Source organism: Hyaena hyaena, unplaced genomic scaffold, assembly GCF_003009895.1.
Source record: "Hyaena hyaena isolate Hyena2069 unplaced genomic scaffold, ASM300989v1 scaffold_102, whole genome shotgun sequence".
Lineage (NCBI taxonomy): Eukaryota > Metazoa > Chordata > Mammalia > Carnivora > Hyaenidae > Hyaena > Hyaena hyaena.
The window spans coordinates 720536-791872 of NW_024080734.1; the positions used below are offsets into that span (position 1 = coordinate 720536).

The 71337-nt window shown below is 45.6% G+C and overlaps 2 protein-coding genes across 3 annotated transcripts in view; one reads left to right on the plus strand and one right to left on the minus strand.

Moving 5' to 3' along the window:
- Positions 1 to 3589, plus strand: part of CUNH5orf58 (chromosome unknown C5orf58 homolog) — a 7933-nt gene extending 4344 nt beyond the window's left edge. Inside the window, exon 4 of the mRNA XM_039235729.1 lies at positions 3301 to 3589. Coding sequence (XP_039091660.1) covers positions 3301 to 3452 — 152 coding nt within the window. The 3' untranslated portion in view covers positions 3453 to 3589. The remainder of the gene's footprint in view (positions 1 to 3300) is intronic.
- Positions 3590 to 4984: 1395 nt separating this feature from the next.
- LCP2 (lymphocyte cytosolic protein 2) lies at positions 4985 to 49758 on the minus strand. 2 transcript variants are annotated; one of them, XM_039235726.1, is made up of 21 exons: positions 49447 to 49758; positions 45069 to 45131; positions 38856 to 38902; positions 30595 to 30660; positions 30122 to 30153; positions 29448 to 29485; positions 26426 to 26627; positions 25060 to 25157; positions 23553 to 23619; positions 23365 to 23448; positions 20609 to 20634; positions 20491 to 20510; positions 20285 to 20392; positions 18162 to 18192; positions 15947 to 15959; positions 15138 to 15267; positions 13709 to 13758; positions 10280 to 10374; positions 9596 to 9673; positions 8019 to 8174; positions 4985 to 5724 (listed from the first exon to the last, which is right to left on the minus strand). In XM_039235726.1, the coding sequence occupies exons 1-21, from the start codon at positions 49522 to 49524 to the stop codon at positions 5602 to 5604; spliced, it is 1605 nt and encodes a 534-aa protein (XP_039091657.1). In that variant the 5' UTR covers positions 49525 to 49758; the 3' UTR covers positions 4985 to 5601. The 2 variants fall into 2 exon arrangements, with proteins under 2 accessions (XP_039091657.1, XP_039091659.1); XM_039235728.1 differs by lacking the exon at positions 30595 to 30660.
- Positions 49759 to 71337: the final 21579 nt, after the last annotated feature.

Below are 71337 nucleotides of genomic sequence, written 5' to 3' on the forward strand. Positions count from 1 at the left end.
AACTGCTACTTATTAGTCAAGGTTACTTACACTGGAAAAACTTTTTTAAGCAAACGTGTTATCTCTCCTGCCTTTTCATATTACCTATCACACTCTGTTATAATTGCATGTTTACTTACTTTTCCTATCCCTGCTCAACAGTAAGCTCCTTAAGGGTATTCCTAGCAGTTAACACAGTGCCTTGATATAATAGGTTCTTGGAAATGTTTATTAAATAAATAATTGTTTTCTGGATGTTTGCACTCATTTAACACAGAGAAGCTTTAGATTCCTCTTAAACTTGATTATCTAGCCTTTCTAGTTTGGGGATTATTCTTTTGTGAAGTAAGATAGAACTTGTCAGTATGATGGTTGTGTTCCTGAGAAGCTGTGGGGTAGGTCAGGCAGTTAGGATATAGGGACTTGTGGAGCTAGAGTAAATGGGACACTGGTAAACATGGAAGAGCAAATGAACCACATTCCTTTTAGCCACACTTCCTTCTCTAAATAAATAATGTCAGTAGCTGACATATAACATTTGCCATAATCCAGATACCTTTCCAGAGCTCTATATAAACAGATTCAATTGTCATTACAACTTGTGAGGTAGGAAATACTACCATTGGCACTTATAAATACAGAAACAGATATAGAGAGGTTAACTAACTTCCCCAAGGTCATACAACTAGTCACTAGTAAACTTGAGATTTAAATTTAAAGTGATTTTAAAGAGATGGAAATCCACAAGGCAAAGAGCTCTCAAAAAAAGTTAATAGTGAAATAGAAAGCAAGTTAAGTAAACAAAAGTCTGAACCCTAATGTCCAAAAATTTGAACCATGAGCTGGCTGGGTAAAGCCAATGAATAATCCCAAAGACTCAATATGTGGTGGCACCAGAATCCTCTGGAAGCTGGGGTAAAAGTGGAGCTCAGGGCAGGAAGACTGGTTAAATGTTTAAGAAGTTGTAGACCCTTAAGTACTCTTCCCCTCTGTGTGTAACTAGGCACCTGTTCCTTTTCTAGGACAGAACTTGAGGCTTAGTCCCTGAGACACTCTCTGGCCTGGGGCTCCTAGCCACAAGTTGAAGGGTGCTGTACTGAAAACAAGGGTGTTAGGACAAAGTTTACATATTGAATTATAAGACCCCCAGCTTTCTTTTCCCACTTGGCTACAAACATTGGCAACCAGATTTATGCACTCAAGAAGATTTTTCTTTCAGGAATCTCACCAGTCTAAGAGAATTAAAAAAAAAAACAAAAAAAAAAAACCCACCTAAATATACTGATAGCAGATGTTCCCCTCAACAAAATACCCAGCCAGCTCACCCCCCAATATAGCCTACACAGAGTTTCCAGTAGTCTTTAGTGCCATGGTCTTAAATATGAGCAGATAGCTCTGATGGAGTACGTATTTGATGAAAGCATAATATGAAAGGTAGAGACAAAGTCAGTACATCAATTCGGTCAAGGATGAAGACACAGAAATCATGAAATGATATGAAAACTCCCAAGAAACTGTCAATAGCTAAAGAGAAGTAAGAGAAGATACTATGTCCATGAAACAGGAATATGATGTTATAAAAAAAAGTTTAGAGAAGGGAATTCTTGGAAATTAAAGATGCAATAATAGAAATAAACTGTAGAAAGGCTGAGAGATAAAATGAAGACAATCACCTAGAGTATAGAGCAAAAAAATAGAGATGGAAAGTTTTAGGGAGAAAAAATTTTAAGATCAGTCAAGGAAGTTCAACATTTGGTGAATAGCAGTGTTAGAAAGAAAGAACACAGACAATGCATGGGGAGGAATTCATTAAAGAAATAATCTGAGAAAAATGTAAAGAGCTGAAGGGGAGGAGTTTCTAAAATGAAAGAGCCCGACACACTGGTTGAAAGTAGACCCCCAAGGCACAATACTGTGAAATTTTATTCTGGGAAAACAAAAAGATCCTTGAAGTTTCTAAAGAGAAACAATAATTAAGAATTAAAATCACGAAAATTCTCATAGCAACACTGGAAGCCAGAAGAAGATGTGGCAAGGCCTTTGAAAATCTGAGGAAACATGATTTCTAATCTAGATTTCTGTAGTCACTCGATCTATTAAGCATGAGGTAGAAAGAGAAATGTTCACACTGTTTCCCACCTGCAGGACGTTACTGAGGTCCTATTCCAGCAAACAAGGTAGCAGACCAAAAAGAGACAGAAATGAGATTCTGGGAAAAGGATATTCCACACAAGGGAGGGGTGAAAGGAATTTCTGGGTTAGTGGTGAACGGAGTTCCCAGATGCTTGCTGTTCAGAGGTCCGAGAGAGCAGTCAGTCCACACTAGAGTAGATCAGAAGGCTGTAGGAGAGGAGCAACTTTTCCACAGTCAGACAGCTAAGGCATCTGGCTATGTCAAAAGAAGATCTGCCCAACCAGGGAAGATTTGGAATATATTTATGATAATTAAGCAGTGAAAAAGAAAATTATCAACCGTGATTGGGTGGTACTGTGCAGGAAGGGAAATGTACTGCAAAGCTCAGCTGTGAAGCATATTTATAATAATCAAAAAATTTTAACCTTTAAATTTTGAGCTAGCAAAAATTATATTCTTAAGTACTCTCTAGGGGAGTCGGGGTCAATGAAAAGAGCTATATCTTAACCTGTAGTCAGAAGCAGATAGATAAAGCTACAATTGAAAAAATAAAATACACACGTCATTTAGAGATACGGAGGTAAATACCAGCCTACCCCCAAACAAAGCCAGAAGACACTAAACACAGACACACACCAAACAACAAAAGCAAGGAAAACAGTATAGGTGGGGAAAAAAAGTTAAAAGTGTTTGCCTCTCGCAGATAGGAACTGCTATTTTTTGTAACATGCCTTATAGATCTATTTGATTCTCTATACATACAGAACATAAAAAGAGTAAGTTAAAAAAAAGCATAAATCAAATTTGTATAACTCAAATTGCAGTTTAGTAAGATAGTATACAAGTTGAACTAAAGAGCCTGCTAGCTAATTTTTATGTCTTGCTTATTTTATAGTACATAAATTTGACCTTAAGTCATGATGGGGCACACTTGGTTGTTGTCTGATCAATAATCACTTAGGAGAAAACTTAAGAATTAGAAATAGCTACTAAAAGTAATAATAGGGGTCCCTGGATGGCTCAGTCGGTAGAGCATGCAACTTTTGATCTTGGGGTTGTGGGTTTGAGCCCCATGTTGAATGTAGAGATTACTTAAAAATAAAATCTTTTAAAAAAATAGTGATAATAGTTGTCTCTGGTATATATGTGCTCCAAGATAGTATCTTCTATTATTTTGTTTTACATAGAACTCTCCCAGTTGCTACTTTGTGACCTTACTTTACATTTTAATCATCCTGTGAAGACAGATGACTTAGAGGAAACAGAAGGAAGGCCCCTCCTCTTTGATGAATCTAAGATATCAGATGTATCCTTTGTTTCTAACAGTTTTTCTGTCTGATTTCTTTTTGTTTGTTGTGTATGTATAACTGTATTTATGGTGGAATTAACACATATCTGGGAGAATGGAGTTTACTAATATATTCAATATGATAAAAAAGAAAATAAAAATATGAGTTGTAAATAATCATTTAATATTCTTGAAGGCTGTTTTATCATTTTACTGTTTCAAGGAACGACTGTTGCACTAGTGACAAGAATATGGCATAGGAAATTGGCCATGGGCATTGCTTATCCTTCATTTTATGCTTGAGTTTGGCTCACTTTGAAAGAGAGTTAGCCAAATTGTAAGTAGATGGAAACAGAGTTTGTATTAATCAGATCTCTCCTGGTAACAAATATCAAAAACAACTCAAGCCAGCTGAAGCATTTATTGGGTCATGTGGTTTGGAAGTCCATGGTTGAAATAGACTTCAGGGACTCTACTAAGTTATCACATGTCTGTAGCCTGGTTCTATTTCTGTGCGTGGACCTTATCCTCTTCTCTTATAGGCGGGTCTCCTACACATGGCAGGGAGAAGAGGGTAGAGGCCGGGCAGCTGACCTGATTCACCATCAAATAGTTGCTTTAAAGTCTACTACCTCCCTCGTTTTAGAGATTGTCAAACATAAAGGATAGCATACAGTAAAGCAGCACACAGAGTCAGTTCCCACTGTCTGCTATCCTCACCACCCAGCATCTTGTTTAACACAGAATAGGCTCTAAATAAATGCTTGTTGAAATCCTGTTGAGTAAACTTGTAAATGAATGCAGATTTTTCAGCTTTAGACCTCCCAAGCTCTGGACCCTAAACCGAGAACTCTCAGTTTGTAAGGAGGAAGCTTGATGAAGAAACATTCTCATCACTGGATGAAAGTCTTCACATACTTGTTATCTTAGCAAACCATCAGTTTTAACCAGGCGACTTCTAAGCCCCCTTCTTATATTCTATTTTAGCTTATGAAAATAAACATGCAAGATACTTTTTGCCACTCGAAAATTTGTAGATTAAGCAGAGAAGCCAAGAATTTTTGTTGTTAATAAAAGTTGTGGAATAATAACCAAGGCCCCAAAGGGGAAAACTTGAAGAACAACCACGTGCCTGGTTTGTGTTGTGCTGAACACCTACTACTGTCTGTTAAGTGAGATACGTAAGCTGAAGCAAAGGGCTGAATTGCTTCAAAGGATTTTTAGGAAGGATGATGAGAAGGCCTTTATGGTAGAGTTGTCAGGGGATAAAAGAGATAGAAGAAAGGCCTCTAATAGGAAAGTCTGATCACATTTTTCTGTGTATATGCATTGCTCTTTCCTCTTTGCAGTAAGACTTTAGTAAAATCCACATCACTTGAGAATGCTTTTGGAGTTGTGGGAGGTGCAGGGCTGGTGAGATGTTGGGTGTCAGTACATGATGAACTTACATCAGATCTATTGACACCAAAGCCTCATCTCTAAATTTAAAATGATTTCTTCTGGTGTTTGTAGCTTAAATTTGCTTTAAAACTAAAATGCAATAGTAGGGCCTAAAAAAGTCAATAGTTTTAGGAACACAGAAGTAAAGCAAAAGGTAAATTCATTTTAATCCTAGGAAGTTATCCCATCATGCATTTATCTTTTCATAAAAAAGTACACAAAAATCCCCCCAGCAAAAGACACCAAATAAGAAAGGATGAAATAGTTTGAAGCCTCTTAAATTATTGCTGCCGAGAAAGTGAATTTTAGAAATTTTCAAATTATATATATAACACCGATGATTGCCTCTGACTAACAAAGGTTTGGCTATAAAAAAAAAATCAGTTTTATGCGATACCAAAAACTATTACTGTTTGAGTGTTTTCAAACTTGCCCCAAATTATTTCTGTCACCATGTAAACTACTGTACTTTGAAATGGCAATCCCAAAGTACACATTTTTAAAAATGAATTATTACAGTGCACTGCTAGACTTCAAGTGTGAACATCATGCATTTTACAAACATTGAAGAAGAATAAATAAATTAGGAGATATTTGACAGTCTTCATTTCAAACACTTTTTTATGCGAAAGGTTAAAACCCTGTGTTCAATTTGAGGGGTTCGATTCAGTCTTAAGTGTTTGTCCTTTCAGCAAGGTTGACTGAGCGTCCCATGCTGGCAGCAGAACCAGAAGGCAGGTTCGTGGGCTTGGCTAACTTGCTAGGGATAACCTGCAGAATGTGTTAATGTGCACTGGTATCTGGAGCCTCGGTTTTTCCCATCGATGAGCAAAAGTGGCATTTTCCTGAAGTACTCGATGATATCTGACACAGACAAGAAGTCCTATAAATTCAAAATAAGGAGATAAATCAACATTAGAATGAGTGGAGAAGCCAAGCATGTGAATTTCACTCTTAGTATTTTTTATCTGCATAAGATTCTACCTCTTCAAGTTATGAGGATAGCAAGAAAATATACATAAAATTCAGCAAATACCTTCATGATTTGTCTATAGAACTTTGAAAAAATAATTTTTCAACATCCAACAAATTATGGATAAAAGACAATGTAAATATATGTATGTGTATATATATTTTAACTTCATAGGGGTCATAAATATATAGGAGGTCTATGAAACCTTTGCCTTAGAATTGCTCTGCTTGTGTTTTTGATTTCGGTTTCTGTATTCCTACTTCACTCTTCATCACTAAGAGCGTGAGGAGCTATAAGGAATCAGGAGGTCGGACAGTGTCCTGGTGTCTGGAGGTGATACCTGTAGCATTGCACAGTGGTTCCTTCATGATCTCTCTGTTCTCCTCACTGTCATATCCACACCCACAAGGGCTCTGCAGCCAAGTCTTTGTACCCATCGCCTTCATCACCTTATCCCTGATGGCCAGACTGGAGTAAAACCCATCCAGCCTTCTAGATGTGGGTCAGAATCACATAGGGTCCCACACAGGATTATGTACTTGCTCCAAGACCACTCTACTGGATGCCCCCCACCAGGGCTGCAGCCTGTGCTTTGTACTTCTGGTTTCACACCAGACGAACAGAAATTCTGGAGAGCAGACAGCTCTCTGCTACTATAGCACCAAGCAACCCTAGCCACATTGAACCAGTGATTGAAACATTGGACAGGAATCATGTGTTTTTTCCTACTCATTTACATGCACAACTTAAAAATATTTGGAGTGGAGTCTAAGGGTTAGCTCTTTTTCATTCTGGAAATGTTTGAGTCAACTGATCTACGTCCTGGACCTTTGAACTTAAAGACTGTGTTTGGGGCTTAAGTTCAGCTGTGAGTTTCCTTTGCAAAAGCAGTTTTTTAGATTACCATCCAAAAAGTAATTAGCATAAACATTGACCAAAGAGAGGAAAATTTCTCTTAAGTGAGAAATGACTCAAGTATTTAAATAATCACAACAAGAATTCTATTTTTTTTACACTTTTCCAGATGTCAGTTTTTTTTTAACAAATAGTTTATTGTCAAATTAGTTTCCACATAACACTCAGTGCTCATCCCCACAAGTGTCCTCCTCCATGCCCATCCCCCCCACCCCCCCCCACCACCCGTCCCCAGTTTTTTCAGCATTCAAGAGTCTCTCATGGTTTGCCTCTCTCCCTTTCCCCCACCATTTCCGCCCTTTTTCTCCCCCTTGTTCCTCCGTCAAGTTCCTCCTAATCCTCCTATACGTGCAAACATATGATATTTGTCCTTCTCTGCCTGACTTCTTTCGCTCAGCATAACACCCTCAAGGTCCATCCATGTTGCTACACATGGCCAGATTTCATTCTTTCTCATTGCCATGTAGTATTCCATGGTATAGATAAACCACATCTTGATCCATTCATCTGTTGATGGACACTTAGGCTCTTTCCATGTTTTAGCTATTGTGGAGAGTGCTGCTATGAACATTGGGGTACATGTGCTCCTATGCATCAGCATTTCTGTATCCCTTGGGTAAATTCCTAGCAGTGCTATTGCTGGGTCATAGGGGAGTTCTATTGTTAGTTTCCTGAGGAACCTCCACACTGTTTTCCAGAGGGGCTGTACCAGTTTACATTCCCACCAACAGTGTAGAAGGGTGCCTGTTTCTCCACATCCTCGCCAGCATCTAGAGTTCTCTGATTTGCTCATTTTAGCCACTCTGACTGGCATGAGGTGGTATCTCAGTGTGGTTTTGATTTGTTTTTCCCTGATGAGGAGGGATGCTGAGCATCATTTCATGTGTCTGTTGGCCACCAGATGTCAGTTTTAAAATACAGCCTTGTAAATAACGCTGCAATCTTAATGTTAAAATTATGTTACATAGGTGAATGAAAGAAAGGGCTTATCTTTGATACCGTCTAACTGTATATTTTTCAATTTAAATGTTAATTTTTTTAATTTAAAAGTTATACATGTGATTTTAGACTAGTTGGAAGAGAAGATACAAGAAAGACCCCATGGCAGAGGTAGCTATTGTCACTTTATTTCCTTCCAGTAAAGGAAGGACTTCACCAATGTGATTTAACTCTAAAGTTGCCAGACAGTATGGCCCCCAAAGAATGTTACAGCAAGCTTCCATATAGGTAGGTATGCAGAATGGCATAAACAAAGGATTTGGGTACATTTTGCAACTAGAGTTCCTTACCTCTTTACCTCGGAGTCCTGTTCCCAACAAGTAGACTTGGCTTTCCTCTTGATAACGGATCTGGATGTTGTAAACTTTATCTTTATACAACACCATGAGGACGTATGGATTGGTTATTGTTTTTTTAGAGCTGTCTCTAACGAGAAAAGTGCCATCCTAAAATAATAAATTCTTATTATTATGCGAGCAATAAATGGCAATACTTCTGTTGCCTGTCAGAGCAGTAGACAAGCCTCGAGAGATCTGGAAACTTCCCAGTTGACAAGTCAGTGAACATGTAGCGCCCTGAACCATTACAGTCCCATGTGTCATGGATTTCTTGATTGTCAAGAGGCAGCAAAAGTCCCTTTTTTTTCAGTTATAAAACAAATTACAAGTCGTTGAGTGGATACAGGGCCAGACAAAATAAGGACTTTATTGGTTAACTGAAGATTTATCTTCCTACTCCTGGGAGCTAATTCCCTAACCCTTATTTCCACAGCCAAAGTCAGGAAATACCCAAATGCCTATGACATTCACCAATTTTAAAACCTCATGATCTTCACATAAAATGTACATCAGTAAGTACCTGAACATAAACAAATGTGGACTGTCTTGTGTTCTTACCACCTTTTTTTCTGTTTACTGAAATAGTGGGATTTGTCCTGTACTTTAAAATGTCATTCCATAAATTATTGCTACATAATACTAATACTGTAAAAATCTAATATTAAAATAGGATTAATTGGTAAGGCAGCATTTAAATAACTACCCCCTTTGTGTATTGAAAATGATAAAGGCTTTAAATAGCCGTCAATCTGCAACAATGTCTTTTCTTTGTTTTTATTCCAGTTGAGTAAATTCCATTCAGAATATCTTCTGTTCAACAAATATACCTGTGGACCAGTGATTCACAGCCTAGAATTTGAGTTTTGAAGACTCTCAGAACCCACACAAAACACAGGACTAAATAAATCCTTCACTCTCCAAGTGAAATCCAAGAATCAGGATTTTTAAAGTTTCCCAAGTGATTTAAATATGCAGCAAATATTGCAAATTATTCTTACAGACTCAAGATGTGAGAGATGAAGGATCTTTGCTCTTCTTTCTCTGATACATAGATTTAAGGTTAAGGTTCAGTACCAGACCACAGGAAACCTAAGGACCGCTAGAAATGTCCAGGGAAAGGGCAGAAACTTGCTGCTGCCTCTCTCCACAATGGATCCCTTCACATCAATGTGGATGGCAGTTGTGTATTAAAAATGAAGATGGTAACAGTAAGATGTTAGGAGTTTGGGGGAAAGAGCCTCCTTTTGATAAGGTATGCTTCCTGTGACAAGACCTTTTTTGTTAATAAAAGCTCCTTGGATTCTGCCAACTGAATGACTGCCATAATTTAGATTTTTCCCAGATCCTAGGAATCATTGCTATGGATGCTGGTAGGTGTAAAGCTGCCACTAATGGGTCCCCTTGGTATAACAGCATGAATATCACCTAGCAGAATTCCTAGCCCATAACTGACACTCAATAAAAGCCAGCTCCCTTTTTTCCTTCCATTAATATTTATAACTACTTAAAAATAAACTTTGGCACAGTACCTGGTTTATCTTTCTAAGAGCAGCTTCTGCCTCTGGTCGGGTAATATAAGAAACGTACCACTCTTCATTTAATGAGTTCTGAAAATGTAAATTTTTAAAAACTGAATAAATTTTGCAGTTATATGTGTAAGCGAAAAGAAAAGCCTCCAAGTAATCATTTTCATAAATCATCACCTCAGTTCCATGAGCTTTGAAACATTTGCTTTCTTAATTTGAATATAGAATCACTTAGGTGGGGCTAACTAGAAGATATTTTGATTGAACTGCTTTTTATCATGGTTGCCAGGTAGTTGTGAATAAGCATTCTGTATATAATGGAACCTTTAATCAGGAAAGATAGAGATGTTATAATTTCTTCAGTTTAGTAGAATATATTTAATAAAAAATTGGGGTTAATGAGCAGTTAAGTGATTTATTCAAGGTCATAAGCTAGAAGACAAATGAAGAATAGAATTATTTTTCTCATTAATACAAAACATACATTTGCTGTTGGAAGAGTCTGGAAAAATACCAAGGAAAAAGAACATAATTTTTATCTGGACCCTCCCCTTTAAATTTTTTTCGCTAAAAAAAAATTAAAGGTAATTTAAAGTAACAATAAAAATACAAAGGAGTATGCAATGGGAGCTTTGGTTACTTGCTGGGGAAAAAAATAAAATAACATAAAAACATGTGCTTTATTACCTCTTCTTCCCCAGGAGACAGTGGTCGAGGTTTGTTTGGAACTGGTAAGGAGAAGTTTCTGCCTTCAGCTCTGGGAGGCGGTCTGTTGCTCAGGCCTTCAAAAGTACATAGCATTTTGAAAGTTAGTTTGCTGTATGCTATTTTTCATTTTCTGTCATACATTTCCCCCCTAAAATGCCCTTGCAATTGTTCCCAGCAATTAACATTTGAAGAAGCCATAGCTTCAGAAATAATTGTCACTTGTTCAGAAAGACAAGGGCTGTTGGCTGTGCAGGCAGGCACTGTTCTGTAGCCATGCCAGTGAGATTTTGAGAACAGTCTCATCAACATGAGTGATTTCTTAAATGGGCATGTTACATCATATAAAATAACTAGTCCATTAATGAAAAAGTCACCGTAATTTGATGTGATCGTCAAACATAATATTTAAGAGACCAATTTTTCCGACTCCAGCACACCCAGAAGGGGTTTCCAACCACTGATAGGGTGACAATGCAGTAATAAAGATAATTATGTTCTCATTGTTTTACACAAAAGGAAATGTAAGTTACCCAAGACAAAGTGAAATTACCTTGAAAATATTGTCAGCTTCTAGAACCAGACTTTGCTACCTACTTTTCTTTACTGAATTTTCTAAAGAGGTAGAAGTGTTCAGCTCTCACAGAAGACCCTACCAACTACCTGGTCAATGAGGAAGTCTTTGTTAGGCACCTATAAATTACCCAGCATTCATGTCTCACCTTACCTAACGTGGTATTTTCTTGTTTACGGTTCCCTGAAATTTTCAGAGGATGTGTTTCCTAATCTCAGGAAAGGTTTGATTGTGTTGTAATTGCCAAGACTGTTTTCTATATGCCAGGACAGCTGTTAAGAACTAAAAAATTCTGTAAGCTGAATGTTCTCTGAATTATTCATGTGTCATTTCATTCATTTATTCAACAAATATTTATTCAGCACTACGCTGCCCAGGCCTTGAGTAAGGCACCCGTGTACCCTTTCTTTAGTCCTCACAGCAACACTGCAAGATGGGTATTCTCTTCTTTTTGAGTATGAGGAAACAGAGGCTCAGAGTCTGAATGAATCATGTGCTCCTAGCAGCAGAGTCAAGACTTGAACCCATGATTCCCAAACATTATTGGGCATAAGTAAGAATCTCAGGGAGAATTTGAATCACCCAATCTGCACTTAACAAGCACTCCACACGGTTCTGCGGCAGGGTTCTGCCATCCACAATATGCCTGCCCAGGTTGCCAAGTGAGGAGAATTACCTAGGAAGGGCTGAAGTCTCCTGAGCCCTGCTGGCACAATTGTTTACCATGGTGTTCATTGCCTGCTTCTAAATAAGCAGATCAGACTGCCCTGAACTGTTGATCCTCCTTCTTAAGACTCCCACGGCCTAAACAGATTTTCCCTGTCACCACCTTTGTGGTCCAACATGGCAGGGGCTTTTATACAGTGTATTGAATGAATGAAACCTAGCTATATAGTTTATGGACATAACCAAGGCCTATGCTGCATGGAATTATTCTCTTTCTGCTTCTGCATTTACAGGTCAGCACCATAAAATCATATATGTATGCAGCAGAAAATATACTACTTTTTACTGCATCCACACACTGCCCTTACTATTGAGATCTTCAAAGGAGCTGGAGTGGGTTTTTGGATAATATACACACCATTCTTTATGTTCCTAACATTGGGGCAACCAATGGAGAAGACTGAGGACCAGATATCCTAGTGGTCTTAGGGGGAAAAGGATCAATTTTGATTAAGGTAAGCATTCCCTCCCCGAATTATATTATTATATTATTTTTTAATAACCCCCAACATCAACCCATAAAACTGAGTGTGTGTGGAACATACTTTGAGAGACACCACTATAAATGTCTGAAGCTTAGATGCCAGGCAGGTAACACAATGTGGGTTCACGAAACAGTGAGTTGTGGACACTGTGGGAAATTGAGGGATGTGAGGGCAATGGCAGAAACCACTCAGTATTCACTATACTCTCAAATGCTTAGGAAACATTAAAAACATAATGGATTTCATTGATGTCAACAAAAGGATTTCACGCATATATGGGATATTCAACTGAATGTAATAGAGGTGCTCCTAAAAATAATCTTTACTCATGAGCTATACTTCAAGTACTAATATACTTTTCTATTTATAGCACATGCTGTGTTCTTGTATGTGTACTATGACCAAAAAGGTGGGGGTGGGGTTGTTCCTCACTAAGTGTGCCTTTATGGGGGCACCTGGGTGGGTCAGTCAGTTAAAGGTCAGACTTCAGCTCCAGTCATGATCTCACAGTTTGTGAGCTTGGGCCCCGTGTCAGGCTCAGTGCTGACAGCTTGGAGCCTGGAGCCTGCTTTGGACCTGTGTCTCCATCTCTCTCTGTCCCTCTCTCCCTCCTTCTCTCTCTCTCTTCTCTCTGTCTCTGTCTCTCTTTTCTCTCTCTCTTTCAAAGATAAACATTAATTTTTTAAAAATTTTAAGTCAACCTTTAAAAATCAGGTAATTTCATATTAAAGGCCACACTTACAGTATTTCTTGAAAAAAATAATCAGAAAATCTGGCAACACTATGCAAGCTTCCTGGCATGATGAAAATCTATTTACTAGAGTTGGGTAACTTTCCACAGTCATTTGACACTCAGTCATTCAACAGACATTTTTAAAAGTGCCTAGTATGTGCCAGTCAGTTACAAGTCTCTAAGGCTAAAAAGTAAGCACAGTCTAGTCCTACTTTGTAGGCCTTTGCTGCTGCTCAGAGTGGTCCGTGGATCAGTAGTATCAGCATCATATGAGAACTTGCTAGAAATGCAGAATCTCATACCCCACCCCAGATCCACTGAATTAGAATCTGAATTTTAATTTAATTCTCAAGTCATCTGTATTCACATTAAAGTTTGAGAGCACTCTCAGCAGATACTTGTCATGGACACCAGAGAAGGTATTATTAAAAATGCAGGTCCTCATCCAGACTTACTGAGTCAGAATCTTGGGGTGTTGTGTTCTTTTAGTCTGTTTTAATCATATTCTTCAACACAACTCAAGGGTGGATCATAGAAACCTAACGCTACAGAGAAAGTCAAGCACTACCCTGAGCACCATCTAAAAATAGCAGGGAGGAAAAGCTCTCTGTGGGAAGATCAAGGCCAAGCTGCCTTTCTGAAGTGGACTGTGTGTGTGTGTGTGTGTGTGTGCGCGCGCACCTGCACGTGCACACACGCACACATATGTAACATCCTAGCATTCCAGTACCCCTTAGCACACCACAGAAACTGAATCAAGTACTGAGTGAGAAAGCAGATTGTCTGGTTTTTAGGAAATAACCAAACCTTTGCCACAAGGCTTTGGGACAGGTTAGAATCCAGTCTTGGAGGCATGTTGCCTGGAGTAGGTCACTAGAGCCCAGAGTACAAACCTTGTGAGAAGTATGGCGGCAGGGAGGCACTCTGTGGAAAGCCAGTGTTACTGCGGAGACAGAAAAGAACTGAGTTGAGTTGGGCTGGGTTGAAGGGGCCGATGGGGAGGCTGGGCTAGGGAAACGCGCGGAGAATGCTGCTTCATCCTTGACTACTGCCAGCCCTCCCTGATGCTGCAACAGCTGAGCAAAGAGGAGGGGCTGTTGGGGCACATGTCACTGCTGTCCCAAATTCTAACAGATGCTGCAAGCTGAGACAATATAACCTGTAAAGGGTACTGGAAGGTTGTTTTAAAGGTTGGCTGCAGCGTAAGGCTTTTGAGTTTGGAGAAAGGCAGACATCCTCTGGGGAGAGGACTTCTCTTTTGGTTAGGAAGATACGTGAATGAGCGTGTGGTTTGGGAACAGTGGATTCCAGGGCCTGAAGGGCAGGTGGCTGGGTGAAACACCCAGGGAGGCCAGGTGGCACTGTAGCAGCATCTTCAGGGTCTGGATGGGGAGAGACACCGGTGGGGGCTCCAAAATGCTTCCTGCTCTGTGCAGAGAAGTCATTCCCCGCCCACTAGTCCAAACCTGTAAAAGTCAGCGCCACTCAGCGATGTCACTGAGTAGTATTCAGCAGAAGGAAGGACAGGGCTTGGCCCAGTGTGGGATGAAGCAGAATGGGAAAATGGCGGAAGAAAACCAGCTAAAAGAATGAGAAGAAATAGCAGAAAATCAGAGCAAGAGGCACCCATGGAAAATGAAAAACATTTGAGAAACTTTCCAGATATCTGGCAGGGATGGTGAGGTCCTCCTGGTGGTTAAGTTTTCTCCCATATTTAAGGTGGGGACCCTTTTTCCTTCGCAAAATAAAGGAGGGAATAAACTCAAAAGTCTGGTGGCTCTGGGGACACCAGGGAGCAGCTCTGGGCTTGGTTAGGGAGGAACAGCTCCAGTCTTTCTCCTGTCAGTGCCTCTGCCTCTGGACAGCCTCATCATGGGCCCTGAGAAACACTGTTGCTATTGAGAAAGTGGGCCTGCTAGGGACAGAGCCTGTGCAGTGAATCTGCACATCAGCTAGGTCCTGGCATCCAAAATCTGGATAAACTCCAAGTACCTAAATTAATTGGGTTTCTTGAGTGTTTGTTTTAATTCACAAAGTGAAAACATTCCCTTGAATCCCTGCCCAATGGTCCATTCTGCCTCCGTGACCATGGGGTAGTCAATTCCATATGCCTCCAACCCCAAGCACAGAGACCCCAAGAATAACAGTGGATTAACATGTGTGGGTCTTTATGCTCAGCTTGATTTTGTTTCTGAAGACCCAAAGTGTTCAGGCCTGACCACCACTGGCTCATTTCTTTCTTTCCCAACCCACCAGTCATTAGTTCTTTTCAGCGGACCTGAGGGTGATGTTAAGTTAGCACTGAATGACGTTACCACAGACCTTTCAGAGAATGCTCCGGGCATGTGAGGTGATGGGAGGGTGTGCTTGGGCGATGGCTTGGTGGATCTGGAAGGGAAAGTGTTGGAGCTCATGGAGAGCATTGTGGGCTGAGGCAAAGGTCTTTGATGCGCTGTGGGGGAAAAGGAAAATAAAACAGAATGTCAGCATCTAGGTGTCACAGAACATTCCAGAGCTGCTCCCCAGTTAGCAACAGGTGGTCTACAGGGAGATAGAAAAATCCAAAGGACCAAACATAATTATGAAGCGGTATAATGGAATCCCACCTCACGGTTTTTCTAGATGACTTACTACCTTAGAATGCTTTAAAATGTTGTCATTCTATATCATTCTCTATAATATGCATTTGTTTTATTTTTTCATTTTTGAAACACTATCTTGGCAGAAAATTGTCAGTTGGAAACCATATGAAGTTAGAAATGATTCACAAGTTTTGTTTTATGTAAGCCAAATTTTATGCTATCTCACTTATCTGCAGTTAGTGATCCTTTCCTGTGTTAGAATGCATAAACATTAGACATTTTTCTACCAAACCATATATGCAATTTTTAATTTTGCTGCATATTAAGTCATTTGCACTGTTACTTACGAAAGTAACAGTTCTCGTTGGGAACCCAGACAATTCCATTTTATTATAGTTATGAAGTATACCAAATGATCTATGTTTACTTAATACTAATCTGTTATAATTATGTCTGTGGGGCTTCTGTACTAAATAATTCCATGTAAATTCTTGAGCAGGAAAATGAAGGAATGAGTTACAAGTTATATGAAAGCTTTTCTGAACATACCATCATCTTCATCCTGGTAAAGAGAAGGGAAAAAAGGTATTAACCTATCATCAAAACACAATTCCTAAAAGAACTGCATTTCTCAATCACATAAATGTCTGTTTCTTTCTTTAGCAGTTGTATGTCTCCATAATATATTGTGGAGAACAGTAGAACTTGCTAAGTGGTTCATAATTTCTTAATACAATCATTAAGGACACTCTACTCTGAGACTCTCCTTACATAATTAATATAAAATAGGTTCTGAGGTGCCCAAGAGGGCCTAAGGACACAATAATAATGGCAGTATCTACTATTATTTATACACGGTATCTCATCCAATTCTCCTAGCAACCCCTTAAAAATTTGACATCCTCTTTTTACAAATGGAAACACGGAACTCAGAAAGGAGTCCTAATGGTTGCCAAGGGTTACAGAAATGGATCGGACCCCTGATTTGTCTAGGCCAAGGCCAGCCTTCTTCGGTCACTCCCCTTAAAAGCAACTCCACCTTATATATCATGTGGCTTACAAGGTGTGTCTACATTGCTTAGCATTTATCTTCAGGCAGCCTTCGAGAAACAGGCAAGGGAGGAGCTATATGATACACTCCTCAGATAAGAAATGCTGTTTGGAGAGGCGAAACGATTTTGCCATTGACAAGCAGACCACAGCTGTCAACTTGGGCTTGTTTTGGTAGGCCAGCACACTGGTAAAGAAAGACCACCTTATTCAAAGTGTTGCTGCACGTATTACGTTCGTTATGACATGTTCCTGGTATATGTGGAGTACTCAGTAAACGTGCACTATCATTAGTCCTGCCATTGAGACAAGACAAGAAGGATCATAGCTATAATCACTGATCCCAGGTGGCCAGCCGGGCGTCCCAGCAAAGGGCCGCATGGTTAAACACACCTGGGCTCAGGGAACGATGAAATCCCTCTTTTAACACCATTGCAACCGTGTCATGTTTCTCTCTGCACCTCTCAGATTCTCATGACATGAGCATCAACCCCTCCCAACCCTGGGAACCTCAGGAATATAAAGTTACCTTCACTTACGGTTTGTCTCCTTTTTGTCCCTTTGTTCCTTGGCTCTGCAGCCAAGCTGCTGTCCTTGCTGTCCCCACAGGGTCAACAGGTATTGTCACCCACCTGCCTTTGCTCAGGACATTCCTGAGGCTGGAATGCACCTGGGCTTTCTCTTAGGATGATTCTATTCTGTGCTCTCCCTATCATCCAATGACACCGTAAATCTCACCTCTAACAAATCACTTCTGACTCCTCAAGCCCCATGGATCGCTTTCTTCCCTCTGCCTCTGGAGCTCATCCCATGATCGCATGCTATTGCGTGGGGGGTCTGTTGTGTGTTGTGTGTGGGTCCGCATGTCCCTCATATCTTTGCACTTTATCCGAACCAGCAGAGCATCTAGCACAGAGGCACTTGTGGGCTGAGCACTTGAATCGTGTCAGGGATGTGATCACCTTCTCAGGGCTTATAGCACAGAGGAGACCAGACAGACCTGGATGCCAGTCCTGCCTACTTACTAGCTGTGCAACTTGTGATGAATATCTTACCCCTTCTGAGCTTCGATTTCCTCTTAGTAAAAAAGAGATAATCATTCTTCATTCTTCTTCTTATTCATGTCATTAAATGCAAACCGTGTGTAAAGCTGGGATGACCAACTGCCCCAGTCCCAGTCCGTGTGAGACTGATGGGGTTTCTGGGACATAAGATGTTCATTCAACTGGACATTAAACTTCCATTGCTGTTTCCAAGGCAAACAGCTTCCCCAAAAGTAACTAGCTTGCCAACATGCACTTAGCGGGGATTAAATAACTGCTGTTACCTCTCTTGTTCAGGCCATGGATTTATTAAAAGGGAAAACAGAGACCTTGTCAATTTTGCTGTGCAGCCCAGACTCTTGGGCACCCTTCCTTTTGTCCTTCCTTCAACCATTACTTTACCTTGTGAATTTCTACCTGATGATGGGACTGCAATGAACCCAGCCACCCTGGAAGCTCTCAGAGGAACAAGAGCTAAGCAGTGCGCACTGTGGGTGGGTGGAAGAGGTGGAGGCCCCACAGGCACCAGTATTTAAGAGCCTACTGCGTGCAGGCCTTGATCCCTGTGCTGGGCTTCAGTGAAGTCTGAGACTGGCATGGCCCCCAAATTCCACAGAGCCTGCACTGATCTTCCCGTGCCAAGCATTCACCAAGTAACATTCTGTACTTACATTTTCTCTTCTGTCTGGTCCCCATCCGTGCCTGAAATGAATTAGGGCAAAGAAGAAGAACTGAGCATGAAGAGTTTCAGCGAGCCGGCCTCAGAATATAGATGGTTTCACTTACTCTAATAATGAGAAATCAAACCCACTGAGCTGTGATAAAACAGGAAGAAAACCCCCCAGCAGAAAAGCAGGGGAGCAGAAGTGGAGGGAAGGCTTGGTGACTCAATGTTCTGTCACTATTGCGAGCTGAGCTAGGCAAACCTTTATTCTTTTAGCTACTGCAGCAAATAATTACATAGATATAAAAAAGGTTTAGTCAGCAAACTAACTCTTTAGTAGCTATTAAATTTCACTGAGTAGATGTTTCTCCAAGCAAATGAAAACATCTTAGGTAATATTCTCCTTTGCTGATGTTTTAAAACAGCCATCTCAGGGCTCACCCTTCGGGTAAAGGGAAGACAGTTGGAAAGTGCTAGTGCTGTGGGACTTTTCCCAGATGCACGAGCCAGTCAGACAAATGTGGTGACCACTGCCTTAGAGCTATGGCAGGCAGCTCTATGCCTAGGCCCTCATCGTGTTCCCCTTAGAGAGAGGGGTGATCATCTCCTATCTGGCAGATGCTTCACATGTCATCATCCCATCATGTGTTCATTTGAAATTTTGATATTTTGTTCATTGTTGATATTTTTTACATTCATTGACATTTTTAAAGGGGCACCTGGGTGGCTCAGTTGGTTAAGCCTCTGACTTTGGCTCAGGTCATGATCTTGCAGTCTGAGTTTGAACCCCACACCTGGCTCTGCTGACAGCTCAGAGCCTGGAACCTGCCTCAGATTCTGTGTCTCCCTCTCTTTCTACCCCTTCCCTGCTTAAACTCTGTCTCTCTCTTTCTCTTAAAAATAAATAAACATTAAACATTAAAAAAATATTTTTTCCATTAGGGGCACCTGGGTGGCTCAGTCTCTTAAGCATCTGACTCTTGATTTCAGCTCAGGTCATGATCTCACCTTTTGTGAGATCAGCCTCGCATTGGGCTCTGTGCTGGTAGTACGGAGCCTGCCCGGATTCTCTCTCTGCCTCTCTCGCCCATTTGCGCTCTCTCTAGCTCTCTCTCTCTCCCTCTCCCTCTTCCTCTTCCTCTTCCTCTCTCTCAAATAAACTTTTAAAAAATTCCATTAAAAATATTCCATTAACGGGGCGCCTGGGTAGCACACTCAGTTGAACGTCTAACTTCAGCTCAGGTCATGATCTCACGATTTGTGGGTTCAAGCCCCGTGTTGGGCTCTGTGCTGACAGCTCAGAGCTTGGAGCCTGCTTCAGATTCTGTGTCTCCTTCTCTGCCTCTCCCCTGCTCACATTCTGTTTCTCTCTATATATATCTCAAAAATAAAATAAGCCTTAAAAACTTAAAAAAATAAAAATAAATAAAATTATTCCATTAAAATGTTAACTTGATAACTGAGGGTTTTTTGGTATACTTTAGTCCTGGCTCTGATTTAATCATCACGCTAGCCAAGCAACAGCAATAGTTTGAATTCTGATGGATTCCTGATGGGAAAAACAGAAGCCTGGGCTCTGCCCTTAGTCAGTAATAAGGTTAGACCTGACACCAGATACATTTATGCCATTTGGTACGTAGGCCCCAAAAGACTTTACAATAAATTTAGAAATATTTGAGCAGACTTCAGCATTCTGCCATTATAAAATGTGGTTTAATAGTGAGGAAGCCACAGCGACCTAAAAACTTCTCCCACTTATTTCCTATCTGCTGCCTGTCTTGAAAAATAAAGTGGAAGCTGCAGTTCCCATGTACTGAGATGGAAGGAAAACACGAGCACACGTTTACGACCAGCTGAGGATGAGTTCTCCACCAACAGTGATCATTCCTGTCCTCCTGACAGAGAACCTCTCCAGTTCTTTCTTTGCTAGGTCACTATCATCTGTCTTCAGAGGGACTCAGAACTTGACATCCAACCTGAAAAGCCAGAATTCCTCAAGCCATAGCAGCGAACAGTCCACTCCTCGCCGGGAACACCCCTGACGTTCAGTTCTGTTGTAGGCTAATGCCAGGCAAATTATTGACGTCACTGCTCTCTGAATGACAGACTCAGGCAACAGAAGACAATTACCTTGGCACAGGTGGCTTCTTCCCTGGCAGGGGGCTACTTCTGTCATGCCTTTCGGCGGCTGGCGGTAAAGGAGGCTTTTGCATCTTGGGTAAATGCTCCCCGAGAGGCCTGCAGAGTTGAGAGAAAGGCGGTGTGGGGAAGAAACTGAACTGTGTTTCTACAGCATATACCGTGTACCCTCGCACGGATGCATCAAGGCACCTTACCTTCCCACTGGGGCCGAGGGCTGTAAGAGAGGAGGGAAGACATGTGAGTGTCCTAGCACTTCTCAGAATAAAGACAAGATAGAAAATAAAATCAAAACAAAATAGGGCAACACCTTACCTTGTCAGGAAACGCCGGCTTCTTTCCTGTAAATGACAAATAGCAGGCAGGCTTTGAATACCTTATCAGCTCAGAATGAAATATTAAAACCTAGTGTGGGGGGGTGCCTCCATGATCTCATGGTTCGTATGTTCAAGCCCCACATCAGGCTCTGCACTGACAGCACAGAGCCTGCTTCAGATTCTCTGTCTCCCTCTCTCTGCCCCTCCCTCGCTCATGCTCTCTCTCTCTGGAAGATCCCAATGTAGAGCACCTAATTTTACAGGCTCAGAGAAATGAAGTGACTTGCCCAAGATCATACAGAGTTGTGTACATAGAAACAGGATTCTGTATTCTGTGATTCTTTTCAACATTTTATTTTATGTGACTAATGGTAAGAAGGATTAATGTCCCTTGGGGATTTTATGCCTCTTTTACTGACTATAGCCTAAGTTTATTTCTGAAGTAAACCCATTTGCCATGGAGGGGTTAATTTTTCTCCAATCCTGTGGTACACTTGACATCATATAAAGTGTTGCACTTATTTTCTGGGAAAACATTTAATTTGGAGAAGAGCATTTCAGGAGATTGTCCTGATAGAAAGCAAATCATTTTGTTTTAATTGTGTTGGGTTTTGGGGTCTTTTTTCCTTTTACTTTTTTTTCTCTTAGAAGAGCTGACCTGCAGGCTTCAGGCTTCCTGAAGAAACGCTAGGTGTACCTGAGAACTCAGCATTGCAGAGCTATTCAAAGCACTTTGTTTTTATTCTGTCTGAAGTCCCTTGGAGTAGATTATGTCCTATGTCTTCAGTACAATAGAAGTACCACTTAACTGTATTCAGCCAGGTCTACCAGCAAATTCTGTACACCTTGAACAAGTTCCTTAAAGTCTCTGAGTCTCTAGTTTCTCACCTGTAAAATCAGGATTATAGGTCTAAAATGCATAGGTTTGTTGTAAAGATCAGGTGAATTTATATGCAGTGTCAGGCACATGATACATGGGTGCTGAAAGCTGCTAGGTATTTCTCTCTTTCCCTCCCTCCTAGACCTCTGTACAGTTAACACCCGATGGTGAATGATGATATGATTTTCACAACATGAGGTACAGCCCACACCATTAAGAAGTCCCAAGAATTTTGTCCTACTGTGAAGAATTCACTGCCCAGGAGTAGACCATTTTGGTGGTATAAGAAATGTATATTATTCACAAAACTTTGGCTTAGGATAAAAACTCAACTTTGAAGGGTTACCCAGAAAACTTATGTTTATATTCTTAGGCTTACATAGATTTTCTTCAAAAATTTTTTTTTCTGATTTATACAGATTCTTTGGGCACTCTGTTAAGAGTCTTTGTTAAGAATCAGAGCTCTGTTAGAGGTTAGTTCTCTCAAAACATCACAGACAAGGAAGTAATTCAGTTGTAGGTATTGTCAAGAGAGGGTGTACTTCAATTTTTTAAAAAGAATCCTTTTCAAAGATAACCTTTGTTCAGGAGGTGACTCTGAAGGGTTTGATGTCAGTATCCCACTCTCCTGACACTTTGATTTGTGGGCGTAAGCACACGTGGAGTCTGAAGTTGAGTCTGTCCGCCTTCCTTTTCACATAACTTGAATAGCCCTCTGCAGCAGACCACTCTAATCTCAAGGAACCCACACAGCTTTGCGTGTCATCAGAGCTGTGGTGCAGGTCAGGGAAAAGCAGCAAGCAGGAGCCTCAAATCCAAGAACTGAAATTCATTTTCAGAGAGGAACCTTAGGTCACAAAAGCCTAAATGCCTTGCTCAGGGTACAGGCCAGGAAGGTTGGGTGGGGCTGGGTCTCTGGGCTCCTTGTCCCTCAATGTTTGTAGCTCCCTCCCCAGGACCCTCTACCCCATATCAAGGAAAATCCAGGGTCTCCCAACTGCAGCACGATGTGGTAGAAAAGAGCACCCACATCAAAGTCAGAAAGACATGGCTTCAAATCCTGCACCTAGTTATGTAAATTTGGAAAAATTATTCAACTTCTCATTGTCTACAAAATGGGGGTAATAATACACTTCCTTTGTTGGGTTGGAGTAAGGATAATGTAGGTAAATTATTTGGGGTAGGTAAAGCACTTGCCCCATAGTAGGTGCTCAATAAGTGGTGCTCAATAAGTGGTAGCTATGTTTTAGAATTGAATTGGAAATAGCTTTATATAGAGATAGCTGTAATCCAAGAACATTGTGGGTCAATTCTGGGAGGAAAGGACTGTAGGATACCCCCGGTTTGATAATTGCACGTGTACAACCATAAACAATCCTCACACTTGAATAGCACCTTAGAGTTTTATAAAGCATTTCTACTTAGAGAACAGCCACCTTACAAAGGTGACAACTGAAAACGTACGGTCCCTGTGGTCAGTAAGCTGCTAGGTAGCAGCCAGGGCAGCTGACAGTAGCTCTCCCGGACCGTCTGTCTTCTGCACTACAAAGCCCCCTGCACCGTCTGTCAGGAGGACAATGAGATGTGGGTACACATCACAGCCATGAAGAAGCAGGCCTCGCACAGGGCGAACAGCGGGAGCTCTGCAGTCAGTCTGATCTCCACTTGGGTCTCTACACCATCACTTGGTAGCTTAGTGATCTGGGAAAGTTATCTCTTTGTGCCTCAGTTGCCCCATATGCGAAATGAGGACGATTCTAATAGTCTCACTTTATAGTATCATTATGATTGTGGGCATACATGTGTAAATCATGCCATAAGCACTCTATACATACTGGACATTGTTACAATGCGTCAAATAGAGTGATACCAACCTAGTGTGAAGGGCTCTCTGTCAAACGGGGCTAACGAACGATCGAGGGGAGGTTTCGTGCTTCTGTCTATGGAAGGAGCAGGGACTGGAAGGGAAAAAGACTGAAGTCAATTAAAAGAAGAAGGCAGTTGGCTGGGGGTGAGGGGATGGGTACGCTGGTGGGCAAGAGAGGGAAGCGCCCGTACTTACGCTTTGCTGGTTTATGGTTTCTACTTCTGCTAGGCTCTTCATGGTTGGCCTGGGGTGGGGGGGGTGGCTGTTTAAAAAAGAGCCACACGTTAGGTAGCACCTCATGATGACACATCCACAAGTCCTGGTGACCGTATCCCCCCAAATCTCACTCTGTTCACTTTCTTCATCTCCGTTTTTCACCTGGATAATAGCCTGTTACCTGAGCTTCCCATCCCACACTCTTTCATCCAAGGTAGTGAGCATGTCACTCACCTGCCAAGCCCTCGGGAGGCCCATATCACATTGGGAACACAATAACAACTGGTCGTGTGCCCACCCTTCTGACTCCCTCTTAGACTCCTCTCTCCAGTGCACACTGGGCTCCCACTCTAAATGTCTTCTTGCAGTTCCTGCAAAATCTCAAGCTCATGCCCTCTTTCTCATCTTGGTATTTGTGCTTTCCTCTGCCTAGAATGCTCTTTCCCCAGCTCTTGCCACAACTGGCTCATTCTGTCCAGCTCAGTGTTACCTCCTTACCCATCATCATGTTTTCTTGCCTCCCCCCAGCTAAAGTTGAACCTTTATGAAAGCAGGGACCTTATTTGCCTTGTTCATGCTCTATTCCCAGCAGCTAGAACACTGCTTGGCACACACTAGTGGCTAATCTGTTGACTGAATGAGTGAATTCAGCATCCCAATAGTGAAGGTGGATGCCTTCAGATTTCAAAGCAAAATATGTTTGTAGATCAATTCAGCCCTGAGTCCCCTTTGCAAGAAAACTGCACAAGCAGGAGGAAGCCATCTATGCTTGAATGAAAGGCCCAACGGTGGTGTGGTCTGCATTTTGAGCTTGTTGGAAAATACATTCTCTTCCTCCTACTAGCCCTGAACACTTTGGCATTTGCCACCGCTGTTTAAGTGCTCAGATCCCTTATGAAAAGAACACATTTCCAGCTATTGACACATTAACCTGAACTTCTCTGGGTCTCTCTTAATTTAACCTACAGGACCTGGCACTGTAAGCTTGAAGAAAGAGGAAAGGGGATTTGCTGCCTCTCTCTTTACTACTGAGTTCACTGCGTTGTAAACGTTGGTGGCTCAAGCCACTTGCCGGTGGAATTTCCACCTCTGGCCAGCAGGTGGCGCACGTCTCTTAGGCGAGAGAAGGCACCAGGGACCCAGGCAGTAGCAGTAGGGGACATAGACTCACCTAGATCCTTCAGAGTTTATTTCACAGTTTATATTTATTTCAAAGGTGGAAAATAATAGCACAATGAATAGTATAATGAGACCTTTTATTATACAAGTAGTTTAAATTGTTTGTGATAAAAAGAGAATGCCGATGATAGGCACTATGACATGAATAAAAATCACTGTGAGTTCTGGGGTTTGCATGTACCCAGCCTGTATATACTCCTTTCCTACTGGCCAGAATTGGGTGAAGATACGTATACTCTTCACTTCTGTCTGACAAAGGAGGGATCAGAGTGGACACAGCACCAGAGGAGAAAGGAAAGAGGCCTACCGCGTGACTCCGGCCAGCAGGTGGAGGAGGGAGCACGGCCATCGGTCTCTGCGGGGGCACTGGCGGCTGCTGCGGGACTTTGCTGGAGGGTGGCCTGTCTGCGGAAGGGCAAGGGCGGTAGGGCAGTGAGGTGAAAGCAGAAATGCCACAGTAAGGTGGGTGCGGATTGCCCTGGAGCAGCCCACCCGGTGCCCTGCTCTGAGCACCTCTGCCTTCCGGGGGCCCCATCCCGCAGACACCCACCAGCGCCAATGCCGGCCCGCCTGGGTCGTTCACACACATACACACACACACACACACACACAGGGGCGCCCCATCCCGCAGAGCCCCACCAGCGCCAATGCCGGCCCACCTGGGTCGGGTCGTTCACACACATTCTCTCTCTCTCTCTCTCTCTCTCTCTCTCTCGTTCACACACATTCTCTCTCTCTCTCTCACACACACACACACACACACACAGCTGCCAAGACAGGGTGAAGTCGGCTGGTGGCTCATGGGGATCCTATCTTGGGTCCCCTCCTTCCCCTCACAAATGCTCTGAGCTGACCTCCCCCTCCCACTTCCTCCTTTTACTCATCTCTTCCCTTAAAGGGAGGGGCTGGCCACCAACTCCTTTTATGGAATCACAGACTCTTTTTTTTGATACAATTTTATTTTTAATTTATCTCTACACTCAACATAGGGCTCCAGTTTATAAACCAGCGATCAAGAATCATAGGCACCACCGATGGAGCCAGCCAGGTGCCCCCTAATCTCAGACTCTAAACTGGTTACTTAGCTTGCTTTGGACAGGAACCCACAGTATTCTCTGATCCCACTGAAGTATCCCTAGGCCAAGTTGATAAGCTGGCAATGCCCCTCCCCTTTGGCGAAGGAAAGGCCAGGCCAGGAGTGTGACTGAGGTCCTCCTTACACTTTGTGCCCCGGGTGCCTCTGCTGCCTCCCCGCAGTCCCAGCTTTGGAGATGTATTGCTCTTCCACAGAGAGTGTGGCTCTGAACTTGGACAGGCCTGATCTCATCTCACGCCACTCTACTCACACTGGCCAGCTCTCAGCTCCTCTGACATGCCACACTCCTTTGAGCTCAGAGCCTCTGCATGGCCATTCCTACTGTTGAAAATATCCACCCTCACTTCTCCTGTCTGCTAATATCAGCCACCACAGGCAATGGTTTGTCTGCAATATTTATAATCCTCACACCAAAGGTCTGTGGTCTCTGTATGGTTATTATCCTATTTCACAGAAGAGGAAATTGAGGCCCAGAGAGGTGGAGTCACTTGCCCAAAGCCACACAGCCAGTAAGGAACTGAGCTGAGGTTAGCGGGCACCTTGTGCTGCAGGGCGAGGCAGGCTGCCAGGGCCTTACCGATGTACATGGAGTTAGAGTTGGAGAACGGCTTGGCAGGCAGGATGGAGTTCTGCAAGGCCTCCTCGTCGTTGGAGGGCGGTGGCTCGTAATCCGCATCGTCTTCCACGGGCGCTCCTTGCTCCTCCTCGTTGGGGGACTCATAGTCACCGTCGTCCTCCTCCTCCTGATCGTCATTGGGGCTTTCATAGTCATCTTCTTCCTACCAACACAGTGATGGAGGCGGCCCAGTTTGTAGGGGCTCCGTGGCACCCGTGTGCCTGCATCGACTCTCTCTCTGCCAGCACTAGGATGGTCACTCCCATTTTACAGATGAGGACACTGAGATTGGGGAGTACAAGTAATAGGGCTAGCAAGTTGTGGACTTGGGGTCTCTGTCAAGGCCTTAGGAGCACAAGGCGAGTGCATTTCCCTCTGCACCTTTTTGCACAAGAGAGAAAAGCAAAAGAAAATGAGGACACTGGAAGAGAGGGGCGAAAGACCCGCCTCTGTTTTGAGTAAACATGTTTTTTATTCCAGGCATCACCAAGAGGAAGACTAAATGCCTGGAGCATTTGTGGTGCCGCTAGTTAATTGTCAGTTCTGTTCTTAGTGTGCCTGTGCTCAAAGCACTTCTCATTATAATCTAGTGCGGTGTTGAGGCCATGCTAATGGGGAAACCAGATAACCAAAGCCTGTTAATTAGAAGGCAGATTGAATTGTGTCTGAGAGAGGGGAGTCAGGGCTGTGCTATTCTTCTTGCCGAGAGCGGAACGTATAGAGACAACAGCTTATTATTCATGACACCTGACACTGAGTTTAAAGCTGCTTTTTTGGAAGAGACTCTCTTTCTAAATGTTAACCGTTCTGTTGTATTTTATATGTGCTCGAAAGTGAGCCCTGGGGACTGCATGATTGCCTTTGAGGGAGCTCATGAAAGTGGACGGTCACAGTAGTGATTTCCCAAGCAGGGGCGGCTCCGTCAGCCGAGCCGAGCGGCATGTGCCTTATCATTCTCGTGCCAAAGTCAGGTGGGTAACAAAGGAGCCCAGGGCAGTTCTCTAAGGTCAAGGGCAGTATGGAAAGAAGCGGCAGGAAGTTGCATCTTGATGAGGAAAGAGGTGAACCAATACCCTAGAGGTCTTCACAGCTTTACTGGGTGATTTACGAAAGACAGTCTACATTGTTCTATTGAAAGATTGCTGTGTTCATGTTTGATCGAGGAATAGTGTTTAAAATAGTGGAAGGCAAAGTGAGGCTGAGTGTCTGCATGAACTCTCCAAGTCTTCAGCCCATCTTCTGCGCTCCTGTAGCTCGAGAGCAGGCAATGGAACCGCAGAGTTGGGGAACTGGGAGTAGTGGCCTCCACCCCTGTCCAGGCCCTACTGTGGCCCGGCTGACAGAGGAGTCCCTGGATTGTATAGCCTGCACATCTCAGCCTCACTGCCTCTGCCTGCTACCAGCCTTTACCCTGGAGGTCTTTCTCAGCTGCAGACTCTTCCTCTCCACTTTGGAACAGTGGGTTTCCCCCGTGATTTGTCTCCTAAATGTGCGAGCATGGGTTTGTTCCTAATCATGCTGTGCCATATGTGTGTGTGATCTGTGCTGTCTAGTGCTCACAGGAGTGGGTTCCCTGTCTCTACCCCGCCCACCCGGTGCCCTGTGCAGGCCTGGGAGTGGACTGGAACGCATGAGTGTGAGGCAGCACTAGTGGAACAACCTCTGTTCAGGAAGAGGGTGAAGGACACGAGCCACAGGCCGAGCTCCCACCCAGGAGGGGCCACGGGGCAAGCAGTGGCCAAGATGCAGCTTCTGTACAAAAATGTAAATAGTCGAGTGAATCTCTGGGCTACTTTCCCTTTTGTACGACATAAATCTGCCCAATTCCTTTGTCTTCTTGTAGAAGGCACCAACTTAGCTGGCGTTTTTCAAATTCAGTGCTTCCTTTTGCCAGAATCCCAATAGGACAAGGAATGTTTTACCTGCTTCCTAAAGGCACTGAGGTAGCTGCTTACCAGAAAGACCCCTAGACTGAGGGTCAGGCCACCTGGGTCCCAGGGCTGCCTGTAATTAGCTGTGTGGCTCTACATAAGTCCCATTGTCCACTGGGCTCGGCCGCTGCATCTGTAGAATGAACACAGTGGGCTCTGGGCCATAATAGAATTCTTAGCCAGAGCCCAGCTTCACGCAGTGACAGTGGATGCAGTCTTCTGGGGAGAGGACATGCAGACTTCCTCAGACTCTCCAAGGGCTCACTGTGACCCCTCAAACATAAAACCTACTTGGTTTAAACCTTCCCTGAAATCTTTTGGGGGCTAATAATTGATTCTGAAATCCCTTTCCCTCTGTTTCACCAGTGGGAACTTAAGACTATAGGAAAAGCTATTTTTTAAAAGTTTTAATGTTTGTTTATTTTGAGAGAGACAGAGACAGAGAGAGAGAGTGAGCAGGGAAGGGGCAGAGAGAGGGAGACAGAGGATCCCAAGCAAGCTTTGCACGTCAATGCAGAGCCCTGTGCGGGGCTCGGACCCACAAACTGTGAGATCAGAACCTGAGCCAAAATCAGGACCTTAGCCAACTGAGCCACCGAGGTGCCCCTGTAAGAAAAGCTATATTAAAGGTACTTTAGTATAGACCATCTAGGGGAGGGAGTTGGGGAAGGCCCTGCTGTGAGGGTGATAATAGTGAATAATGGTATGATCTGCAAACTGCAGTCCAGGGGCCAAGTTCGGCCCTCCATCTGTTTTTGCAAATATAGATTTATTGGCACACAGCCACGCACAGCTGTTCAGATGTCATCTATGGCTTTCGTTGTGCTACAAGAGCGCAGGTGAGTGGGTGAGCTGGAGGTCATGTGGACGGCAAAGTTGGAAATATTTACTCTCTGGCCTTTATAGAACGTATCTTATGCCCTGCCCACACCAGGGGGGATGCTGGCGTCTTGTTAGAGGCCTCGCTCCTCTTGGCGCTGTGTTAGTTCCTTATTACAAAGGTGCTCTGGAAACTGCCGTCAGGGTGGAAGGAGAGCCCACAATGTACTCACAAAGGATGACCAGCCCCCGTTGTCTTCTTCATGGCTTTCTGTGGAAGGAGATAACACCATCATCAGTACCAGAGGAGGCCTCTAGAAAGAAAGTCAGAGCAGCACCCCTTCTGATGTACTCTCACACCACTGTCCAGCCCAGGCTTTCATCCTACCTTCGACATACCTAGGGGTTAGTTTAGTATCAGCTCTAGTTTCTACCTGAGCAGCTCGTTCTACCAGAAGGAAGAAGTTGTTTCTCAACCTTTTACTGTATAACAGTCACTGGGGTCCTATCCCTAAATTTCAGCAGAACTTGATGGGGCACAGGGATCTGCCCTGTAACACGGTGCAGTTTAACAGTTGAAAACTGCTTTAAGGGCCCAGAAGCAGGGGCACTGGCTTCACCCAGGTGCTCAGTCAGATCCTGGGTCCTCCTGTGCCTCGCAGAGTTCCTCATTTTAGACCTGCAGAGGGTCCCAGCTGGGCAGGGGCCGTACACCCAGGTGCCTGGCACGGTAACATCGCTCCTGCTCTCAGTTTGGACCCCAACCTCTTTTTGGCTAAGAACTGCCTGGGAGGTAAATGAATAAGGCAGCCTGCACCATACCCAAGTAGCCCCAGGGACCAGCAGACAGAAGAAGTGAAGTATCTGTCACCTCCCATTGCATCCCTCTTACCCCTGACACCTTTACCTGTCTCTTCAGGAAACCGCTGGACTTGGGGTCTGCAAGGGAAAAGGCATTGCGTTAACGGTGCTCCTGACTTAGGGGCACCTCCCTCTTTCCTCAGTCCTGCCCTGCAAGTGGAGACCCCAGCAGGGGATATGTCTCACCACCCAGGACTGGTGTCCTTGTTGCTTAGCCACCCAGGCCATGCTATCAAATGATCAAAGTCACACTGGTGGTATAACTGGGAGCATGTGACTGTCTGACTTTCAAGGGGAAGTTCCCCTGGAGTGCCAGACCCAGGGGCAAGATGCAGGGCAGAGAAAGGACACTGTCTCTCCCCTCCTTGGCACCAGCCTCAGGCCCCTGGGACTGAAGGAGCACCGCAGAGCAAACATTCGGGCAAAACCTGTCCTGTGCCTCCCACTTAAGGCTCAGCTTGGGTTTGGAAACTCTTTGGGTTTCGTCACAGTGACACCGGGCCTTGGCTTCCCCCTCACTTGCGTGTGAAGATGCTCCTTCTTTCTTCATTCTTGTTGATCTCTTGACTTAGCTTACTGAGAATCCTGTGAGAGGAATGACAGATCAGGTGACTAACACATTGTCTGTCGCCCCAGCCAAAACTCCGGCGACTGTGTAACCTCGGACGTTCTGGCCAAGCATGACCAGTCTCCTCCTCTGGCCTCCAGCCAGCCCCCTCCGCGGGGGCCTGTGCTCCTCACTTCCTCCCAGAACTTGCCAACTTCACCCCTTGCAGTCGCTGCTCCTGTGCAGGAGGCCCCTGTGCCGCTCACCCCCTCAGTGGGGCTCAGAGGCCCTCTGTGAAGACCCCCAGCCCTCGCTTGGCTCCCCTTCTCTCAGATCCTGCCTTACCACCTGGACACAACTACTTGTACTTGATTGTCTTACTGCTCCTGGGGCCAAGGTCCCCTGGCTCTTGCCTTAACATCCTTGTGGTGATGGCCGGCCTCCAGGAACCCTCGAAGCAGCTCTGAAACCTGGAGGAGCCAGCTGCTTGTCACAGAGCTGATGGGAACCTGTATCTCCTTTTATTCTCCCCTCTCTGACTCCTTGGTGACATGGATTTTTATAAAATTTGGAGAAGCGTTCCCAGTCAGGGCACAGAGTGGGAGACTCCTTATTCATCCATGTCCAGGACGTGGCCTCGGCCAGGACCCTCGGAGATACTCTAAATCCTTGGGTATTGTGAGCTAGCACATCCTCGAACTCCAGAGCAGAGAGGGCCTTCACAAACAGGACTGCACCTCCTGCACACCCTAGCAGTAGGTGTCCAGTCCACAGGGTCTCTCAAATCTCCAGTACAGGGCACTCCAGCCTCCCTGAGCACCCACCACTGAGACCAAGAAGGCCCTCATTAGTAAACAGGCTCAGTACTTCCGAGAGATTTGGGGGCAGCTGGGAGAAGCCTCAGAGATGATCGCATCTCATTTTATAGATGAGGCCACCGGGGCACCTGGGGGGCTCAGTCAGTTGAGCATCTGACTTCGGTTCAGGTCATGATCTTGTGGCCCATGAGTTCGAGTCCCTCATCAGGCTCTGTGTTGACAGCTCCGAGACTGGAGCCTGCTTCAGATTCTGTGTCTGTCTCTCTCTGCCCCTCCCCTGCTATGCTCTGTCTCTCTCTCTCTCTCTGTCTGTCTCTCTCTCTCTCAAAAACAAACATTTAAAAAAAAATTTATGGATGAGGCCACAGAAGCTCAGACAGAGGAAGGGATTGGCCCATGGAGTGGGTTAGTGATGGAAGCCACCCCCTCCCCACAAAACACACCTGCCCCTGAGGCCAGGCTCCCTAATTACCAGCAGCATATTTTCAACACACCACAGCCTTGTGTTAATTTTCATTATGCTACAAGCTCTCCCAGAGCTGACACGACTGAGCCTGTGGCCCATCTGAGAGTGAGCCTGTATCCACATTCCTTCTGCTAAGTGCCCAGCACAAGGTAACTGGTTTGGCCTAAAACAAAGTAGCTAAGTTGGCAAAGGTGCTCCTTAGTATCTGCTACTTCCTGCTTCCCTCATCGCACCCCCAAGGGCTCAATCCCCCACTTCTCCGTGGTCCCAAGGCACTGCCACTCACAGCCCTTCTCCCTCACTGGAATACCAGGGTAGATTCTGTAAACACACTGGGCACTTAGGAGGACAGAGAAGGGGAGAGGGCAAGGTCTCGTCCTCCACTGTAATGTCACTGTTGGGATTTCACACTGTCCACACCAGGGAGATGCTTTAAAGCAGGGCTGGGGACATCACAGTGGCCTCCTGATCCCACCACAAGAGCGCTTGGGACACTCTTGTTTCCTTTAAGCGATTATTTTGAGAAGCTGATGGGAGTCCCTCTCCTCCCTTCTCTGACATGTGGGATGGAATGGCTCCCACAGCCACAAAGGAGGGCTTGCTGGTGCCCTGCCTCCTGGCTAGGTCAGGCAGTGGTGGCCATGGCAGCCACTCCCACACAAGCATGCCTTCATTCCACAATAATGCACTGAGGGCCTGCAAAGTGCTGGCAAGTCTGCTGAGAGCTCAAGAAGCCTCAATGAATAAAGTGAAGGCCCATGATCTCAAAGAGCTTATGTGCTAGTGAAGAGGGACAGATAAACAATGAACATTTAAGGAAGTGAAATTCTAAGTATTATGTGTATATGTGTGGTGTGTGTGTGTGTGTGTGTGTATGTATACCTGCAAGGTAGGTGGGGGCTGGGGGAGGGGGACAGGAATACGCAGGTAGGGTGGGGTTGCAATTGAAAATGAGCCGGCCTCCCCACAGAGGTGACATTTCAGCAATGACCTGAAGAAGGGGGGCTGGGCTGCCCCTCAAAGTGCCCATCCAACAGAGCTCACAAGGCTCTGACCAGCCCACACGGCTGCTTTGGTCCTGAAAAGATGGCCTGCTCTCTGCGGTGTCTCGTCTTACCAGTATCTTTAGCAGCCAGGCTAGAGGCTTCTGGGGCTCTAACTGGCGAAGGAAGGAAATGTCAAACCGCAGGCCCTGACAGAAGAGCAGCAAAGAGGTGACAGAGAGCAGAGCAGGGCCCTGCTTGCAGCAAAACACAGGCCGCCGGCACCCTCCAGGCCGCAGAGGACACCTTCCAAGCCAGCTGGGACCACTACTGAGGGGCGTGTGGGCAGGTGGCTGTGCTGATGGACAAGGCAGCGGCGCGGTTGCTGTGTGTGGGCTTCAAAGTTGTCCCCACTCTCACACCCTCAGAGAACCATGTGACCATGAACGGCCGGAGGTGACTCATTCCTCCTCCTCCCCACAAACACCAGACCTCACTCAGCACCAGGGCTGGGGAGCAGGTAGGCATAATTCTCTCTGCTTTGCCTTGTTTAAGGGATAAACTGGCTGCTTAATTGGGGCTGAACAGTCTGACAGGAAGTCAAGCCACTGTAGCAAGGTCCTTCCAGCACCGGGACATCCCTGGCTTGCTGATGATGGGGGCCAGTCTTTGACTTCTTAGCCACGGGCCTGTCACAGAGTGCGGGTCCTTGTCCGGAGTCTGACTGCAACATCCTGTCCCGTAAGCAGTGCTTACCATCTGTCCCCAGCAAGACATCTGTCCTCCCTATGCTCCAGGTCCTCACCAGCCAAGTAAGAGGGCGAGCCCTGGCTAGGCAGTCCCTGACCAGCCTGACCGTCAGGTTTCCATGGCTACACCCATTATAAGCACAGACTGCTAGGCTCACTGTAGACTGAAGCTAATCAGAACCTACACGGGGGAGGCCTGGGAGCAGTAACGCCAAGTTTCCTGGGTGATTCCCAGAGTCTAAAAAGGTTGTGAAATCAATCTTGTTATTCTTTGTATTCTTGGAATTATGTTTTAATTTTAAGGAGCAGGAGAAGGATGAGGATAAGGAAGAAAAGAGGATGAAGAAGTGGAGAAGGAGGAGGAGGAGTTGCAGGGAGAGGAGATGGGGAGGAGGAGGGGGAGGAGGTGAAGGAGGAGAAGGAGGAGGAGGGGTTGCAGGGAGAGGAGATGGGGAGGAGGAGGGGGGGAGGAGGTGAAGGAGGAGAAGGAGGAGGAGGGGTTGCAGGGAGAGGAGATGGGGAGGAGGAGGGGGAGGAGGAGACCAAGGACAAGTGGAGGCGCACTCTGGGCTTTGAAGTCAACTTTGCTGGTCACAGGGAAGAAGGACAGTGTGAAAGGAAAGATGGGCAGAAAGGAGGGCGGGGGGGGGAGGGAGTAGGGAAAGGCCAAGGGGGGCAGGAAACAGAATAGGATAGAAAGTACCGGATCCCACCGAACACAGGAAGAGTCGACGTCCGCCCAGGAAGGGTCCCTCCGTGTGGCCCACACTGTGACAGGTGCTCCCGTGGAGTTCACAGGCTTACAATGTAAATGCGTCTGTTCGCCTCAGCCCTCCCAGGAAGAACTCGAGAGCTTTCCTCCCCCCTCTCTTCCAGGCCCTCCCACGGTGAAGAGCCCACTCCCTTGACTCTGATTCCAGAGGGCGCGCTGGTGCCTCCCAGCTGAACACACCCCGAGGCCCAGGACAGGGGGACCATTTTGCTCAGCTCTGTCGTGTCGGGCAGCCTCATCTCCAGCTCCCCACCCACCTCGATGCCTGCCTGTCCTCCGTCCCCACGCCAGCCGCTCCCCCGGGGCGCCCAGCACACACTCGCACTCTCCCTCCGGCTCCTGCTCCACATTTCATCCCTCTTTAAAGGGTATTCCACCTCTGAGGTTCACCCTCCTTGAACCGAGAGCCAGACCTCTGCAAGGTCTGTCCTTGTCACGTGAGAAGCCAGGTGTGGGTCCTGGGGCTCAGGGAGGCGCCCTTTGCCACCATCTCAGGCCTCAGGGGAGAACCACGGGTGGGTGGGAGGCAAGAGTTGGAGGGCCTCGCCCGGTCTCCCTGCTTCTCAGCCTCAGACCCCCCGATAATTTGACATGTAGTATTTTACCTGAGCTTCACAATTGTTTTGCAAAATTAAATTATTATTTTTTAATATTATTATTTTGGCAAATGAGATTATTCCCATTTTTACCACCCAAGAAAATGAGGCACTGAGAGAGGGACTTGTCAAGGTCTCATGTGAGCAGTTTTACTGTGGGGCTGATCTAGGAAGTCAAGTTTCTGTACTTGCTTTCAGGGAGAAGGAGGAGGCCCTTCTCCTGTGGGGAGGACTGGCTGCCTGGTCAGGGATTAGCCAATGAATGTGGGAGGGAAGGAGCAGGGCACACAGGCCTGTCACCCTGGCAGTTCAGCTGAGGCTTGGTCACATTCTTTAAGGAGCACAAGTAGGTCTGTTTACCGCTGGCTCCCTCCCTCTGGCCTTCCTCCATCCTCCTCCCCTCCCCGCTATATCTCAGTTGTGCTGTCCCTGCTGTTAGGAGACCCACAGCATCATCAGAGGGATGGATGAATAAACAGATATCACCGCATCATCCCTCTGATGGGCTCTTAGCTTTCCCCCAACCTAATTCCACTATCGGTAATGGGTACAATGGGAACTCATGATACAAAGACACTCATCCAACACCTATCTGTTGCCTGCACCTCCACCCCATCACTCCCTTCTGATTTTTTAAGGCTATGCTATGGGTTTAATATAAACTTCATAACATTTTAAAAATAAACTCCAAATAGGCATCAACAGATTTTAACATGTATTCTTCTGATTTAACCAGATAATGCTCAGCTAAACCATGGATTTTAAGCCCATTCCCCCTATGAGGGAAGCTTTGTTGTTTTATATAAAAGCTCTCCTTCATTATGGTATTCAGGAGTCTCTGGGAGAGAGTAGCTTGTAGCCGTACTTGCAGACAAAGCCTTCCTCCCCAGAATCTGCCTTCTTACAAATCTATTTAATAGAGTTTTGTTTTTGTTTTTAAGCATGGAAGAAGAAAATCAAGATATTCAGAGGAGCATAATCTTGTTTTGGTCTGCTGTGCATAAACACAATCTCTTTCCCATAGCCCTTTAGGGTAATGATTATGGCAAATGAACTTATGTACCAGGGAATGAAACAAATCAGTATTGAGTATCTATATGCAGCAAGGGCACCAGCGGGCAGCTTACACGGGCTGCCTCCTTTATAACCCAGCAGTTCTCGAGAGTTAGTCCGTTTCCCTTCTACAGAGGAAGAGACAGGCACAGAGGTTGATGGGACTTCTCCCAGTTCCCATGGCTGGTGGGAGGCAGAGTCTGCTTTGGAACTAGGCTCTCCCTTGCTTCAAAGCCCATGCCTTTCTAGTCTTTAATCCTCTCCCTTTTGCAGGATAGAATGATTAGTAAAAACAGAATTGTACTCCTTGAGATTTTCCATAAAATAACAGGAATAGCTAACACTTCTTCAGTGCACATTATCATTTCCTCTAACCTTCCCACTAACTCTTTGAGGTAGGTTTTATTATCATCCTCATTTTACAGATGAGGAAGCTGAGGCTCAGGGAACTCAGATAACTTGTCCACAGACTCACAGCTGGTGAACGGAAGAATTGGCTCTCAAGTAGTCAGACGTCAGAGCCTGCACTTTTACTCACTAAGCTCTTCTGTCTGCTTGTTCATACCTAAAATTATAACCTTTAAAAGAGTGAGCCCCCACAGTCACATTCCTTCAGTTTACAGCCTGGGAAACTGTGAGGAGACTAGGGACTCATCCCAAGCACAGAGCTCATTAGAAAGTAGAGCTGGGATTGGTGCCTTTTATACACACCTGCCAAGAGGGACAGTCAAGCTTAGAGTCACCTAATCAGGGCAGCCCAGATCTTCCCTAGATGGCTCCCACACTACTCCCCATTCACCTTCATGTTCCACAGGCAGGTTCATAGCTTGTCTGGGGCACACATGCACACATTGGAGATGGATTTCGTTTCAGTTTTCAAATTGCTAAAGAAGTACCCCAGCCCTACTGCACCCACAACACGAGTGTTTACTTCCACACTACCCTGCAACCACTTCTCACCCCGCCTCCTTCTCCAGGCACTCAGGCATAGCTCCAGACGTCAACTGAGCTCAGCCTTAAGATAAAAAAGGATCTTCCAAGCTGAAAGTGGCTTCCTTATCTTTTTCCTTCCACTACTCTGATTTAAATCCCCTCCACCCTGCACCCTGCATCTTTAGGGCCACAGCCCTCACTGAGGCTCCCATCTCGTTAGCAGGTCATGTCCATCACCTCCTAGCTGGATGTCATGCCGGATGCTGGGCCCTCCCCTGTCATCTTCCACACTGCCCTGGAGAAAGCTGAGACACCAGGTTTACCTTTGTGTTCTCCCTGTTGCACTCACCTCTGCAACCCCTTAGGACAGCTCATAGGACCCTTCTAACCTGTGACTAGTTCTTGCAGCCTCTATGTTTTGTGCACCCTACACACATGCCCCAGTTGCTCTGACCCTCTTGTAGTTCCATTAAACTCCCTGGTGCCCGTGCTGTTGCAATACAGTCCCCATTCCTAGAACGTCCTTCAACCCATTCTTTATCTGACCATTCCTGGCATATGTCAAGATCCAGCTTAGCTTCCCTGCCTTCCCAAAGTCTTCCCTGAATGCCAAGGGGAAAATGACTCCTGCCTCCCTATTCCCACTGAACATGCCCATGCATGTGCCACAGCACCATTAACCATCCATCAAAATGCTTTGTATATCTAACCCTCCCACTAGAATGTAAGTGTCCTGTGGTGGGGATTCTGTCCCTTATATAGCTGCATCCTGAGTAATTAACAAGGGCCTGACATTATATTGGCATCTAGTAGCAGTTCATTAAATAAATGAAGTATTTGTATTGTATGGGGACCAGGAGGTGCAAACCCAAATGCTTTCAAGGACCTGGTATACATATATTGCATAAATATATTTTATTACATATGTTAGTATGTATACTAAGAATATATTACATAAAACTGATATTTCTAGTGCCTTTTGATAAGTTCAAAGATTGGGCACCATCAGGTCCATACAGACTGGCATGGAGTAGCTGCAGCTCTCTTGGGATGGAAAATATTCTGATTTGTCACAATCTCCACCACTCAGTGTTTCTTCACTGACAATGAGGTTTAATGTTGATGACTTCATTTACCATCATAATTATGCTATTATTTTTCTGATAATGGAGAAATATTTCTTCACACTCATATTCTATTCAAAGGTGGTAAAATGAAAGAGAAATTGATAGGACTTTATGTGGTTCAACCTGGCCCATTGTACACATTTGTATCACCCACATGGCTCGGGTAAAATTTTTGAGTCCGAGAGACCTTTGCTAGAGGTATGAAAACACACAGCACAAAGCACATGATGTGTCTTCTCATACCCACACCCCTGCCAGACCTCAGTGATGGATTGCACCCCCTTCCTTGGGATTCTCCTCAGCACAGTGCCCCTGGCAGCCATTCCCAAGCAAGCAGTAGTGACAGACAGAATGATGGCCATTGTCCCTCTTCATCTTGTCCAACTCTCTCATTGTAGAGCTGGAAACTGGGGTCCAGAAAGCTTAAGCAATCACTGATCTGGTGACGATACCTTCACGAAACGGGTCTTGTGATGCTGGTGCCCAAGCCACCCCACTGGAGAGAGGAAATGAAAGCATGGTCCACAGTTAGGCTTGTCTTTGGCAAGAGAGGCCAACACACCCACTGGGCTGGATCTGTTACTTCTCTTTCCCACACCCTGCGCTCTACCCTTCCTGTTCTCTTTCCTAGTTCAGACCAACAGTGATAGATTGACTGACTCGGCTGTCCCTGGGCTACTTCCCATTCCAGCCTCTGTTCCCCCCAAACACTCTGGGACTCAGGGGGAGTACTTACGGCACCCGGAGCTTAGGGAACTTCTGGATGTCATTTTCTGTCAGGTTCTGAAACGAAGACATGGGCAGGTTACAACCCTCAGGAGGCGCCTTGGGGCGGGTGAGGAGCGGGAGGCGCCGACAGGGAGGGAGCCGTGGGGCCTGTGGTAAACTGGAGTACACCTCTCCTTGTACCCAAAGTCGTAGCTTCTAGATGCATAAAAGCCCATGGGCCTGGTGTTGCCAGATCTATGTTTTCAAAGGGAACCCCCAAATCTGGATTTTATGTGAAATTTCTTCAGTTCCAAATATTGACAGATAACTTTAAAGTAAGCAAACAAACACGCACCAGGAGAGCTAACCCGTGAAACCAAACCACTTGTCTTGTGGGCTGAGTTTGGTCATGCTGTGACCTCTTGCCTAGGCCCTTACCCCTGACTTCAGGGTCCCTCTCAGTTTCCATATGCAGGAGCTGTGGGAAGCCAGCCCGGAGAAGGAATCTGTGCTCTGATACCACCATCACACCCAAAAGCCTCTTTCATCAGGGTCATTGGTAGGATTCTCTAGATGTGGGGATGCAGTAAAGAGGCTTGCCTGAGAGAACAGACAGGGGAAAGCAGAAAGGAACCCATGTTTGTGAAGAACCAACTCTGGGGGTCGCCTGGGGGGCTCAGTCAGATGAGCGTCCGACTTAAGCTCAAGTCATGATCTCACGGTTTGTGGGTTCAAGCCCTGCGTCCGGCTCTGTGCTGACAGCTCAGAGCCTGGAGCCTGCTTCAGATTCTGTGTCTCCGTCTCTCTCTGACCCTCCCCTGCTCGTGCTCTCTGTCTCTCTCTCTCTCTCAGAAATAAATACATTAAAAAATTAAAAAAAAAAAAAAAAGAACCGACTCTGGGCCTCTGCCTTACTAGCACCTTGATTAATCCTCACATCAATCCTGTGATTTAGGAACTATCAGCATTCCCATTTTATGGATGAGAAAGCTGAAGCACTGGGATGTTAAGGGAATTTTAGCTTGTAGGTAATGGAGCTGCAACTGGAATGCTGCTCTGTGATATCTGTGATCAATTTTCTTTCTACAAATTTCTCTCTTCTCACATCTGATCCCTTGGAGGGACCCGGTGACCCATGCTGGAGGAGAGGGGTGGGGGAAGGATAAGAGGAGAAGGTGCTTTGGAGGGAGGAAGAGAGTCAGGGTGCCAGACAGAAGAGAGGTTGAGCACACTTTCCATGGAATGAATGCTGAGCCAGAGAAGGGGATCCACAGATATTCTAAGTGAGGCTAGAAAACCGGGCGGTTAGGGTGGAGGCTCTGGAGTCATGCTGCGTTTGCATCTTGGTTCATCCATTTAACAGCTGTCTGATTTGGGGCATGCACTTGGGCTCATTGAGCCTCAGTTTCTTTATCCGTAAAATAGGTATCATTATACTAATAAAAGCCACCTTTCAGGGGTTGTGAGCACTGAATGAGATGATACGTGTCATGTGCTTGGCTCAGGGCTTGACACACCCCATATGAAAATAAACCTTATGTGAATAATTAATGTGAAAATAAACAATAATAAGCTGGGGTCTGGCTGGCTTTTGGAGGTTTTTGCTTCTTCTGCTCTGGTATGGGAGCCTGGCAGGCTGTTTGCTGCCTACGGGTAAGAGCTAGGCACGCTCCCCTTGGAGCCCAGGAGCACAGGGCTGGGGCCATCTTAGCTATGTTTGTTGGGCTCATCAGCTCCGGCTCTCGGGAGCAGTGTCTGACCCAGCCCCCTTAGTAGACCTGGCAGCGGGTTGGGGCGGGAGTTCACCCAGAGTCTTGAGATAATCCGGCTTCTTTTTTCTTTTCAAGTTTTTATTTAAATTCTAGTTTGTTAACATATATGGTAAAATTGGTTTCAGGTATAGAATTTAGTGATTCCTCACTTACATACAACACCTAGTGCTCATCACCCTTAATACCCATCACTCATCTAGTCCATGCCCCACCTCCCTCCCTCCATCAACCTTGTTTGTTCTCTATCATTGAGTCTCTTACGGTTTGCTTCCCTCTTTCTTTTGTCCTTTCCCCGAGGTTCATCTGTTTTCTTTCTTAAATTCCACATATGAGTGAAGTCATACGGTATTCGCCTTTCTCTCACTTACTTTGCTTAGCATAATACACTCTAGCTCTATCCACAGAGTTGTAAATGGCAGGATTTCATTCCTTTTCATGGCTGAGTAATATTCCATCATGCATGCGTGTGCACGTGCGCAAATGTGCGTGTGTGTGTGTGTGTGTATGTATCACAAATTCTTTATCAATTCATTACTCAATGGACATTGGGGCTCTTTCCATAGTTTGGCTATCGTTGATAATGCTACTATAAACATCGAGGTGCATGTGCCCTTTCGAATGTATTTTTGTATGCTTTGGGTAAATATGGAGTAGTGCAATTGCTGGGGCATAGGGTAGTTCTATTTTTAACTTTTTGAGGAAACCCCATACTATTTTCCAGAGTGGCTGCACCATTTTGACAATCAGGCTTTTGATTAAGCTTCTTAACTTCTCTCTTTTTTAAATTTTAATATCCTATGGGTACCTGGGTAGTTCAGTTGGTTAAGCCTCTGACTTTGGCTCAGGTCATGATCTCACGGTTCGTGGGTTTGAGCCCCACATTGCACTATGTGCTGACAGCTTAGAGCCTGGAGCCTGCTTCAGATTCTATGTCTCTCCCTCTCTCTGCCGCCTTCCCCTCATGCTCTCTCAAAAATGAATGAACTTAAAAATTTTTTTTCATTTAAATTTTAACATCCCTATGCAGTGGCTTCTCCTCCCTCTCAGGGATGCACCAAGACTCATGTTCAGAGTGGCATGCAGAGTGCAGGACTTCCTGGGGGCCTCCAGAGAGCTGGGGGCTGACCACTGACTGCTTGGCCAAGGTGATGATGTAAGCTGAGGGAATCTGAGGAAAAGTGTGAATGAGAAAGTGAATGTGAGCAGGGCTGGAGACACAGAGGAGCAGAATGTTGGGAAAGAGAAAGGCCTTTAGAACAAGGACAGAAACTGGGTGGAAAGATGAGAGATGTTTAAATAGGATTTTCAGAGAGCTCTGCGGTGTGATATAACCCCTCCTCTACCTCCTTCTGAAACCTCCAGCAAGTCTGGGTTACCTGTATGATCACTTGTGCCCTTGCAGGAGTGTTATTATATGGCGAGTGTGTTCTCGAGATGGCTCCCGCCTGGGGAGGCCATGTGTGGACACTGCTGCTGCCCAGCCAGTATCCCCTCTCTCTTGCTCCCTTACTGACTGGACCTGGATTTTGTTTGGGGCAGTAAATGTGCCGAGTCTAAAATATTTAATACCCCACAGTTCTTTGGAGATGGCGGAGGTGATAGGACTCAGTTGTGGCAAGTGAGATATAACCTGAAATCTATGGGGTGGAACTTCCGGAAAAGTTACTACTTTCCTGAAAACAAGGGGAGGCGTTCCCCATGTACGTTTGTGCCTTCTATTCTTTGCCCTTCCCCCTCTGTCCTGCCTGGAATGTGGATGTCAAGTCTAGAGGTGGCACAGCCAACTTACAACCAGTAGGACAGAAGCCACAAGCTTTTTCCATGACTAGACGGGGCCTGTTTTCTGGGTGACTTCTTTCAGCAACTCACCAGCCCCTACAGCCTACTCTAGATTCTTTATCACTTGAGAAAGATAAGGCCCTGTTTGGTTAAGCCACTGTGGTCAGGTTTCTGTTACAGGCAGTCACACGCCTTCCAAACTGACACGGGTTCCGAACACATTTCATCCTCTTCTTCAAACTTCTGAACGTGTGGCACCCCTTCCTCACCAGACAAGGTCCTACTCTTCTCACCGGGAAACCAAAATGGCAGCACAACAGATTCAAGGGACCCTAGCTCCAACAATGAAGAGAGAGACAGAGAGACTATGGCCTTCCGCTTCTGCCTTCAGTAGCAGAATGGTCCTGGATATTATAAAACCAGGAGTGATAGATGAGAAATTCGAGCTCAGATCAGAGCTCACACTATACCCAGAGCACCTGGGGTGGAGGGTGTGTATCAGCAGAAGCTGTCTTTAAATACCCCAGTTGTGGGGTCAGACACCAAGTTCTGCTCCCCTGCTCTCCTGGTTCCTAGTCCCCTTCTTTCCACTTCCTTCTGCTCACACAATAAATAAAAGAGCAGTCTCCAGGGACTGACAGGTCCTAGGTATGAGAGCAGAGGAGACATCGCTGCTCAGACAGCATCTCTCAGCCGCAGAAACAACACCGTGCTAGTAGAAACAACCACACAGGGAGGGTTGCGGGGACTGGAAGGGACCGTCACCCACTGCAACCCAATCCGAAGTGCTTGTGCGCAAGAGGAGAGGAGAGAGGCTCACAAAAGTCAAGTGCTTGCTCAGGGTGACCCAGAGCATCAGGGCTATCAGCAGGACCATCCTCAAAGATGTCTTACTCCCCGTCCACTCAGCACTGATAAGTCTCAATCTCAGTCCTCAGTGCTGAAGGCACCAGAAGGAAACACGTTGAGTACTAATGTGCAAAAGCAACAACAGAACTCAAGGTGTTTCATAGACTCAAGGCTCAGTATGAGGAAATAACATTGTTAAAAATTCATGCAGTATTGGGGCACCTGGGTGGCTCAGTTGTTTAAGCATCCAACTTTGGCTCAGGTCATGATCTCACTGTTTGTGGGTTGGAGCCTCATGTCAGGCTCTGTGCTGACAGCTCAGAGCCTAGAGCCTGCTTTAGATTCAGTGTCTCCCTCTCTCTCTGCTCCTCCCCTGCTTGCACTCTGTTTCTTAAAAATGAATAAACATTTAAAAAACTTAAAAAAACCCTCATATAATGTTAGAGTACATCAAGTGTGTGCTTTAGTCCAATTACTAGGTATGTGACTTAGAAAGTTCATATCACACCTCAATACACATTCACATCACACCTCCTTATTCATTTCTCCCTTGCAAAGGGGGTGGTTAGAGCCTTCCAAAAGTACTTTTTTGCTATAAAACCAGCTTCTGGATGGAAGAAATCACATCTTAGCCACCTCTATATTCTCAGGACATGGCATGGTCTAGTATGTAAAGAGAACCCAAGAAAATGCATGTGAAGTGAATGAACAGGTGAATGCATGTATGATTTAGGTGAAGCAGTGCATAAATGTGTCTTAAATGACATATGAAAGCAAAACTCAGACCAACAGGGCACAGTTTGGTCTCAGCATGAAACTTAAGAGATGCCTAGAAAGGGGCAGATGACTGTGTGTGGTAGTGAGCTCACCATCACTAAAAGAATTCAAGAAGATATTAGTGGCAGGGAGGCTATATAAGAAACGGATTAGAGTGCTGGGTGGAAAGCCAGAGCACGTGACCTCTCTGGCCCCTTTTAACCCTGAAGTCTCATGGCCCAGTTCCCTCACTGCTACTGACCATGCCTTGCAGAGAAACACAACTTATCTTGCCCTTCTCACTCCAAATCCAAATTGGGACCACCTACCCATCAGACCTTTGAAGTCTTGTTCCCACTCCTTTTTGAAGGATGAGGAAACATGAGTTGGGAAGGGCTGGATTGCTACAGTCAGTTTCTATCTTGCCTATAGGCAAAGGTGCTTTTTCAGGGGAAATGCTCAGACCACCTCCCAGCCACTCACTAATGGTCAGAGGTGCATCCCTTTCTATTTAATGGCTTAGTGCCCCATGTAGAGCTTCATGTTAGTCTTACCCTTTGCAATACAATGGAGTAGAGAGAATGAATGTGTGTTGCATTGGCAAAAACCCAACTATGTGAATTTGGTACGGAGAAAGAGGGATGGAATGAAATAATGAGGGTGCTTTCACACTTTATTTCACTCAGTGAGTATGTACTCCAGAATGAGATAAGAAAAAAGAATCTCTTGTTCTCCCTTATGGTCTTTTTTCCCCTTAGACTTCTCTAAGTATGGATGGCATTTGAATGGATTTTCAAGATTTGGGGTAAGGACTATACTTGGATTCCTCCTTCTGTTTTGACTATAGAAGGTGCCTTGGTATCAGTGAAACACTGGGAGGTATCCTGAATAGTAGGAACCTGAGAAGTGATGACAGCAGGGGACATATAAAACCTCAGAAGAAGGCAAAGGGCTGTGTAGGGGTCCTGAAGACAGGCATTGACCCTGGGCATCCCCAGGAAGAGGGTAGACCAGCTGGCCCTGCTATAATTAGTTAACCTGTGAAACAGCTTTGGTCTCAATGTGTCAGATTGGACAGCACTTACCAAAAACCGCTGCCCGTCGATGTGGTGCTTTTTCACTGCCTTTTCACAGTCCTTGTAGTTCAGCTGCAAAGAGAGGGGAAGGTGCTATCAGTAGCAGGCAGGCACAGGCCATTGGTTCCCCTCGTTTGCCTGCCCCAGAAGCTTAGCAATTTGTGGTACTTGTGGCTAGCCAGACCCCCCTCCCACCCTTCCCCCCACTATCTCACAGAGGGGCCCCAACCTTACCTCAACCCTGCTTTCACTTGCCCCTTGGGACTCTCTGAAATGGAGAAACTGCCTCAGTCTAAGGTTTGGGGCCCAGCCCTTAGAGAAAGGGAGTGGCTTCAAGCCTATACAGGTTGCGGCCACATGTTCCTCAGGCAGGTAGAGAAGAGGTGAGAAAGAATATAAATAGCATCCATTTTCTTGTCACCCAAAGACAACCTTGGCAAACATTACAATGTGTTTCCTACAATGCTTTATTCTTTTTTAAGTGTTTATTTATTAATTTTTGAGAGAGAGAGAATGAGACAGAGAGAGAGAGAGAGAGAGAGAGAGAGAATCCCAAGCAGGCTCCACGCTATCAGCACAGAGCCCAATGGGTTAAGTTCATAACCCTTGAGATAATGACCTGAGCCGAAATCAAGAGTTGGAAGCTTAACCCGCTGATCCACCCAGGCACCCCATAATGCTTTATTCTAAACATATTTCTAAATGTAACTGAGGTTATAATTCATATTTAATCTTATTATCTTGGCTTTTTTCTCTTAAAATTGCCTCAAAGTGATTAATATCGGCACTGCCTCATGTTATTGCAAACTTATTTTAAACAATTATTTTCCTAAATTGCTCCCTTAATGCTGATCATTTAGGTTGCTTACCAAACTGCTGTTCCAATAATGGTAATAGAAGCCGCTAGTAATTATTGAGTGCTTGCTACGTGGCAGGCACTCTTCTATGTATTTAAACCAGCCTTAAGTCTTTAACCCTCACATCTTCCAGACGGAGAGTAACTTGCAGGAGGTCCATAGGTTGCAGGTGGCAGAGGGGACAGTTGGGCTTCAGAACAAGGCTTTAATGTCTCTGTTAGGAATGTCTCCTTTTTGTTAGTAGCAGTATAACTTATAGCCAGTGAATAGATTTTAGTGTATCTTAATACACCATCCAGATCAAACTGTAGACTATCATGGATATCCTTTTGCACACCTCTATTTAAGATAAATTAAGCTGGATTCTCAGAGTAGAGCTCTAAGATCAACAGGAATTCTCTTGGTTGCTTTCCCAAAGAGTCACATTAATTGACAATCTTATCAGTTTTCTGTTTCACCTTGTCTTCAACAGCATAAGAATTTGCATTTGAAGTATCTCCAAATGTGATATTTCAGGCTGGAGTATTTAAGGTTAAATGTTTGTCCTAGAGATTCTTCTGTTCTCAGCACAATTGTGAGGCTCACAATTTGTGGTGGCCTTCTTTTGGGGGCAAATCATGGTCTTTTTTTTATGGTCAACCAGTCTAAAGCGTGAATATAATTGTTGTAGTCTCTTGGCTTGAAAGGATGGAATAAATGTTAGAAAGCTCAGCAAAAGCTGATTTAGAGGTCAGCAAGGAACACAGGCAGCCTCGGAGGCACCCTGAGCATCCTTTCTATTTTCATGCAGAGGAGAAGGGTAGTTCTTATAATATTCAGCTGCCTTTAATTCGTCATTGTTGCTGTCATTGTTATCAGATAAGCTCTGATTTTGCAGTCTGCTGACTTTGACTCTGTGTAGATAGACAGCCCTGAAGACTGGGGCCTCCCTAGAAGTTTGATTCTGATCCAGTAATACCTGGGCTTGGGAGCTAGAATCTGTATTTTTAGCAGGCACTCCGAGGATTCTTATGAGCACCCGGCTTTGGTAGGCAGTGGTCTAGAGCAGGTATCTTGTGTTGTAGATGGGACAGCTGAGGCCCAGAGAGGGGAAGGGATTGGCCTAAGGTCCCACAGTGGGTTGGGAGCACAGCTGGGATTAGAATTCATGGCTCTGAGCCAGTGCCTCTCCACTGCATTGCCAAGGGATGCTTTCCTGCCAATTCCAAAGAAATTGGAGGGGTTCAAAAAATCCAAAGCATGACCTCTGTCCTCAGGGTCTTATATTCCAGACAGAGGATGAGCTACACATATCTAACACATAAGACACAAAGGCCCACCAATCCGAATGGGCCTCCCCAGCCAGGGTCCAGTAAACAGAGCAGGGAAAAGTGAATATCAAACATGAATTGGCCCCTCAATCTGTGGAATGCTTCACATGCTGTATTTCCTTTAATTCTTTCAATAATCCCTTGAGGGTAGTTATTGTTAGTATCTCTATTTTACTGAGGAGAAAGCTGAGGCACAGAGAGGTAGAGTAACCTAGGGCAAGGACACCAAGCTAACAGGTGGTAGCGCCAGGATTCAAACCAAACCATCTGACTCCAGAGCTGGCTGGGAGGTGTCTCCAGTGGGGCCTGGCCCCTCTGCTTCGTTAGAAATTGCACCTGCTCATCGATCCTCTGGATAGGATGTCTGATGACTAAGATCCATCCCCAAATGTCTCTATGGTCATTTCACTTGAAATTTTCTCTCCAGGGGAACTGAGGTGCTCAGGATTCGAAGGGTGTCCATCTGAGTCTGAGGCTGGGACTTCCTGGATCACAGAATCCCTGCCATCTCCTCATCCTATCATCGCTTTTTGCTTTTTGTTTTACGTCAGGAGAAGGGACGTGCCCCAGTGCTGCAGACATGTCCCCTAGCTCTCTCTCATCCCCTAGCTCCAGCAGATGGCCATCTTCCTGAATCACCCTGATCTGTTTTCCGTCTCCCTGCACTAAGGGAAGATTTGTCCGTGGATCCAGCTGTTGCCCAACCAGGGTCTGTAGTTCTCCCCCCCACGAAAGATGGGGCCTGTCTGTGCATCTTGGTCTGTTTCCAGGATCCTCTCACTAATTCTCAAGTATTTTCCCCTTTCTTCAGTTGAGCTAACATGCCACTTTATAGCATCTTGGCAGGTTTCACCTTCTTGCCCTAATTTATTTGTTCTACATTTATGAAAAATGTTTAGAAAAATCCTTCAAAAGTCATTTGTCCCAATCATCTTTGCGTCCACAGTGCTGAACACCTAAGTTTATTGTGACCTTTCAGAGAAAAGAAGAACAAAAATGCAATGCACACAAAACAGCAAGTAACAGGATCTGTGGGCTGTGCCTTTCTCATGCCACACCCGATTCTATATCTTCACATCTTTCTTCTTTAGGCTGAGAAGGAACAGTTACCTACTATATAGACTGCATGTGTCTTGTGTCCCAGGGAGCCCCATTCCACCCCCCAGGGAAAACAGAAAGTTGACTTAAATGAACTCTAAAGTCTTGACTTTAAAATCTCATCTTTACGACCATCTAGAGTGTCAACTGAATCCATCCCAGGGATGGGGGTGTTAGAAGCTCAGATGTCCCTTGCCAGACTTCTTATCCCTTGAAACAGGGTAGGGAGTCCCCGAGCCGGGTGGCTTCGGATCTGCCCCGGCAGATGTGTGACCTGTGGTCCCCCCAGCAGATGACCAAGCACCGGGGTCCTTGAGCAGCTCCTCCAAGGCTGGAAGTCAGGACAGCAACGATCAAGTCCCAGGCCTGCCGCAAGCTTGGTGTCTGACCCTGCTGGCAAAACTCTTCCTCTCGGGCCTCAGTTTCCCTAGCTATCTCAACCAGTCACAACTGGAGCTCATAGCAGTTTTTCCACCTGCTTCACAAGACCCTCCTAAAGCTCCAAAGAGATTCTGTTCTCCGTAAGGGTCTGAGGAGCCCTCGTTTGGGTCATGAGCAATGACTGCCCAGACGCCCTCTCTGGCGTTGTTCATCCTACCTCGTCCATCCCCCCTGCCCTGCTGTTTCTTCCTCCCAGGCCCAGGGCTCCAATCACCCCTTTCTAGTAAGCAGCCTTGATCTCATTAGTGGTTACAGTAGTTCTGAGTCTCTGAGCATGGACGTTGAAGCCAGGCAGGTGTGACCGGAATCCTACCTCTGTTCCATGCAGTCCCTGGGGCTTTGGGTTATCTAACCTCCCAGAGCCTATTTTGCAGCGGAGCCAGAAGGATAGCAGTACTGGGGAGTGTTAAATGGGACAGTGCCTACAGCACACAAACATGAGCCCTGGAACTTAGTAGGTACACAGCCATCTGAGGGCCCCCGTTCTCCCCAGAACTTGTTGCCAGGGCACTCAGTGGTGTACATAAATCTACACAGCACCCGCTCAATTAGGAAGACTGCCATGGGGCTGCAAGTTCCTCTGCTATATTTTGTCACTTTCATGTTCTGGCTCCTTCTTCAAGCTCTGCCCAGCCCACCACATCCAGCCAGCCTCACCACCAACAAAAGAGCAAGGCTCACCTTCCTGAAATAGTCCGCAAGGTTGTCGGAGTCCCAGGCCAGGACGTCTGAGCGAAAGGGCACATTCCTCAATGCCATGGCTGCTCTCCCAGGACAGAAGTCACGAGCTGAGCACGAGTGCTGCACCCATGGACAGAGAATCCCACATCCAGAGCATGGAGGGGTCCTTGGCTCTTCCAACTTTCAGGTACCGTCTGGAACACCCTTGTTGGAGCAGATCTCTTTTCTGCTGTAACCAGATCCCAGAAAGCAACGGCTTCCTCTGCGAACAAATATGGTCTCTTCTCAGAAAACGACTCAGCAAGTTTCCTTTACCACTTCCTCTGCTAGGCTCTAAATAAGTAAACAAGGAAGCCTAGCTCTGGGGGCTGGAGAGGTAGAGAGAGCGACAGGGTTGGTAATCTAGCCCAGGTCTTGGCCACCCCAGCCCCGTGGGAGGGGCAGTGAAAAGCACTTAGACTCCAGTGTGAGTCCAAGAGTGTTTCCATTAGAACCCCTGGCCCCCAGATATTTATACCGCAGTCCTGCGTGGCTGGGTCTTTGCAGATGAAAATCTATTTTGACAGTTGACCTAACATGTAGATAATCTCCCATATCAGCAAACTGCCGGGGGAAGGAGCATGGCCTCATAGTGCTTTCCAACCATCCCTGAGTCTCTGCCGAAAGGATAATGCTGACTGACATCCCTTTAGCCGCCTCCTTACAGTTACTAGAGGATTCTCGGTGAGAGAGTTGGCCACCCAGGCTTAACTCCTGATGCGGTTGTTTCCCACTCTGTGCAACTCACACAAGGGCTTACCAATCTAGGAATCTCAGTCTTCTGTATCTGTAAAACAGAGAAAGCATTTCCTATACACATAAACCTTAGATGCAGGTAACTAGACAACATTTAAGGAAAAAAACTAAAAGCAAAAAATAATGGTCGTTGTTGATGCTGCCATAGATTCTGTTCTCTACTATTTCCACCATAGATTGTAGTCACCATTGAGTCCTCCATATCTTCTACCCAAAGAGTACATTCGCTGGAGTAGCCCTGTGACAGGACAGAGGAATCTGCTGCTTTCTTAGCTGGTCTCAGACTTTGTGCTCTTCTCATCGTATGAGTATGTCATCAGGAGAGGGTGAATCCGGTGTATAAAAGCAAATATATTTGTGCAACATCACAGTCTTTAAATACAGGTTCCCCACTTCAGCCAATGCTCCATGCGCGTGCACACACACACACACACACACAGAGCCATCAGTTCTGATGCTTGAGGAAAGGATCAAGCTCTGTTGCACTTAACTGGGTAACACTGTGTTGGTGCCTGAGGAGGTAACTTCTTGAAGACTATTTTGAGGGTAGCTTTGGCCATGCACAGTTCTCGTCTTCCACACAATCTAGAGTCCCATTGTCACTGCACCAGCCTCTCCGGGTCATTGTGAGCTTAGAGGGGATCCACATTTCATTCTAGGACTGGCATCTGAGAAGCGACCTGTAACATGGGCTGCCGGGGGTGCTGGGGTCGTCAGTCATCAACCAAGGCAGCCCGGCCAGTGTTCTGCACCCAGGGCCTGGCACCTGAGATCTCTCAACAACTAACTGCTCTACGGGGTACGGCCTTGCTATTCAAAAGCTCTGTGTTGGTGGGAGAGGTCACTTGGTGTTTCAGATCATCAGAATAGAGGCAAATGACAAAAAGCTATTTTAAAAGAGAGAGAGACAGAGAGGGAGGGAGGGAAGGAGGGAGAAATCACTTCCAGGTAGAGTAGTCAAGGAATGCCATGGAATTAGCTGGAATTTAAAGCAGACCCTTGGAAGATGGAGCAGAGAGTGTTGTGCGTGTTGGTGTGTTTCATGAGTAAACAGAACACATGGCACCTGTGGAAAGGAATATCTAATATCATCCTTACAAATAGAAGCATTTTAAAAACATGTTCACTCCCACTCAGGAGAATAAATATCTACAGAAACACAGCAAATGATTTAGGGTCTAGCTGAACATTAGGCTCCTTTGAAAGAGCTATCCACTAAATGTGGTCAAGATGGACAGTCCATGGAGCCCATTTAGAAGAGAGGAACAGCAGGTAAGAAACGTGGATGACAGTGATGATGACAATAAGAAGCCAGGGAGTAGGATAAGACTTGCCACTAACTGTCTTATTTAAATATTGGCACTAATTTTTTTAAACGTTTATTTATTTATTTTGGGAGAAAGAGAGCATGCACGTGAATAGAAGAGGGGCAGAGAGAGAGGCAGAGAGAATCCTGAGAGATTCTGACAAGGGGCTTGATCTTATGAACCGTGAGATTATGACCTGAGCTGAGATCAAGAGTTAGATGCTTAACTGACTGGGCCACCCAGGTATCCCGGCACTATTATCTCTTCTATTTTATGGAACGGAAAACTGAGGCTCAGAGAGGTAAAGCTACTTGCTGCCTTACACCCAGCAAGTCGGTTGTACAGCCGGATCTCAGCTGGGACCCTCTCTGGGTCCAGAGCCCCAGTCTTTACCTCTCTGCCACCTCAAGGCTCTGAGATATTACATAAATCACCCAGGGGGAGTAGGGATTTAAATTCAGCTCTGTCTCCAGAGCCTGTGCTTTGTCCTACTCTATCGGTCTCCTTTCCATAAAGAAGAGCAAGGAGGTGGCCAATATGGACGAGTCACAAAGAGGATCCAGCCACTGGCTTTTGGAGGCAGGCCTTTGGTGACCCCTCCCTCTAGAACCACAGCCCCTTCCTCACAAAGGCAGCTGGGCCGGCCAGAGCAGGTGATGTGAGGGGAAGCAAGTTGCCTCGGGCCTGACGACTTTCCTCTTCCTCAGCCCTCGGTGATTTCTCAACACTCCCGAATTTCACATCTCTTGTCTCTGGCAGAGGATTCCAGAAGCTCAGGGGACAGGGCCAGTTAGTCCCCAAGAGAGGCTCAGGATGCCAGGAAGACCATAGTGATCCCATGCAGGCTGGCTCACTTGGCCCAGCCTCAGCCTCCTTGCCTGTGAAATGGGCAGGCATCATAGCAGCCTCTGGGTGCAGCTCACAGCAGAGGGGACAGTGTGGTGAAGGCCAGGCCAGCTCATGCCGACCCTCTAACGGACATCAGTCCTGGCTTCAAGCACGAAGCAGAGCAGAGAGAGGGGCAGGTAAGGCGCAGTGATTAAAGCCAGGGCCTGGGTGGGAATGCCCTCTCCCCTCTCTCCCTCTCCCTCAACCAGGTGGAGAAACCCAGGACTCATGAAGGAGCAAATGGGAAGTTTAGCAGAGGCCTCTTAAAGCTTTACGATATTATCTCCAGACCAGGAAGGGGGCAAACGGCCTCACAGCACAACACAGTAAGAATGACACGCTGATATAGGGGAACACGGGCTCACGGAATAGGGATTTTAAATGTGTGATCAATGAGCTTGTGGACAAGAGAGCAATACTTGTAGGGAGCGGTGTGTCAGATTTCTGACCTTAGGGACAAAAAGCAGATATATGACCCTCATACCACAACCCAGAGTGGGGGATCTCCCAGTACCCCCACCCCCACCCCATCCGGACTTGAAGCACCCCCCGCCACTAACCCACAGCAGAATCAGGTGGGGAAGATCACTATCTTCTTCACAGCTAATTTTAGGGGTGAGAAAGATTAGCAACTTGTTAGAAGAGACTTGGGAGCTACACTTCCCTCATGTAGAGCAGGTGCAGGGGTCTGGGCAGCTGTCATTAGACACCAGGAGAGAACGGAAGGTAGGGACTTTGGAGCGAAGAGTGTGTTGACCTGCCTAGGAGAGGTCTCTGAGACATTAGAAGGTGGGTAGGAGGATGTGCTTATTTGGACTTGATTCGTACAGAGGCTTGGCTGGGAGAGAGAAAATGGTGGTGGCATGTGGCCCAGAGAGGGTGACGACATGAAGCACTGTGGGCAGTGGAGACAATGCCCTCACGTGGCTTCACCCCGGCCTCACCTCCACCAACGTTTTATGGCTCCATGTACCACCTGACGTGAGGTACAGCTAGAGCGAACTGTTGTTGAACTTTCTTTAGGGCCAGGGCGGGCTTGCCTGGAAGGGGAACAAGGCTACAGCCACCACCTTCACAAGGAGGGGACAGCTTTTCCCTGCATTGTCAGAGGCTGGTGGTGAAAGCCTCGTCTGTGTGGAATCCTCCCTCCTGTGTGGAGGGGGAGCAGGAAAGCCAGGAAGGGGCCCTGACCACCTCCCTGGGCAGGGCAGCTCCACACACCCAGTGGCCACACCCGAAGGCACCGAATCCTGTCCCAGGAGGGACGGGCCTGCCATGCAACCTCCGGGGATGCACGTACCCGAGCTCCCCAGTGCTCCCACAGGCTGCAGGGTGGGGAAGGTGGGCAGAGACTGGCGCCAGCCCACCACAGCCCTTCTCCAGGTCATGCTGTGCTCTGTCTGGACAGCCCCCAGGCTCTCCTCTCTCCCACCCCTCGCTGGACTCCGTCGTCACCTCCCCCGTTCCGGGAGATGCTGAGGAAAGCAGGAATCAGCTGCTGCATGTGAGACAGTGAGAAGCAATATTTTCCACTTCCTCAGAGCTGACAATTTGATTCTTTTCAGAAAGAATACATGTATTTTTTTTCATCCTCTCTATCTCTTTCTCCACTGTTTTCACTGAGGTACCTCAGAAATTTGAAAGTGGGTGGGAGGAAGTGCTTATTTGGACTTCCTGTCAGGCCTCCCTTCTTCATCTGCCCTATTTTTGACTTCAGCAGCCTATCCTCAGATAGCTCCCCCACCAAGGGAAACTCCCCAAGCGCCCACAGGGGTGGGTGGGATGTGGGCATGGGCAGGAGAGGGGAAGGCAGGCTTCTCATCTCGATAAAAGAGAAAAGGTGTTGCCCCCCCCCCCCTCATCGGGCATGCTGTAGACGGGCGGAGTTGGGGGAAGGGCAGCTTTTTTGATCCTCACAAAAGTCCTATGACTAGAAGGCAGTGCTCCCATTTTACAGATGTTGAGAGACCAAAATTCACTTTCCCACATCCCCCTAGCTAGTAAATGTGGGGCAGGAATGCCAACTCAGGACTGGGTAGATTTCCTTTTATTCTTCTACGTTTATAATTTGTCCCTTCAGTCTTGGGCAAGTCTCTTAGCTGTTGACTTTCAGTCTGGATTTTCCTGCTTCACCTGCAGCATTGGTGCTTGTGGCTCCCTCACTATTTCTAGAGCTGCTGGTGTTGCCTGCATTACCTGCCTTGAAAATATCAGTGCCCTGGCCACCAGCTTCTATCCAACCTTCCAGAGTTTTGACTCAGGCAGAATGCACCTTCCAATACACTGTCGTAGGAGGGCCACTTTGGTAGTCCTTATCAGTCCTTTACTCCTTACTTCGTGTGAGTGTCCAAGCCTCCCGGTGAGCACATTCCTGGAATAGCCAGTGCGTCCCTCAGAAGAAGTGGGTTAGGAGTCTGGGGAGAAGAAGACCTAGAAAATACATACTACATCTACCCAACTCTTCCATGAGACCTCAAGGGTTTAGAGAAGGGAATGCTAGAATCGTACACGTATGTGATGCTTTTGGGAAAGGGAGACGGAGAATATATACCCCTTTTACAGATGGCAGAGAAAGATTTGCAGAGAACAGGTTCCTGTCTGTGGCCTCACAGATAATCAGAAGTGGAATCTTGGATTTGAAAGCAGATCTGTTGATACTAAGACTCTTTCCTCTGAAAGATACAGTTTCCAAGGATGGAAAATTTATTAGGTGAATAATTAGTATTTACCCAGCACAGGTCATGCCAACTATATTTATTAGGCTATGCAAGAGAGATTATTCTCTATTTCAGTTCTCCTAAAATCATGGATCTTGATATGTGTATGTTTTTCTCTGTTAAAAAAAAAATACAGCCTTGGTAATTGTAAGGCTTACCGAATCCCTTAAACATACCCTGAAAGTAGGGAGACATGACACGGGGCCACAGCTCAGCTGGGTGGGGCTGAGTGGGGGATGGGTAGGGGTGCGCTAATCCCATTCAGGAGAGCTCCACCCTCATGACCTAAGCACCTCCGAAAGGCCCTGCCTTCTAATACCATCGTATTGGGCATCAGGATTTTAACATATGAAGTTGACACAAACATTCAGGTCATAGCACAATAAAAAATCCATAACTCTCTCAGGATACATGAACCTCTTTAATTTGTCCAAAGAAATGTCAAGAGGAGGAAAATGTTATGGCCTGGGGTAAGGATGAGAGCTTTGGGCTTGGAGGTGGGGAGGTCCCAGGCTTGGATTCTAATCACAGTACTGCCATCAACCAGGTGTCTGACCCTGAGTCCTTCTTACAGCTTCCTCATCTTTAAAAGAGGCTAATAATACTTAACATTCCTCTTGGCAATTTTGTGAGCAATGAAGTTGCTCATGTTACGTGCCTGAACTGTGTCTGGCCTATAATAGAGATGCCGTATGCTTGTTTCGTTTCCCCATACATTTTCTAGAGCTTCTTCACAGCTCTAACTTTCTACGATACTTCTCTGTAGCTGATTAATTTCCTTTCCATTTTCTCTTTGGAGACAGAAACAAAGAAGACACCAATAACCTGATACAGAGGATTTATTTTGTAAAGCCTTCACAGAGGATCATCAGAGGATGATCATCTATAGTATCAGCTAAACTGGGACTTTTTGAAAGTGGAAGGGACACTATAAAACTATTCCAGGGGTTCCTGAGTGGTTCAGTTGGCTAAGCGTCCAACTTTGGCTCAGGTCATGATCTCACAGTCCGTGAGTTCAAGCCCAGCATCGGGCTCTGTGCTGACAGCTCAGAGCCTGTAGCCTGCTTTGGATTCTGTGTCTCCCTCTCTCTGCTCCCCACTCACTCACGCTCTGTCTCTCTGTGTTTCAAAAATGAATAAACATTAAAGAAAAACAACTATTCCAGGACAGGAGGCATCCATCACTGGCAGCCATCCTGCACATGGGCATCCTATTCAGTTATAGCAGTTATACTGGTGCCTTGGCCAGTCTTCTGCAAAGTGTCATCTGCCCTGGTCAAACAGAATCTCCTATGTCTTACTTGTCCTGGCAAATGGGGACTGTGTTTGCATTTAGCAAGAAGTCAGAGTCCCATGTGCCACAGGCAGAAGCCTCAAATGTAACCTAGGTGAAGGTATGTTCAAGCATATGGCCATGAACCTCGTGGCTGTTACTGCCCAGCTGTTCAATGGGGCCTCCTCAGAGCACTCCCTTAACCTGGAGGGGCCACTCTATTTTCAAATCCGGGAAACTATACAGGCTCACAGCTCTAATTTTAGTGGAGTGAAAAACTAACCAGAAGTGCTAGATTCTCACAACAAGCTTCCCTTCTCCCTCCCTGGCCCTATCTGTTCCCTGTTAAACTGTTACAGAGTTCCCTCCCTCTCACAGGCCTTTCATACCCCCATACCACTGGGCTTATGATTTAGGAAGTCTTCACCAAGGCAACTTAAGGCCGCAATTTCCCCGAGCTGCAGCATCCCCTGACAGAGGATGTCCTGAGTGAATGTGAGATAAGTCCGTTCTGGGGACCTGCTGGCACGCTCCCTGTGGTCCAGCCTCTCCTCAAGTCTAGGCCCTCAAAAGCTTGACGCCACATGCAATTCTCTCTCTCTCAACTGACAGAAGATATGGGAGTCAAGATTCAGATTCTGGAGTCAGAATAACACGTCTGAAGCCCAACACCTACTCTCCCGCTGTGTGACGTTGGGCAACTTACTTAACTTCTCCGTGCCACAGCTGTCACAAGGGGAGAGGGAAAGCTAAATAATAACACCCACCTCAGTGAGCGATCGGGAGCATTCAGCAAAAGGATGTCACAGGCACAGAGTGCGGTCCCTGGCACACTGTAGATGCTGGTCCTTGCCGGCATTATCCAGTGTTGGGAACTCACATGACTCAACTCATCCCTTCCCCAGCGCCGGCCCAGAGGGGCGGTTAGCTCTCCTTTGCCGTGAGTTTCCCAGGTTGCATGTAACACCAAGCCCCCCTTATCACATGTCAGCAGGGATGAACTGCATATATTACTCTGTAATACTTCTGATGGAGATAGATAGCAAAAGTGACAGAGTTGAGCTTTCCTAATAATTAAGAAGAGGTGCTGCAAGTTCACGGGCTGATATGGGCAGGGGGACATGCAAGTGAGTAATAAAAGCTTGGTAGGAAAAACAGTAACAAAAGCTTGGTAGGCAACTTACTCTGGACATTAGTCAGAAAGATGATAAGGAGGGGTGAAGTCTAGGGCAAAGAGGGAGCAGCTCGGTGCAAGCTAATTGTTGCCCTGTTGCAATGAGAGCCTGATGGTGCAAGATGGGGCCCAGTGTCACCAGTCACCAGATAGTTTACATAGGAAAAGCTAGAAAACTTGATTTTATGTCAAAAAAAAAAAAAAGGAGATGCAGTCTGGAGGTGCCTGGGTGGCTAAGTCTGACTTCAGCTCAGATCATGATCCCATGAGTCATGAGTTCAAGCCCCGCATTGGGCTCTTTGCTGACAGCTCAGAGCCTGGAGCCTGCTTAGGAGTCTGTGTCTCCCTCTCTTTCTGTTCCCCTCGTGCTTGTACTCTGTCTCTCTCTCTCTCGCTCTCAAAAATAAATAAAGATTTAAAAAAAAAAAGGAAATTCAGTCAATGTGCTAATCTTGGAATCTGTGAATATATTCAGTTACATGGCAAAGAGGAATTCATTCAGATTGCTAATCTACTGACATTTAAATGAGGAGATTATCCCACAACATCCGGGTGGGCCCAATGTATCACTAGAGTCCTTGACAATGGCATAGGGAGGGAGAAGAAGAGAGTCCATGGAGATGTGACTGTGGAAGAAAGGCACAGAGAGATGTGATGCTTTGGTTCTGAAAATGGAGGAAGGAGGCCACAAGCCACGGGAAGTGAGTGATAGCGGGCAAAGTCAGCGGAAGAGACTGATTCTCTTCTAGACCCATCGGGAAGGAACACAGCCCTCTTTTTAGCCTAGTAAGACCTATGTCAGAGTTTTTATTTCCAGAAGTGTAAGATAATGAATTTGTATTGATTTGAGTCACTAAAGTTGTGATAATTTGTCATAGCAGCAATAGAAAACTAATATATCAACTAACTTTTAAAAAAACACGTGGGCCAAACAAACCACACATGTTGAAGGCAGAGTACCTGCAAGCAACTTCTGACTTAGAATCTGAATGATATATTTATTGCTTTTTATGTTGGACGTGCCTGCTGACCTAATTCGTATCTGAGAGGTGCCCAGGGTCACATGGTAGTGACTCACACTAGGAATGCTCATTTTTAGGATAGCATTCGGGTGTGTCCTATGTACTTATGCCTTCCATAAACACAACTATACGTGGCTGGTAGAGAGAAAGAAATGGCGATTCAAATGGTGGAGGCCATTTTGCCGACTGTTCTGTTCAACAACAACAATGAAAAGAATGTCCCCATGAGCTCAAGAAGGCCGATTACAGGCACTGTTTTCAGATCTCAGATCCTGTCCCAAAAAAGACTTCTTTCTAGACACACGGCATTGTGCTGAATCTTTTTCTTGTCATTGCTGTCAACTCAGCTGCCATTTCCCAGACTGATGTTCCTGTTTTGCAGGCCATTCACATTTCTTTCTTCCTTCCTTCCTTCCTTCCTTCCTTCCTTCCTTCCTTCCTTCCTTCCTTCCTTCCTTCCTTTTCTTCCTTCCTCCCTCCATTCCTTCCTTCCTTCTTTCTTTCCAACCACATGTAATTTCTGAGGCAACCTTCATGAACAAATATGTCTTCATTCAGCACCATCTCTGGTGTTGGTTTTCTGAGCCCTGGGTCCAGGATTGCTTTATATACAAAGAAAGGATGCCTCAAGACTGGAATGCCTAGAGTGGAATCTTGGGGGAAGGGAACTGGACACTTATATTACAGAGCAGCGAAGTCCCCCAAAGTGGCAGCTCATGTGTGCCTTTTAGCTATGGGTGTCCTGAAGGGACCACAGTGCTCCCTGCTGTCCCCATCCCCAGAAAATGATCTTGAAAGCATGTTCTTTTCAGTTTGCCATAGTCCCCAGTCCTCCCCCACTATCTTAGATCATCCCTCTTCACTCATTTACATTCCCTGCCTAGACAGAAAATGTAATAAAATTGTGTAATATATGTATTCATAACAGGCTCACAACAGTCCTATATAGTATTTTTACCACTGTAAAATAGGGAAACTGAGGCACAGAGAAGTTCCGTCCTTAAGTGGGAAGTAGACATTAACAAAAGAACAAATAAGAGGCTCTAAGACTCCACTATCCAATGGTAGCCACCAGCTACATGTGGCTATTTAAATTAAAAATTAAAATGAAATAGAATTAAAATTTCAATTCCTTGGTTACACACAATTCAAGCATTCAACAGGCACTTATAACCAGTGGCTACCATTATGGGCACAGGACTGTTTCCATCATCACAGAGTTATTTCGGGTAGTGCTGGTCTAGCGTGTCATGGTTAATGGAAGCTCCAGGGTTTGAATTTTTCCTGACACTCTCCAGCTGGGAGCCTTGAGCAAATTTCTTAACTTCTCTGTATCTCAGGTTATTGATCTAGAAAATGTAGTTAATAATAACGCCATCTTCAGGGAGAAGTTAAATTAATTCTTGGATGTTTAGAACAATGTTCAGCACTCAGTAGCCATCTGATCAATCACAGCTATTACTAGGAACATAAAAAATTATCGATAGAGTGATAAATGCCATAAAACAGACAAAGCGCAGTGAGGGACGGCTGCCTGTGTGGACAGGTTGATGAAGGTGGCTCTCTGAAGAAGGTGGCATCTGCATAAAGTCAGAGGCCATGGGCAAAGTCCCTAAGGCTGTAGCTGCTTGATGTGTTCCAGAAACAGCAGCCTGGCTAGAGTAGCCGGGAAGAAGTGAACCAAGGAAAGAGGAGAGAGCCAGGCTCAGGAGAGAGTGAAGGACCATCATCTGCTCTGAATGTGGTAGGAGCCCCTGGCCAGTTTTGAGCAGAAAAGTGATGGGGTCTGACTTCCTTTCTGAAGGGTCACCCTAGTCATGGGCAGAGGCAAGGAGGCCCCAAAGGAGGCTGCTGTAGACAACAAACCAGCTAGTAACAGTGAAAGAAATGACGATGAGAGAGTTTCACATTCAAGGCATCCCTGCCCACTGACTGTCCCCTCTGCGTGGTACCCACTTTGCCCAGGTGACATCCTGCCTCCCTTACTTCCTTAGGTCTTGACACCCTAGACTGAAGTAAGTCACCCTTTCAGAAGAGGCTCCCTGCCCCCCTTCCCTACTTTTTTCCCCATTATCACCTACCCTAAACTAAGATACAGCATATTTTCCTGGTTTTCTTTACTGTGAGGGGTAAATGTGAGCTTGGGAATTTTTGTCAGCTTCGCTCATTACTGAATCCCCAGTGCTTACAGCAGTCCCGGCACAAACTGGGTACTTGGGAAGTATTTGTGAATCAGTGAATGAATGATAAAGGTAAGGAGCGAGAAATAGGTAATAACTGAGAAAACTCAAGCACAGAGAGGGGAAGCCACTGTTCTAAACCCACACAGCAGCTAAGGGCAGAGCCCCTATCGGAAACCCAGACTTCCCACACTGGTCCCATACTCTCCCCTGCTCCCCACCACCTCATGCAAGTTTCCCTTTGTTCTCAGAGCTCTGGATGAGCACTTCTTCTCTCTGTGCTCAGCTGTCACTTTTCCCAATGACCCACTGGTGTCTTTCCTCACTTCCCCATTTTTTCCAGGCTGTATTCTTCTGTTTGGCTAAATTTTACTTTCTCTGCAGTCCTGGATCAATGAAAGTATCTGAACAGTCAGATGCATCATGTGAAAGAAAGGGAACAAGACGCCAAGATGTCCAATTTGGTTTCTCTCTTGTGGCAGCCTATACAGGAAGGTGCACAGATAAGCCCCATGGCTGGGGCCTGATGGGGGCGTGTGGTGGGGGAGCCAAGCTGGCTCAGTACCCTCCCTTGAAATATTTATGCTTTGGAGCAATTATGGTGGGGCATGAGTTTGCCCTGGTACCCACCCAGGGATGTGCTAAGAAACCACACTCAATCTGCTCTTGAGAGCTGAGACACCGGGCAGCTCAGCCTTTCTTTCCCACTGTGTGATGGCCTTAGAGCTGGCCATGCATCTTCCCCTTCCCACCTCCCCTTCCTGACCCATGCAGGGAGTGTGCCTCCCCAACTCACTGGCCATTCTGGACGCTTACCCATCCCTCCTCTGGTATAACAGCAAAATTCTCCTCCTCATTCTTTATCGTAGTAAAAAAATTAAACAGCTACCTTTTAGAACACTTATGCTATATTAGGCACTTTGCAAATCCACAATCCTTGCATGGCCAATTTTACAAACTGGGACCCTGGGTTTCAACATTACCCCAGGGGTCGGTGATGGAGTTGAGTTCAGTCCTGGGCCTGTCCATGTCTGATCCTGGAGCTAGTTTTCTTTCCCCCAGATGCAATCACCACTCACTCATTTGTCATTCATTCATTCATTCAGCAATTCTGTATCAAGCCCTAGTATGTACCGGGCAGTGTTCTAAGCTCTAGACTATGGTGATGAACGAGACAGACAGGGCCCTGCCCTCAGAGAACAGTGGGAGAGAAAACAATGAATGCAGCAAGAAGACCGTTTTGGGGAGGGATGAATGCTGTGGACACATGGAGACAGGTCAGTGTGTGAGAAAGCACAATGGCGGCATCTTCCCCATTGGGTGGTTGAGGAAGGTTACCTCATGCTGGTGGGTGCCAGAGACAGCAGGGGGAAGCAAGTCCCTGGGAGGCGGGGCCAGGCTGGGAAGCGGCTGTGGGTTGAGTCAGGCCATCTCGAGGGTGGGGCGGTGCATGGCCAACCTTGGGGAAATCACAGGGTGTTGCAGGGCTCCTTAACCACTAACATCGTAGGGGCATTGTTGCCTCTCATCGCCAGCCCTTCTTCGTTAAGTAGTGTATTCCATCTCCCCTGTTAGGCTTAACGTCAATCAGCTCTTCTTATATCCTTGTTCCTCTTTTCTCTGGTTGGGCTTCCTAACAGTTTTCTCCTACTGGCACCAGAGGCTGAGGAAGCTTAAAGCCGCAGTCACTGTGGAGAGAGCTGACAGCAATAGCTCCCTCGAGCTCCCCCTGGGGGCCTTCCTCCGAGCTGCTTGCCTCTTAGCCTCTGCTGCCCCCTCCCTCTTGTCCAGCCTCAGAGGCCTCCATTCTCCCTCTCTGCCCCACCCCCTTCAGATCCAAGCTTAGTAGGTCCTGATGCCTGGCTTTGAGCTTGGTTGCCCTTCCCCTGCACCCCCAGACATACTGGTTCTTCTCAGCTCTTCTCTAATCACCTGGCCAGAGCTCTAGGGCCCCGTGACCAGACTTAGAGCCCCCCGAATCCACTTGTCTGGAAAGTACCTCCAGAATCACTCCGGAAGACTCAATGCAAATTAAGAACATTATCCTGTCCCTTCTATGAAATGTGTAAAGGGTCCCCTCCTAAGTCTCTTCCCTATCAATGCTGAGCATCACCTCCTTTGGAAGACTTCCTTGAGCCTCCGAATATGAGGTAGAGGTCTCTCCTAAATGCTTCCAGGGTGTGCTGCACCTACCCCTCATTAGTACCAACCAGAGTGGTCATCTGACTGCTCCTCTCTCCCACTAGAAGAGGGTCTCTGAGAAGGCAGGTCTCCATGGTGTCTTTAGGAGTGACAGGGTATTTGGCACACATAAGTGAACAAGCCTTATGAGGTCCAGCTGGCCCAAGTATGAGGCTGCCGCCAGCCTATCATCAGGGGCCATAGAAAACCAGAGTGCATGTTCATTTCCATTTCTTATTCTCCAAGGTGTGAGAATCCCTCCAGAAGCTGACTTTTCAGCTTGCTTTCTCCTTGGCTTCTCCTAAAAGTGAAAAAACTGGGGGGATATGTAGGCTTAGCCGGGGCTGTAGGGTCAGAAGCACACGTGTCGCAAGCACCCTGTGATACAAGCACGGAAGCCAGACTTCCTATGGCACAACCAACATGGCCTGTGGGGGTTTTGCACTTCCAGGAAGACTCTGAGCGCCCCTGTTTAGAATGTTGTGAATCCCTGGCACTGTCTGGGGTGCTGAGCCAGTCAGAAGGCAGAGGGCTGGGAGGGAGCCAGAGGGGCCAGTAGCGGGGCCAGTGCCTTTATACACATGTACCACCCAAATCCCTTCAAACTGCATGTTGCCCTCATGTTTTATTTTGTTTGAACAAAGTTATGACTTTTTCTATCTACATAGTTAAAACACAGTCATTATGGAAACAACAAAATACATGCAAGAAATAAGAATAATAAAAATTAAACACTTAGAATTTATTGCCTTTTTAAAAAAATCACGCTGTGAAAATGGGATCACACTCTTCATACAATTCTTTATAATCTCTTTGGGTTTTTTTTTTTTTTAATATATGCAACATACTGTGAGCAACTTTCCATATGGTTGAATATCATCCCAAAGCAGCTTTTCAAATGGCTGCAGCGTGTCCTGTGATATGCAGGTACTAGAATTTATTTCAATAATTTCCCATGGTTGGATACTTAGGTGGGTTCCAAATTTCACTATTATAATCAACTCAGAAGCAAACATTCTTTCAGCTAAACTGCTACACACAGCCGTAGTTATTTCTTTGGGATAAATTGCTAGATGTACACTTGCTTAGGAGGAGGATATGAACTTTTATAATTTTGCTACACCTCACCCACTGATCTCTACTGAGAAAGTTTTAATTTTGGCTCCTGGCAGCAGGGGAGAGGGGTATGTATCATCATCTTATGCCATTTCCTCCTGCCAAGGCTGCCCTTGGTGTTCACTCAACCTGTTTTCAGTAAGATGGTGGATGGTGCCCCAGGGCCCACCTGGGAAAAGCCCCAGAGAAACATCAATAATCTGGTTTATGCCAAGGGTGGCTGGTGGGAATATCAGCACCACACTTGGAACAATGATTTTTAAAATGCCAGAGTGATACTATCAAACACGGCATAGAGGTTAACAGATTCTGGGGTTTGAATCTTGACTTTGACTTAAGCAAAACTGTACTGAGCCTCAGTTTTCTCAGCTGTGAAATGGAATCATATCACATTATGTGATGATGCATTTAGTTGGGAATTAAATGCAATCCGGTGTTTAAAACCCATACTATAGAGTACCAAGTGAGGCTTTAGCACATAGTAGCTGGAACTATTATTAACTAGGCACAATAATTTGAACCAATATAATAAATTGTTTAGTTGAGACCCTTAAGAAAGCTGTTAAACTGTTAAGAATGATTTCTAACTAATGTAGCAACTATTCTCATGGGAGGAGATGAGTTAATTTCCTTGAATATTTACTGTATTCTGTTGTGTAATTCAGTGTTCCTTAATATGCCCTATGAAATGTTATTTGACTTAACAGACAGTATTTTCATAAAGCTTGCCTTAGCAAGACTTCTCTATGGCAAAGGAAAAGCTCACTGAAGCTTGGCCACCAGGTCAAAGACTCCTTTGCAGGGTGTACTTGGGGAAACACAGATCCTGTGGTCTCAGTGAGGGCCCCAGCTCAGGTGTCCAGGTGGACCTCAGAGGTCGGCCTCATTAGCAGACTCCCAGGTAACTCTTAGAGCCAGCTGAGCCCCAGACTGCAAACTGGCATTGGAAATGCCAGAAGGTACCCATAAACTGGAAGTTTGGAAACTTGTAGAAAAAAGGATGCTATTTTTGTTTCATTCTGGCAAAAACACTTACCAAAATGTCATTTCTACTGTATCCAAAAGAGAACATGGTTTTGGGTCTTTTAACAAGGTCAGCCCTTAGTTGGTTTTTGTTTGTTTTTTGGATTTGTTGTTGTTGTTGTTTTAGTTAATTTACTTATTTAGAGAGAGAGAGAGAGAGAGCATAGCAGGGGAGGGGTAGTGAGAGGGAGAGAGAATCCCAAACAGGCTCCATGCTGTCAGTGCAGAGCCTGACATGTGGTTTGAACCCATGAACTATGAGATCATGACCTGAGCCAAGATCAAGAGTTGGATGCCCAGCCGACCGAGCCACCCCAATGCCCCAGTCATCCCTTAGTTTTAAACCTTCTCTTCTGATGTTATATTTTTCTTTCTATCCTAGACCAGCCTCTCAGGAGGCCTGTGAAGCGTGCCTTCTGGTTCAGAGTGCTGGCTGAGCAGCATAGCCCAGCCCCCTTCCATCCCTGAGGACACAGGCATTCTGGAGTGCGTGCTGTTTTCCATTTAACTGTCCTTTGGCAATATCAATGCTGCCTCCAACTGGCTCTGTCTGCAGAAGCCTTGTGTTAGAAACCGCTGTTCATAACTGGTGGCTTGGTCTGGAAAAGACGGAATTTTTAAAAAATATTTATTTATTTTTGGGAGAGAGAGAGGAGACACACAGAGCTCTAGCATGGAGGAGGCAGAGAGAGAGGGAGATGCAGAATCTAAAGCAGGCTCCAGGCTCTGAGCTGTCAGCACAGAGCTCGATGCAGGTTTCAAACCCATGGACCATGAGAGAATTACCTGAGCAAAAGCTGGACCCTTTAACTGACTGAGCCAGCCCCCCAGGCGCCCCTGGAAAAGAGGGAGTTTTTAAGTGCAGTTCTACACTGGTTCTTTCACATCCTTCCAAGAAGATAACTACTAATTTATTTTATTTTATTTTATGCTATTTTATTTTATGCTATTTTATGTTATGTTATGTTATTTTACTTTATTTTGTATTTTATTCCATATTCTATTCTATTCTATTCTATTCTATTCTATTCTATTCTATTCTATTCTATTCTAAAGAGTTCCTATCTTTACCTTTCATTACAGGTTTCCATATATCTTCCCAGGCCATAGAATGAATCATTTAGATACTAGGCAGTCTGTTAGTCACTTTATATAAATTATTTTAAATTCTTGAAACAATTTAAACTGGTCAGTGTCTGTTGGTTGCCACTTTTTACTGTCCGGAGTCCCCTCCCTGCTTCCAATTCGTGCTTAGCACATCCCTCAGGGACCACTCCCATCAGGGCAGTCACAGTGGAAGGGGTATGTATTATGTTGTAGAATCTCAGGGGTCAATCTTCCCTATCCCTTTCCCCTACTGATGCGGCCCATCCTACGCTGTGTCCCAGGATTCTGAGCTCTGAGCTAGAGGCATGAAGAGAGACATAGCTTCCACTGGACCATCTGGAGCACTATGCATGCATTGCCTGGCCTGGCTCACATCATCTGGGCCTCTGAGATCCCACGGCGGCTGCCCACTTCCCAGCTTGTTCCCAGTCCCTTCAGTTCTTTGAGCCCCAGCGCCCCAAGCTCTTCAATGCAAGTCATTTGTTCTTCATGCAGAGCCAGTATCTGCTGCTTATAACTGAAAACCTAATCTGATCTCCAGAGATCCTTCTTCTTCTTTTTATGAAATTTTATTTAATTTTTAAGTTTTTTTATTGATGTATAATTAACATTCAGTGTTGTATTAGTTTCTGGTGTATAATATAGTAATACAACAATTGCATACATTACTCAGTGCTCATCACATTAAGTGTACTTAATTCCCTTTATCTATTTTCTCCAACCTCCTACCCACCTCCCCTCTGGCAACCACCAGTTTTTTCTCTGTATTTAAGAGTCTGGATTTTTTGAGGCACCTGGGTGGCTCAGTCTGCTAAGCATCTGACTTTGGCTCAGGTCATGATCTCTCGGTTCATGGTTCGAGCCTCGCATGGGTTCTGCAACTCAGAGCCTAGAGCCTGCTTCAGATTCTGTGTCTCCCTCTTTCCCTGCCCCTCCCCTACTCGTGCTCTGCCTCTGTCTCTCTCAACAATAAATAAACACTAAGGAAAGAAGAAGGATTTTTTTTAATTCTGCATTTTTTGACCCCAGTTTCCGGATAAGGAAATGTAGCTCTGGGCTATAGTTCTTTAGCAGAAACTCCCCTCCTAGACAACTCACATATCAGGAAAGAGGTAGCGCAGCCTGGGCTAGACTGGGTCTGGAGCCCTGGCACCTAAACAGAGCGTGACTCTTTGGTTCAATTTCCCTACTGAGGCCTACACACCAGATTATTTCCTGAGTTGTGCAGTCAGGGTGGTCAAACCCGGGCACCCCCAGAATGGTGGCTTGGTATTGTGCAGAGGTCTACTGGCATGGCATACAAAGCACTGTGACTTAGGACGCAGATGAATATACGTGTTTGACAGATGTTAGTATTGTGCACAGTGCTCACACACGTACGGCCATTTGTTAGAAAAATACAGTGAGCTCACCTAACTCATGATTTCATGGATGTTGTTCAGAAAAAGGAGAAGATTTTTTAAAGTTAAAAAAATTAATTGTGTTAATATAAAATCATAAACAAATAAATAGAAGTAACTGTGGTTAATCTTAGAGAAAACAAAAACCATGATCGTAGATATGAGGATCTGAAATTCAAGACTCCAGTAGCATGGGAAGAACCTCGGGAAAGAGTCTAAGGCCAGATTCTCGTCCTGGATGTGAATCTTGGTACCTCTTCTTCACTTGTGATGGGTGATCTTTAAGTTTCCACTTGCTATTGGCCAAATAGCCTTTACCTCGAAGGATCATCCAAACCAAAGCTGGGCCAGAAAGATAGGTTTTTCTGTTGAGCTCTATCGAGCAAATGATAGAAGCAAGTTGGGGTTTTACTGTATGTAAAGGGAAGTTCTGAGAAGCCCATGAATTAGAAAATGAAAAGTTCCGCTGGCATTAACCCAAGGTCATGGATGAAGCTTATCCTCGCATTGGAGTTCAGACCTGAGCCACTTTCTGCTTGTTCATTGTTTTCTTGCAACATTCACTGAGAACTTTTTACCCGCTTCTCAGATGCCAGGCGCTGTGCTGTTTGCTGGCACTACAGAGTAGACTAGCCCCGAGTCCCTATCCTCCTGAGCAAGATAGGCAGGGAATCCATCCCTGTGGCTCACTGCTGTTGGTGCAGTGGCACTGGTTAGCATAGGCAAAGGAATTAAGGAGTGCTGACCTTTCTCTGTGTTGGGGGGGAGTGTGACAAAAGAGGTAAAGAGGGGTGGGGGAGGCCACGTTTAAGTCAAGCAAGTATTTGCAAGTCTCTTCTATTTACTATTGATCTTTGGATGAATCATTTAATTTAACTGGGTCTTCGTCTCCTCATCTGTAAAATGGGAATAATAATATGCAAAGAGATTAAATTAGGTAACATATTAACAGAGAAAAGATGTGATAATATTTAATCATATGGCTGTACCACATTTTCATTATCCATTCATCCATTGAGGGACATTTAGCTTGCTTCCACATTTTTGGCTATTGTTTTTTTTTTTAAACATTTTTATTTCTTTTTGAGAGATGGAGAGAGAGAGAGCGTGAGCAAGGCAGGGACAGAGAGAGGGAGACACAGAATCTGACGCAAGCTTGAGGCTCTGAGCTGTCAGCCAGAGTCCAACACAGGGCTTAAACTCACAAACAGTGAGATCATGACCTGAACTGAAGTGGGACATTTAACTGACTGAGCCACCCAGGTGCCCCATACTGTAAGTAATGCCAGAGTAAACATGGGGGTGCACATGATTCACTCCTAAAAAAGAAGGAAATCCTGTCACATTATATAACAAAGATGACCCTTGAGGACATTAATCTAAATGAAATAAGCCATCCTCAGGGTAAATTACATTATTCCACTTACCTGAGGTATCGAAAGTAGTCAAATACTACTTAGCAACAGAAAAAAGTAGAATGGTGGTTGTTGGGTCCGGAAGGGGCAGTGGAAGTTGCTAATCAGTGGGCCTGCAGTTTCTGTCCTGCAAGACGGAAAAGCTCCAGAGAACTTCTGTACAGCAAAGTTCATGTAGCTGACACCACTGTATAGTATGCATAAGCATTTGTTAATAGACTTCATGTTATGTTTTGTATCATAATAAAAGGGAAAGGGCTTGGGCATCTGGGTGGCTCAGACGGTTCAGCGTCTGACCTCAGCTCAGGTCATGATCTCACGGTCTGTGAGCAAGTCCCTCACTGGGCTCCGTACTGACAGCTCAGAGCCTGGAGCCTCCTTCAGATTCTGTGCCTCTTCTCTCTCTGCCCCTCCCCCTCTCTCACTCTGCTTTCAGAAATAAACATTAAAATTTTTTTTAAAAAAAGAGAAAGGTTTAAAGCAAACAATACCATATGCTCTTTATGAATATTTACATTTGTAGTAAGTGTATAAAAACATGGGAGGAGACTGCCTACCAATTTTTGGCAGGCAACTGTTTTTAGGAAGGGAGAGAGAAATGGGCTTGGGGAAGAGAGACTCCAATGTATTTGTAATGTTTTAATTTTTAAAACAAAAGTCTCTCAAGTGAAATGGGCAAAATGTTAATTAGTCAAACTGGAGTGAGGGGTACATTGGGATTTATCATCATGTATTGTGTTTGAAATATTTAACAATGATAAAGAGCAAGACAGTGCTCAGCTAAGTGCTTGCCAGAGAGGTCTCAAAGAGTAGCAGTCAAATAATACAAATAATGCAAATACAAATCAAAACTCACAGTGCATGCAAAAGTCCAGAAGAAGTCCCAAAGCAAGAGGGAGTGCTCTGTGCTCCTGGGAGAGTGCACGCGTCCATGAGGTGGGGGAAGGAGACCGGGCCAGGGCACTAAGTTCTCAAATGCGCAGACGCACACTGCTAAGGCTGGCTTTGATCCTGGGGGCCTGCACTGCTCATCTAGTAAGGGGCAAAACAAAGTCCCAGATCCAAAGCCTGCTCCATTATCAGAGCCTGGCCAGCAAGGCAATTGGAACTCTCATACTGTTGGTGAGAATACAAAATGGTAAAGCCACTCTGGAAAATAGTTTGGCCGTTACTGATACAGCTAAATATTCCCTTACCATATGAACTAGCATTCCCATTCTTAGGTATTTGTCCTAGAGAAATGAAAACTTATGTTCACACAAAGCTGTACATTAATGTTTATAACAGTTCTTTTTTTTTAATATTTTAAATTTATTTCTGAGAGAAAGAGAGAGAGAGACAGAATGAGCAGGGGAGGATCAGAGAGAGAGGGAGATACAGAATCTGAAGCAGGCTTCAGGCTCTGAGCTAGCTGTCAGCACAGAGCCCGACATGGGGCTCGAACCCACAAACTATGAGATCATGACCTGAGCCAAAGTCGGATGCTTAACCGACTGAGCCACCTAGGCACCCCAATGTTTATGACAGTTCTATTTATAATTGTCAAGAAATGTAAACAACCGAGATGTCTTTCAACTGGTGAATGGGTAGACAAATGGCAGTACGTCTATACCAGGGGAGGCTAGTCTGCAGTGAACAAGTGAACCATTACTGAAAACTGCAACATTTCAAAAGAATTATTTGGAGTGAAAGAAGTCAGTCCCAAAAAATTATATGCTATGAGATTCCATACATATGACATTCTCAAAAAGGCATAGCATAGTAATAGAGAACCATCAGTGATGACCAGGGTCTAGGGATGTGGGGGTGGGGTTGGGGGTAAGGTTACAAAGGGGTAGCAGAAGGGCTTTTTCCAGGGTGTTAATACCTGTTCTATGTCCTTATTGTGGTGATTGTCACACACCTAGATATTAAAATTCATAGAACTATACACATATAAATGTCAGTATTACTGTGTGTTCATTTATGTAATTTGTTTTAAATCCTAGAAGCAACCATATACTTTGAAGTTTGTCAGCCATCACTACTAATACGTCTGAATTGAAGGAAGGAAAACCGAGTGGTATAAGCAAAAGATCAGGCGTTTCTTAGAAAATATTTAGAAATTACATTTATCCATCCAACCAGCAAATCATCTGAGGTTGTTCTGACCAGCACATGTCCAGTGCTCATGGGATATCATAGATGGAAGAGATGGCAAGAGGACAAAGTGAGATGAGTCTCAACAGAGAAGTATAGTGATGGCTGACAGAAGAGATTCTGAGGTAGTTTCTGCTCAAGCAAGAATTTGGCC

Bases quoted from the DNA above. Each gene is read 5' to 3' on its own strand.
- LCP2 (XM_039235726.1), bottom strand. From the start codon at position 49,524: ATGGCATTGAGGAATGTGCCCTTTCGCTCAGACGTCCTGGCCTGGGAC. The intron at 26,628-29,447 runs GTGAGTACATTG...CTGTGTTGGTAG, and splicing joins ACGGGGGCTGGTCATCCTTT to GAAGAAGATGACTATGAAAG. The intron at 23,620-25,059 runs GTAGGCCTCTTT...TTTTTTAAACAG, and splicing joins CTGCTGGCCGGAGTCACGCG to CCACCCCCCCCACCCCAGGC.